Consider the following 72,089-nt stretch of genomic DNA (forward strand, 5'->3'; position numbering starts at 1 on the left):
AATGAAAATGACTTATTTTGTCCTGTGCATTTCTGCTTCTGTTAAGGGGAAGCAAAAAGTCTTTCATAGAATAATTCTGGCAGCACAGAAGAATTTAACTAAAGTTGCTGGAACATAATAACATTGTTATTTTAAGTGGACAGTAGATATGAGAAGAATTTCTTGCCTAATGTAGTATGAAGACTATGACCCAAGAATGATCTTTTCTACTGGGAAAGGAGCAAAAGTGAAACACGAGGCTGCAAGTTTTTTAAGGGAAGTAATTACGATTATCTGATATACTGCTATAGTCTAAGGGCCCAATGCAGTGCCTGACAAAAAGGAGATGCTTACACATTATTTTTTTAATAAATCAACAAAGAGGAACTCAGAGAGAGACGTGAGTATGCTGCTGCTGCTAAGTCTCTTCAGTTGTGTCCAACTCTGTGCTACCCCATAGACGGCAGCCCACCAGACTCCCCCGTCCCTGGGATTCTCCAGACAAGAACACTGGAGTGGGTTGCCATTTCCTTCTCCAATGCATGAAAGTGAAAAGTGAAAGTGAAGTCGCTCGTTGTGTCCGATCCTCAGTGACCCCATGGACTACAGCCTGGAAGGCTCGTCCATCCATGGGATTTTCCAGGCAAGAGTACTGGTGCCATTGCCTTCTCCATGTGAGTATAGATAATTCAACTAAATTTCTGAATTTGGGATTTAATTCCAGCAAGGATTTATAATCTTATTATATACGATTTCCTGATATTAGTGTTAATTATTTTGACTTGTCTTATTCTTGGCCAGTATATAATCCATGAGTTTTTTGAGCAAGGAATATTTATGAGGTATTTTTCAAGTCTGTGCATTTGTGAATGTCATTTTGTTATCTTCCCCATGAAAAACAACTTGATTTGTTGTAAAATGTGTTATTGTTCAAAAGCTGTAGATGTTTCTTTTTTTCTCTTGAGCACAGTAGGAAAATTTTAGACCAATCTAAAAGAAAATTTAGACCAATTAGACCAAAATTTAGACCAAATTTAGACCAATTAGACCAAAATTTAGACCAAATTTAGACCAATCTAAAAGAAAATTTAGACCAAGAAAAATTAGACCAATCTGTGTTACTTCCCCTTCAAAATTTAGACCAATTTTAGACCAAATTTAGACCAATCTAAAAGAAAATTTAGACCAAGAAAAATTAGACCAATCTGTGTTACTTCCCCTTCTCCCTTTACTTCCATCAGACTGAAAGTTTATAAGATTTTCTTTTCTTTATTATTTTGATTTAAAAAATTTGCCAGACTGTGTCAAATGATTTCCCTGGAAGGAGGTGAACTGTTTTAATCTGAAGTAGCAAGACTCCTTTTAAAATTTAGAGGATTGTTTAATTATAGGTTTTATTTTTTTCCAATTGTTTTGATCTCTTCCTGAGGGAAAAATATAATATGTAATCCCTGTTAGGTTGGATCTCTCTTCTGTATTTACTTTGGTTTTCATTTCTTTATCATTTTTCTCTGTGCTTTGAGACTATATCTCAAACTTGTCCTTTCCCTCATGGTCTCAAGTTTTTGTAATGTTAATTCTGATCTTTTCTTCTCCCAATGTGAATAATAGGTGTTATTGAATATTTGCTTTCTCTGCAGTCCTCTTACCTGGCTTCTTTCCCATCTAGCCATTTTATTTCAGGATGTTATTTCTTTATGCCAACTGCACCTTTTTCATGGAGGTCATGAAGGCTAACCTGTTACAGAGGATGCCAAAAAGGTTCATCACCTTATTTAAAACATGGGTATTATTTTCAGAAGACTGCTATATCTCATTCCCATTAACATATGCAGTTCTCTAAAGAAGAAATTAAGAAAACAAATGACAGCTTCACAGAAATCATTCATTGCTGGCACTAGTCCTACTATTATTAAAACACGTTGAACATGTATTTGTGAAATATAGTTTTGTAGGTGTGCCATATTATTAGTCTGTCTAGAAGATGCATGTTTTATAATGGCCTGATCCTAAAAATATTTGTGGTAGGAGGAAGAACAGGGCATCATGGTACTTACATAATTATTTGTATCAATAGGTTGTTGAGGTCATGGCCTGGAACTTGAGAAGAGGCTTATCCTTTGCAATAGCTTGAGGAGACCCCCTGAGTGAGACAGGCCCTAACTGTATATTGGAAATGGAAGTCTGAGCCTTCTCTGATAGTCTTGGGTGGAACAGAGCAACTCTGGATATACAGGAGACATTGGCAGAGTGGAGGTAGGGGTAGGAACTGGGCCACTTACAGGGGACTGGATGCCTATTCTGGTTAATTGAGATGGGTTGAAGACTAGGGAGAAAGAATGAATACATAAGTGGTTTTTGATAAGGGTGGATTCAGGTGACTGTCAGTCTCCTGAAACTTCTGAGTAGGATCTTGAGAGCTTCATTATTTCTTTCAACAAAAATACTGTGCCCTACTTAGAGAACAAACTTAGGGTTGCCTGTACACGCAGCTGTATTTAAAATGGATAACCAGAAAGGACATATCATATAGCCCATGGAACTCTGCCCAATGTTACGTGGCAGCCTGGATGGGAGGGGAGTTTGGGGGAGAATGGATACCTGTGTATGTATGGCAGCGTCCCTTTGCCGTTCACCTGAAGCTATCACAACACTGTTAATGATCTATGCTGCTGCTGCTGCTAAATCACTTCAGTCGTGTCTGACTCTGTGCGACCCCATAGACGGCAGCCCACCAGGCTTCCCCGTCCCTGGGATTCTCCAGGCAAGAACACTGGAGTGGGTTGCCATTTCCTTCTCCAATACACCAGTACAAAATAAAAAGTTAAAAAAAAATTCTGTGCCCTTACTGTATGTGGAGCACTCAGTGGGCACAAATTGTCTGAGATGTGGTCTCTGCAATCAAGTGGTTTATAATGGAGTTGCCTTAAGTCTTTTACTCTGAGTCAGTTAATGGTGTGTAGTCAAGTACCCCACAGGAAAAGGGCATGCTGAGGAGCTCCTTGTCCCAGGTTATTCTGTTTGAGCATTTTCAGAATTCCATGGAATAAAGACATATTACACAATACCAATAACTTTTCATTTGACTTCTGTTTTTAAAAACCTTTTAAGGGTAGCGCATTTTGTTTTTCGTTTTTTTTTTAATAATTTATTTTACTTTTTAATTTTACAATAAGGGGTAGCATATTTTGAAAAATAAGGAAACGAAGGGAAGCAAAGAAAACGTCACTCAATAACAACCAGAACAACCCACTCTTAACATTTTAGTGTACAACACTCTCCTTCTGAAATAGCCATTTACCATATTTTCCAATGTGAATAGTTTTACAAAATAAGTTATATATTTCACCTGTCTCTTTTTCCCCTACATATGTGAGTCCTTAATTTTGAGATCACTACAACTAAATTATAACTAAGGATGGAACTAGAATTAAAAATACAAACTCTTACAGCCCACAGATGACATGAAAACAATATGATTTGATGGTTTCCAGCTCAGAGTTAAAACTATTGTTATACGATTATACATGTTCATAGTAGAAATACTAGAAAATATGGATATGACAGAAGACATAAAAGTCATTAGTCATCTCAGTGATGACTGTGATTAATATTTTGTGTTGTGTTCAGACTATATCTTTAAAAAATTTTTATGAGTGCACATGTAGGTTTTACCAAAATGGCAATCATAGTTTACAAAATGTTTCATAACTATTTTTCTCACTTTCTCAATCCATATACTTTGACTATATGTTTTCTTTGACAACAGCATGGTATTCCATCATAGACTACATCATAATTTATATAGGACAATTAAATTGTTTCCAATATTCATTAAGAATGCTGAAAAATATATTCTCTATATACACTTGCCTCTCATTTTTATTCCCTTAATAGGCTTTTAAAGTATAGAATATATTTGTCAGCATACAGAAAAGTCTGACTGGTTTTATGTCAAGATGTCATACTTGCTATGTACAAGTTTGAAAGTACAAGATTGAAAGTGATTTATCAAGTGGTGTAAGAAAAAGTGACAGAATAATCTTCTAGACACAAGGCTAAGCTATGTAACTTGGAGTGAGACAGTGTGGAAGGACTTCTCCCAGACAACTATTTAATCTGTTTTTATATAACATCAGTTAACTAACTCTCTGACCTTGGTTTTGAATCTGATTACTCCTTAGTTGTTAGAGTATGGTTGATCAAAACCAGCTACCAGATTTCAGCATATGAGTCGTATAGAAAGAAAGAAAAAGAAGCACAGAAATTGAATAGAGGGCTGAACTGACTGAACTGAGTGTAGAATATAAATCTTGTTCAAGACAGGAATGAATAGCTAGAGTTGGGGATAAGTATCTGATGAATATAATACAACATTATGTTAAGACTACAGAAACAGTGGTGACCAGTGTTAGATCTTAGAATTTTACCAGACAAAATCCAGTAAGTCATGCAGAAATGAGCCAACTCAAGGACCCAGAACCTGGATCCAGACGTCCAGTGCTAGAGGTGGGCTGCAGTGTGTAGCTGTGTAGTACATGTACCCTAACACAGGAGCTGGGACTAAATTCACCCCAGGAGGATGAGCATGTCTACAAAGCCTTTGGTAAGAGACAAAGATATAGTACAGCAAAGAGACTGTTTTATTTTTTTTCCCCAAGTGTTATTGAGGTATAACTGACATATAGAACTGTATAAGTTTAAGGTGTATAGTATTATGATTAGATTTATATGAAATGACTACCACAATAAGTTTAGTTAACATCCACTATCTTCTATAGATACAAGAAAAGAGAAGAGAAGAAAATGTTCTTTTCCTTGTGATGAGAACTCTTAGGATTTACTCTCTTAACAGCTTTCATAGATACATATAGCAGTGTTAGCTATGGTCGTCATGTTCTAGTGAATATATTACATCCCTAGTAGTTATTTTCTTTTAAAAATTTGTACCTTTTGGCCACCTTCATCCAGTTCACCCCCACCTCTGCTTTGGTAACCACAAATCTGAGTTTTTCTGAGTTTTCCTATGTTTTTAAGATTTGACATATATCACAGATATCTTTCTTTGTCTGACTGATTTCACTTAGCATTATGCCTTCAAAGTCCACCCATGTTGTTGCAAATAGCAGGAGATATGTATGTGTGTGTGTGTGTGTGTGTGTGTGTGTATATATATATATATATTTATTTATTTATTTATCTCAATTTCTACATACCACAATTTCTTTTTTTTTTATTTTATTTTTAAACTTTACATAACTGTATTAGTTTTGCCAAATATCAAAATGAATCCGCCACAGGTATACATGTGTTCCCCATCCCGAACCCCCCTCCCTCCTCCCTCCCCATTCCATCCCTCTGGGTCATCCCAGTGCACCAGCCCCAAGCATCCAGTATCGTGCATCGAACCTGGACTGGCAACTCGTTTCATACATGATATTTTACATGTTTCAATGCCATTCTCCCAAATCTTCCCACCCTCTCCCTCTCTCACAGAGTCCATAAGACTGTTCTATACATCAGTGTCTCTTTTGCTGTCTCGCACACAGGGTTATTGTTACCATCTTTCTAAATTCCATATATATGCGTTAATATACTGTATTGGTGTTTTTCTTTCTGGCTTACTTCACTCTGTATAATAGGCTCCAGTTTCATCCACCTCATTAGAACTGATTCAAATGTATTCTTTTTAATGGCTGAATAATACTCCATTGTGTATATGTACCACAGCTTTCTTATCCATTCATCTGCTGATGGACATCTAGGTTGCTTCCATGTCCTGGCTATTATAAACAGTGCTGCGATGAACATTGGGGTACACGTGTCTCTTTCAATTCTGGTTTCCTCAGTGTGTATGCCCAGCAGTGGGATTGCTGGATCATAAGGCAGTTCTATTTCCAGTTTTTTAAGGAATCTCCACACTGTTCTCCATAGTGGCTGTACTAGTTTGCATTCCCACCAACAGTGCAAGAGGGTTCCCTTTTCTCCACACCCTCTCATTCACCCATTCCTTGATGGCCAGTGAGGTTGTTTCCATGTCTTGGCTGTTGTAAATAATGTTTCTATGTACATAATTATGAAGATATCCTTTTGAGTTAGTGCTTTTGTTTCCTTTACAGATATTGCCAGAAGTAGAATTTCTGGATCATATAGTATCTCTATTTTTAATTTTTTGAGGAACTTCCATACTGGAAGATTTCCATAGTGGCTATACCAATTTACATTCCCACCAACACTGTACAATGGTTCCCTTTTCTCCACATTTTTGCCGGCATTTCTTATCTCTTTGATGTTGGCCATTCTAATAGGTATTAAGTAATATCTCATTGCGGTTTTCATTTGCATTACCCTAATGCTTTGTGATATTGAGCACCTTTCCATGTACCTGTTGGTCTTTTACATATTGTCTTCAGAAAAATGTCTATTCGTGTCCTTTGCCAGATTTTAATTGGATGAGGATGGTGATTATGTTTTGCTATGGAGTTGTATGATGAGTTCCTTTTATATATATATATTTTTAAATTTTATTTTATTTTTAAACTTTACATAATTGTATTAGTTTTGCCAAATATCAGAATGAATCTGCCACAGGTATACATGTGTATTTTAGATATTAACCCCTTATCAGTTATATGATTTGCAAACATTTTTCCTCATTCTGCAGGTTGTCTTTTCATTTTGTTGATTGTTTCCTTATGCAGGAGACTTTTAGTTTGATATAGTACCGTGTTTATTTTTGATTTTGTGACTTTTACTTCAGGTGTTGTATCAGAAAATCCTTGCCAAGATCCATGTCAAGGAACTTTTTTCTGTTTTCTTCTAGGAATTTTATGTGATGAAAATGGCATTTTACTTCTATGGTCTTGCTCCTGAAAATCTATAACTTCAGTTATGAGAAAAAAAAATATCAGATAGGTTCCAGTGGGGACTGGTTATTCATTCTTTTAGAAACTTTAAATGCCTAAAGTTATTACTTTAGGAGTAGATAAATGTATGAGAAAAATACAAAAAAATTCATCTGTATTCACACACACACACCCAAACTTGGTCTACAACAGTGTTTATTTTTCATTCTACCAAAAACCCTATAAAATATCCCAGATTGAATAATGAGTTAAAGAACTGTGTATCGAGGAAGGAAGGATGGTAGGTGATAGATCATCATGTAGATGATCCTTATCAAATACAGCTGACCCTTGAGTAGCACCAGGTGATAGGGGTGCCGACCCTCAGCAAAGTCAAAAATCTGAAGATAATTTATAACTGGCTCCCCAGGAGCCAGGAGCCAGGTAGGCAGATTCAGCCAACCAGATCATGTAGTACTGCAGTATTTATTGCTAAAAAATGTAAGTGGACCTGCACAGTTTAAACTTGTGTTGTTCAAGGGCCAACCGTGGTGTGGTTACGCCCTTGCTGCAGCTTTGTTTCCTAAGTGCGCTGTGGGTCAGAGACCTGTATCATAGTGTCTCCTCTCCTCTCCTTCTCTCCCCTTCCCTCTAATGTTCTCTCTTCCCCTTCCCTCCCTCCATCTCTTTTCTTTCTTTTTTCTTTTGGTCCTGGTGCTGTGAGCTTATGTAGAAACCTCAAACAACCCATCAGAGCAACAAAAGTGAGCTGCATAGCATCTCAAATTCATCCTTGCAGTGAGGAGAAAGGCCCCGGGCCCCTACCCTCCTAGCTTATCTCCTGTAGTGTCATTACATAAATCTTCTCCAGATGCTGGTTGTATCTGACCTTCCCTCTGAGATTGAAAGCAAAGATCCATCTGCTGATTTGTCATTCCCACTAGACCAGTTTCCTCCAACCTGCCCTTCTCTCAGTCTTTCCCAAACCAGGAATCAGCATTTTTACCCATCTATCCCTATTTCCCACAGACCTTCCGGGGTGAACTTTTACAACACAATCCCATCAGGCTACTTTGCTACTTAAAAACCTGCCCATGGCTTCCCCTACAATTAAAATACAGTCAGTTCTGCTATCATGCGTTTAGCATGATAAAAGCTAACTAGCTAGCTAAAGGAACAATTTTGAGCATAATGTAAGTTTCACATTTGCTTCTGTATCAAAAATACAGGCAGAATGCAGGAACAGCCCCCGCTGAATGGGGCGCACCCGCCGGCACCTCTGACACCCATCAGCCCCCTCAGTTCATGGAGGGTTCCGAGCCTCACCCGCGTCCCTTAGGTCCTGGCAGCTTCTCCTGGGTTTTATGTAACCCCCTCGGCCATTCCAGAAGAAAGCAGCCCTTTGGATGCCCCCTTTGACCTGCGAACTTCAGGGGTTTTTAAAGGTAAAGTTAACCATGTCTGGTAAACGTAATATTTTCTGAATGAATGGATGAAAGTGAATATTTCATCATCTCTTTGATTTACCATAAATGCTTTCACAAAAAATCCTTATGTTTTTGAACTATAAAGTCATGTCAGAAAAAAAATGTTTCATGTACTGAAAAGCTTTCTCCAAAGGGAACTGTAGCATTTTACTAGAGTGAATGAACACTGGGAAAAAGAAGATACCCAGACTTTTGAAGGATTACTACACATTGGTTCTGAATTGATGCTAAATCCAGGGGAAGGAAAATGCTGCTGTGGTCCATTAGTCAAAGTAGGGTGTATGAGTGGTTTTGGCTTAAATTTAAATCACTGTGGGCTCAGTAGACCTGCAGACTCCTGTTGTTATCTCCTAAGTTGCTGACTGCTTAATTTGAATAGACATACTTGTCAATTGGAAGCATCATCACATAGCTTCTCTGACTTACAAAGTAAAGACATTAGGAAGGCCCCTAGGACTTCCCCTTCTTGCCAGGAGGGTAAACTCAATACTGTGTCTCTGGAGAAATTGCAGGGATTGTTGCCACTATCAAGGACTTGGAAAATGCCGCTGTATTGATGTTTGTTGCATCTCTATTTCATTTGCTTGTTTGGACTCTGTAGAAGTGGGATGGAGCTTGGAGAATGACCATGGAATAGCATACATTTAATCAGGTATTGGCTGTACTTGCAGCTTCTGCTCAAGATGTGGCGTATTTACTGAAGCAAATCAGTAAAGCAAATCACAGCCTGGCATCTGGTGTGCAGCTAATGACCTGGAAAATGCTCCCCTCCCCCCATGCTAATCTGTAAGAACCACAGCAATAGTTTGTTTTTGCATGGTAGGACTTACTCTTTGTGATCCTGCTGCTACTGCTAAGTCACTTCAGTCATGTCCGACTCTGTGCAACCCCATAGACGGCAGCCCGCCAGGCTCCCCCGTCCCTGGGATACTCCAGTTAAGAACACTGGAGTGGGTTGCTATTTCCTTCTCCAATGCATGAAAGTGAAAAGTGAAATTGAAATCACTCAGTCATGTCTGACTCTTCGCGACCCCATGGACTACAGCCTACCAGGCTCCTCCATCCATGGGATTTTCCAAGCAAGAGTACTGGAGTGGGGTGCCATCGTCTTCTCTGTGGTCCTACCTTAGGGCAAATGAAAGCTGCTTCTTTACTGAGGTTCTGTGATCTGATGGTTCTTGAAAAGCCTATGGCGTCTAGGTATGCACTGTGAAGACTTTGGAAAGCTCAAATAGGAGAATTATCAGGAAGATAATATAGCAAACCCATGCTTCCTTTTACAGATAGCTATCCTTTGGGGAAATAACTGCAGGTTTGCTGTGTGGCCCCAGTAGAGACTGAATGTTTGATCATTGGACATCACGTGACTAGGTGACCCATCATAACCAGGCATTCTCTGAGCCAGTGAGCCATCCACTTAGATATGGGCAGTAGCAACCAATTATCAAATGGAAATGGTAAATAAGAAACTGAGCTGAGCTGAGCTTAGAAGACACAGCAAGGCAGCTGCAGGAACAGGTGCTTCAGGCTCCTTCAGCAGTACCTGCTGCTGTATTGTCTTCCGCTTCCATGCCTGTGGCTTCATGGAGAATGCCTTAGGAACTTAGGACTCAGTCTGGTTTATAGATGGTTTGGTGGCCTTGGTTCCCAAGGGGGACATCACAATGGTTCTGTTTTCTAAATGTATTTTAATACATTTATTTGCTTTCTTTAACTTAAAAATAAATTATTTGACTATGTGGTCCCTAAATTATTTTGGTACTCTGTGTAAATAAATCCCAAAGTAACATTTTATCCCAAGTTCTTTATTAATAATGACACCATTAACTTTACGATGATGAACTATATCTGTAAGAATCTTAAGGTATCCTACATGTCACAGTGGTTCTATTGAACTAAGTGTTGAGATGGCCACTTGACCCCTGGAGTCCTCCTGTCGCTGAACTCAGAGGTCGTGAAAGAGGTCACTGTACTGCTTGGTCCTGATTGCCGGTGGGAAGCTCCATTCCCCTGATGCAGCAGTGGCAGCGAGGATGTCTCAGTCCGTACGGGTTGCTGTGACAAAAGACATGTGACTGGATGGTTTATGAAGAACAGAAGCTCCTCACAGTTCTGGATGCTGAGAGTCTGAGGTCAGGAAGTGTCTCAGACAGGATCAGTGAGTGCCTGCTTCAGGGCTGCGGTCTTCCTGCTACAGGTAGTCTCACACGTGGGAGGGCAGACGATCTCTCTGGGGGCTCTTTCATAAAAAGACTAATCCCATTTGTGAGGGCTCCACCCTCATGACATAATCACTTCAAAGGCCCTACTTCCTAATACCATTACCTTGGGCAGTAGATTTTCAACATGAATTTTGGAGGGACATGAACATTCAAGCTATATCAGTTTGGAATGTAGGAAATGCTTTGGAGTTTTCTTGGTACTTCCTGTTCAGGGACAAAAGTTAATAGGAAACTAGAGAAACAAGGACAACAAAAAAAGATAGGACAACTAACTAGGGACTTAGAGCCTTCAGAAATGAAGTTTTGGTTCCCTGTGTAAGGTACAGAATCCCAAGCAGCTGGGCCCCTGAGGACAAAGGAAATATGAACGGGATATAGAAAATGGGGGTTATAAATATCAACCAAGGCTGAAATGAGGTTTGTAGCAGCCATGGGCTTCCCTCATAGCTCAGTTGGTAAAGAAGCCACCTGCAGTGCAGGAGACCCCATTTCTATTCCTGGGTCAGGAAGATCTGCTTGAGAAGGAATAGGCTACCCACTCCAGTATTCTTGGGCTTCCCTTTTGGTTCAGCTGGTAAAGAATATGCCTGCAATGTGAGACACCTGGGTTTAATGCCTGGGTTGGGAAGATCCCCTGGAGAAGGGAAAGGCTACCCACTCCAGTATTCTGGTCTGGAGAATTCCATGGACTATAGATAGTTCATGGGGTTGCAAAGAGTCAGACACAACTGACTGAATTTTACTTCACTTCTTTCTTGTGGGTGTATGTGTATATATACATATGTAAATTTCCTTTTCTTTAGAATCTTATGCAAATTTTGTTGGAGGTAAGCTTTCATTACAGTCTTTAGTTAACAGAATGTTTCACATATGGCTGTGGCTGAATTTTGAAGTGTAATTAACATAGCTCAGCTGCTGCTGCTGCTAAGTCGCTTCAGTCGTGTCTGACTCTGTGTGACCCCATAGACGGCAGCCCACCAGGCTCCTCCATCCATGGGATATTCCAGGCAAGAGTCCTGGAGTGGGGTGCTATTGCCTTTTCCAAACATAGCTCAGAGAGGGATATAATGACAGTTGGGACTTGGCATCTCCAAATTTCCAGGGAGAGGATGAGAATGCTTTCAACTTGTCTAAAGGAAGGTTCCATCATGTTAGGTGCATACGTGGAGTTCTTTTTGTTGCTGTTGAAAGTTCAAATATATGTAGAACAAGTGTGAATGGATGTTGAGTACCAAAGGTGTAGATTGGACCAGTTATGCAACTTATGTGTCTCAGGTCCAAATCCATTCTATATACTCTGCTTTGTGATGTTAGGGCTGGATTCTGCAAACAGGGTTAACTTGCCAGTGGCTTTCTGTTACTCTATGACAAAGGGGGCACTACAGAGAACTACAGAGCTGGAGGAGAAAGGAGAATGGAGTTTCTTCCCTTTTTTTTTTCTTGTCAGTTGGGCTCTTGTCAATATCACAAGAGCCTCCTTTCTTCAGTCTGACAGAGGCACTTCATTCTTATAGAAGCAATTTAATTAGTTTGCAGATTTTCCAGCCTTTGCAGAATTAGGTTTCATTGTGTCCGTCTCAGACACCAGCAGCTGTCACTAAGCATCCCCTCTGAGAAGTCTGAATCCCTGCTCTGTGGGGGATCCCCCCTCCAAATTCAGACACCTGGTTTGGTGAGGAGCATCCTTTCTTTAGAGATCTGAATATCAGCTCCATGGGGATCCTTGTTAAAGTTCTAATTTTAATGGTTCTGACCTTTGTTGCCTTTGTTCCCTTTGTTGTCCTTTCCCTAGAGGTGGTAGCTGGTAGCTGCTTCCTTTGGTTGTTAGTTTCATGACACTTTATTGTTCTTTAATTTCTTTTGAATTTTTAGTTTTTCAGTTAAAAAATCTTTTACTTAGTTTAATTCTTTATATTAAATTTTCTCCATTAAAATAATGTATGTGATTTTTGTTTCCTAACAAGGATCCATCAATATATAGAAACCACTATTGTATTAATTGATTTTAACACTGAGGAGACTTCTTAAAACATTCAGAAACTTCAATTGAGCAATCTTGCTGAATTTACATTACTCATAAACCATTTGTTATTTTTGTAAATGTGTCTTCCCATTGTTGGTCTCTTGGAGATACATGCTATTCATTATCCCTGGTTTCCAAGCAAAAGAGAATTCTAATTGATACGGTTGGTCTGAGGTTTTTCTTTTCAACCTCTTAGATTCTCTAAAGGTAATCATTCAGAATGAACTGAATTAGCACTGGGCACATGCTGACCTAGGTCAAGCAAGAAAAGCATTAATGTATTTTCGAACTTTGTGTTTGATCTTTTGGAACTAATAGAATAAAATAGCATATAAGTTGTTTCTGGGGAAGTCAGGCTAATGGAATACTGTTGTTTGAAACCTAAGAACAAAGTTTTCCTGTATTTATTCATCTTTATCAGCACTCTTGCGAAGAGTTGATTCATTGGAAAAGACTCTGATGCTGGGAGGGATTGGGGGCAGGAGGAAAAGGGGACGAAAGAGGATGAGATGGCTGGATGGCATCACCGACTCGATGGACGTGAGTTTGAGTGAACTCCGGGAGACGGTGATGGACAGGGAGGCCTAGCATGCTGCAATTCATGGGGTCGCAAAGAGTTGGACACGACTGAGCGACTGAACTGAACTGAACTGACTGATCAGCACTCTTAAAACAAGAGACCAAAGCATGCACAATGTTTAGTACACCAAGATGGCAAGTAAGGGCTTCCTCCCAGTTTACCAAGTGACACAGGATATGCCAACAAGACTATTCCAGTCATGGATGGGCTGAGGGTTTAGACATTCTTGTCTTGTGTTTTTGAGCAGAAACATTCAGAGTCTTCATCTGTAAGGGTCTAGGAAAGACAGGAGCTGACACTCTTCAAGGAATTAACTAACAGACCACTATGCTACTGGAGGAAATTTCTTTGCTAGGCTCCAAACTGCTCAAATTGTCTTATCAACTCGTTTGTCTCTATTTCATGGCTCCTGTACGTCAGGCCTTCTAGCTGTGATGGCTTCTGGAACACAAAGACAAGACATGATTGCTGCATCCATGGAAGCTGCACTAAGAACCCAAATACATAGGAGCAGTTAACATCAAACTTGGTCTGTTAATGTCTGGCTAACTGAAAGTCAAATACATGACAGGGAGATTTATTAATTTTTGTGCTTCTAGACTGCCTTCCTCCTTGCTTTTTCCTGCCTGCTCTCCTGAAAAGTTTTGTCTGTACCAGCCAGACTCAGGACTTGTGAAGCACACTCAGGAAAATGGGGTGAAAAAGGTTGGATTATCTGAAAGGACCAAGGACAGTTGCAGAGATTTTTAAAGAGATACAGTCAGAGATTAGAGAACGTGTTGGGGTTTGGCTCTGAGACATTGTGGAATGTGTGGAATGACAGAGTCTTGGAGATGGAGGAAATAAGTATTTGAGAAGTGTTCTTGTGAGTTATAAATTCCATGTCACTTTATGTTCTTAGGGAAATGCATGTAAAAATGTGAATTCCCTTCAGTATGCTTCTGGTCTGAACTGTGCTTCTCTGAATGTGACTTCTTGCAAGGACTGAACTATATGCATGCTAAGTTGCTTCAGTTGTGTCTGACTCTTTGCGACGCTATGGACTGTAGCCCGCCAGGCTTCTCTGTCCATGGGATTCTCCAGGTAAGGATACTGGAGTGGGTTGCCATGCCCCTATATGGGTACTGATTTATTTCTGGACTTCATATAGGTTACTTTCAGCTTAACTCAGCCTGTCCTCATACATTATTATGTTGAATCCGTGAACACCAGCATATACAGTTTCTGTTATTTAGGTTCTATCATTCAGTTGTTTAAGTTTCAGTTGTGGCTCAGTGTCACTTTCTCTTCTTGCTTTTGAGCCACTGTAATGCAAATAGGTTCTCTCCATGGATGTGGAGGGCAGACTGAAAAATTATATGTGGATTTTTAACTGCTTGCAAGGCGGCGGGAAGGGTATGTGTTGGTATCCCTACCCTCCTTCCCCTGTGTTCAAGGGTCAACTGTTCTTTGAGTTTAGCCTGGTGAGACCCAAAGAAGAGAATCCTACCATGCCGCGTCAGGCTTCTTATCTACAGAAATTGTGAAATAATAAACCGGTGCTTTTGTAAGCCACTAAACCCTGGTGGCTCAGAGGGTAAAGCATCTGCCTGCAATGCAGGAGACCTGGGTTCGATCACTGGGTTGGGAAGATCCCCTGGAGAAGCAGAAGGCAACCCACTCCAGTGTTCTTCCTGGAGAATCCCATGGACGGAGGAGCCTGGTGGGCTGCAGTCCATGGGGTCGCTAAGAGTTGGACACGACTGAACAACTTCACTTTCACTTTCAAACCTCCCTGTGCTCCAGAAACAAAAACAAAAAAACAAACCACCTCTGAAAGCCAATAAAAAACTAAATAGGTTCTTCAGGAACATTTGGTCAAGTTAGAACAAGGGTTCTTGTACATTCAGTAAGCAGGGATTTTTGGGTGTGCTCAGTCAATCTGTCTGACTTCACAACACCATGGACTGTAGCCTGCCAGGTTCCTCTATCCATGGAATTTCCCAGGCGAGAATATGGCAGTGGGTTGCCATTTTCTACTCCATGGAATCTTCCTGACCCAGGGGTTGAACCTGCATCTCTTGAGTCTCCTGCATTGGCAGGTAGATTCTTTACCACTGTGCCCCACCTCCCAAGCCAGGGATCAAACCCAGGTCTCCTGCATTGCATGTACATTCTTTACTGTCTGAACCACCAGAGTCCAGTAAGCAGGGATTTTTAGGCTTTTTGAAGTCTACAAACCAACATAAGTGGCTTGTAAACCATTGTTCAGAATAGTCCATAGATTCAGTCATGTGGTAGCAAAGGTTAATACCTCTGATATTCCTATTGATTTTGTCATTAACTGGCAAATGGCTTCTTTAAAGCTAATCCCCCATGCTATAGAACATCTGGATTCTGCCCTGTCCCGCATTTGAATTATCTGGTACCTTTGTTGCTGTAGCTGCTATTACTGCTGCTGCTGATTCTGTTACCTACCATGGTTGGCTAACTTTCATACTTGCTTACACTGTTTCAGGTACTGAGCTAGGTGCTCTACACATTATCTCATTTAAGTTTATAATTGGGTAACTCCCATGCATCAGACCCTATATTTCATTTAATTCTTAATTGTTCTGGCAGGGTAGTATTTTCAACTTTAACTCTGGAAAGTTTAACTTACTTCATTTGTTTCACAGTTAATCCATATTAGAACCAGCTTTTTAAAATGTTTAATAAAAATGTTACCACTTAAAGTATTTTTAAGTGTATAATTCAGTGACATTAAGTATATTCATGATGTTGTACAACCATCACCACTGTTTTCAGAACTTTGTTATCATCCCAAACAGCATTTCTATATGTAATAATATCTTCTTATTTCCCCCTCTCCCTTCTCATTTCCCCCCTACCCAACCTCTGGCAATCTCTAATCTACTCTGTGAATTTGATTAGTGTGTTAATCAGTGTTGTCCAGAGAAACAGAACCAATAGGATATATACAGACACATAAAATGAGATTTATTATAGGAATTGACTCATGCAGTTATTAAGGTTAAGAAATTCTATGATCTGTTGTCTACAAGATGAAGAGCCAGGAAAGCCAGTGGTGTGATTCAGTTCAAGGCCAAAGGCCTGAGCCATGGGGTGCCAGAGGTAAATGTTCCAGTCTGAGGCTTGAGAACCAGGAGTATCCATATCCAAGGGCAGGAGGAGGTGGACATCTCCTCTCAAGCTGAGATAGTAAATTCATCTTTCCTCTATCTTTTGTTCTATTACGGGCTTCCCTGGTGGCTCAGATGGTAAAGAATCTGCCTGCAATGCAAGAGATCCAGGTTCAATCCCTGGATTGGAAAGATCCCCTGGAGAAGTGAATGGCAACCCACTCCAGTATTCTTGCCTGGAGAATCCCATTGAGAGAGGAGCCTGGTGGGCTACAATCCATGGGGTCACAAAGAATCAGATACAACTGAGTGACTAACACTTTCACTTGTTCTATTAGGCCTTCAAGGGATTGAAGGGCCTTCAAGGCCTTCAAGATCTCACCAAAACTGGGGAGGACTGTGTTCCAATGAAAAGCAAGGAGAGATAAGAAAGCCTTCCTCAGAAATCAATGCAAAGAAATAGAGGAAAACAACAGAATGGGAAAGACTAGAGATCTCTTCAAGAAAATTAGAGATACCATGGGAACATTTCATGCAAAGATGGGCTCAAAAAAGGACAGAAATGGTATGGACCTAACAGAAGCAGAAGGTATTAAGAAAAGGTGGCAAGAATACACAGAAGAACTATACAAAAAGGATCATCAGGACCCAGATAACCATGATGGTGTGATCACTCACCTAGAGCCAGACATCCTGGAATCCAAAGTCAAGTGGGCCTTAGGAAGCATCACAATGAACAAAGCTAGTGAAGGTGTTGGAATTCCAGTTGAGCTTTTTAAAATCCTAAAAGATGATGCTGCGAAAGTGCTGCACTCAATATGCCAGCAAATTTGGAAAACTCAGCAGTGGCCACAGGACTGGAAAAGGTCAGTTTTCATTCCAATCCCAAAGAAAGGCAATGCCAAAGAATATTCAAACTACTGCATAGTTGCACTTATCTCACATGCTAGCAAAGTAATGCTCAAAATTCTTCAAGTGAAGCTTCAACAGTACATGAACCATGAACTTCCAGATGTTCAAGCTGGATTTAGAAAAGGCAGAGGAACCAGAGATCAAATTTCCAACATCCACTGGATCATCGAAAAAGCAAGTGAGTTCCAGAAAAACACCTTCTTCTGCTTTATTGACTATGCCAAAACCTTTGACTGTGTGGATCACAACAAACTGTGGAAAATTCTTGAGGAGATGAGAATACCAGACCAGCTGACCTGCCTCTTGAGTAATCCGTATGTAGGTCAAAAAACAACAGAACTGGACATGGAATAACAGATTGGTTCCAAATCTGGAAAGGAGTACATCAAGGATGTATATTGTCACCTATTTAACTTATATGCTTATTTAGCATCATTTGAAATGCCAGGCTGGATGAAGAACAAGCTGGAATCAATATTGTCAGGAGAAATATCAATAATCTGAGATATGTAGATGATACCACCCTTATGGCAGAAAATGAAGAAGAACTAAAGAGCCTTTTGATGAAAGTGAAAGAAGAAGGTGAAAAAGTTGGCTCAAAGCTCAACATTCATAAAACTAAGATCATGGCATCCAGTCCCATCACTTCAGTGACAGACTTTATTTTGGGGGGCTCCAGAATCACTGCAGATCATTACAGCCATGAAATTAAAAGACTCTTGCTCCTTGGAAGAAAAGCTATGACCAACCTAGATAGCATATTAAAAAGCAGAGACATTACTTTGCCAACAAAGGTCCATCTAGTCAAAGTTATGGTTTTTCCAGTAGTTTTGTATGGATGTGAGAGCTGGACTATAAAGGAAGTTAAGCACCAAAGAATTGATGCTTTTGAACTGTGGTGTTGGAGAAGACTCTTGAGAGTCCCTTGGACTGCAAGGAGATCCAACCAGTCCATCCTAAAGGAGATCAGTCCTGAATATTATTGAAAGGATTGATGCTGAAGCTGAAACTCTAATACTTTGGCCACCTGATGAGAAGAGCTGACTCATTGGAAAGGACCCTGATGCTGGGAAAGATTCAAAGCAGGAGGAGAAGGGGAGGACAGAGGATGAGATGGTTGGATGGTATCACCAACTCAATGGACATGAGTTTGAGTAGGCTCCGGGAGTTGGTGATAGACAGGGAAGCCTGGCGTGCTGCAGTCCATGGGGTCACAAAGAGTTGGACACGACTGAGTGACTGAACTGAACTGAACTGATCTTCCTTTACACAGTCTACTGATTAAAATGCTAATTTTTCCACAGACATACCCTGAAATAATGTATCACCAGATCTCTGGGCAGGCCTTAGCTCAGCAAAGTTGACACATAAAAATTAACCATCACATCTGGTTCACTCAGCATAATGCTTACAAAGTTTATCCATCTTGCAGCATATTTTCATAATTTCATTTTTTTAAAGGTAAAAAAACATTCCATTTGTGTACAGCATTTTGTTTATCTTTGGGTTAATGATTTGTTTCCACCTGTGAATAGTGGTATATAAATATCTGAGTCACTGTTTTCAATTCTTTTGGATATGTACCAGGAAGTGGAATTACTGGATCTTACAATAGTTATATGTTTAACTTTTTGAAGACCCTCTATATTGTTTTCTGCATTGGCTATGCCACTTGACATTACCACTAGCAGTGCACAAGTTTTCCAATTTCTCCACATCCTCATCAACCTTGTTATTTGTTTGTTGTTTTGTTTTTTTTTTAAATAATACTATAATGGGTGTGAAGTAGTATCTTACTGTGGTTTTATGTTCTCCTAATGACTAGTGATTCTGAACATCTTTTCATGTCTTATAGGCCATTTGTATATCTTGGTGGATATACCAATTTTTTCTTTGCACACTTTTAAATTGAGTTGTTTGGTTTTCCATTGTTGAGTTTTAGTTCTTTATATCTGAAAATAATAGCTTATAAGTGATATGATTTGCAATTATTTTTCCCCTTATTTGGGTCATCTTTTCACTCTCTTGATAGTATTCTGGGTACACAAAACTTAGTTTTGATGAAATCTAATTTATCTAGATTTTCTTTTGTTTCCTGTCCTTCTGGTGTCTAGAATCAGGTTTTAAAGCTTGGGGGAGTTTGGGATGGACATGTACACACTGCTATACTTAATATGGATAACTAACAAGAACCTCCTGTATAGCACATGGAACTCCCTTCAGTGGTATGTGGCAGCCTGGGTAGGAGGGGAGTTTGGGGAAGAATGGATACATGTGCATGAATGGCTGAGTTTCTTCACTGTTCACCTGAAACTATCACAACATTGTTAATCAGTTAATCACCAACACAAAATAAAGTTTAAAAAAAAAAGATTTAGAAAACAAAGCTTGTTTGGTTTATTCTAAACTCAGACCATCACACATTTCATCTCCAAATGTAAAAGTATATTTGGAAACATGAATTTTTTTTTTTGATTAAAAAAATTTGGTACACTTTATTAACTTGGAGAAAAAAGCTCCATATGTTAAAGGCGAGTTCTTTCAACTCCCTTTTCATTATAAATCATATATGCTTTAGACCTTGCCTGTCATAATATATTCAAGAGCCTATGAGAATCCAACAGAACACTCTTACCTAGCTCCATAAGCCCTTTCGGCCAGTTGGGAATTGCAAGCACCTGCTAGTAAAAGAAATGTCAAAAACAGTGGTTTAAATAAGATAGGGAGATTGCTTTCCTTTCACTTGATATGAAAGCTAGAATCAGCCAGTCTTGGATGGGGGGTGTGACTCCAGACTTCTTTCTTTTTGTTTCTCCATCATTAACTTCTCTTTTGTTTCTTCTTCTTTTCCAAGATCATTCCATGATCACAAAGGGGCTCTAGTGATGACTTCTGTATTCTACAAGGATGCAAGAGGAAAAGAAAAATGGTTAGCCTTTTAAATGAGTCAGCCCTGTTTAAAGAGCTTCCCCAGAATCTCCACGCAGTGACTTCTGTTTATGTTCCACAGGTCATACTAGCAAAGGAGGCTGAAAGATACAGAAGAATAATTCTAGTAAGGTTATTGCTGCCTTTCTTTCCTTTTCTAGTGCTTTGTATAAAGTTTGGACTTCCCAAATTATTATTGTTAAGTTGTTAATATCCTTTTATATATATAAAAATGCTATGTATTGAACAGATTTCTGAAATCCTCTCACCAAAGAAAGTTATTTCTCTCAGCCATTCTTGCTAAGCCTTAAATAACATGCCTGCAAATAACAGTGCACTCTATGCTGTTCCAACAATGTAGTGGTTTATTGCAACAAAAGGAGAATAGATTTTGGGTAGGCAGTTAGCAGCCTTTTCCATACCCTCAGACAAAGAGTAATGTAAACCCAAGACCCCCTGGGTGTTTTGATTCCGTTTTCTCTGGTCACATAGCAAAAATATTGCTTTCCTTTTTTCTTATCATCAAATTCTCTCTCCTTCTAATCACTTTCTACGTATTGTGCTACAGTGCTCAATGTAAAGATTGTCCCTAAGTCAATTTTCTGTCTTCTTTTTCCCAGTTAAAATATGTAAGCCACTCAATTTTTTTTTTCTTTCTCTTTAATCATTCCTGAATCAATCGTGAATTTTCCAGGTAGATCAACTGAATGTAGGTTGGTAGGGCTCTCATATACTTAAAAGCTAGGTCTATTAGAACTCTAACTTAATTTAAAGGCAAGAATAATGGATTTGAAGAATGGAAGTACCTCTTGATTTTTAAATATCCATGAAGGTTCAGAAAGCAGGAAACTTGTTTTTTCAAATTTGTTGCAAGTCTAATTAATGGTTTAAAAAAGTTTTAGTTTCCTACTTCCGTTAGCTCTCTCCAGTCCACTATACCTTCTTGTTTGCATTGAAAGGCTCAGATCAGTTCTAATTTGAAAAGTTCTGGTCCCGGGCAAGAATTATACAAGTACTCCATTCAGGAGGTCTGAGTATCAAACTCCATTCTTTATATGGTACTCTATGACTGTTGCTTTGTATCTTATGAGAGTACTTTGTTTCCCAGAACCCCAGCAAGGGTTCTTAGGAAATTATTTCTCTTACTTACACCCTGCTGCTGCTGCTGCTGCTAAGTCGCTTCAGTCGTGTCCGACTCTGTGCGACCCCATAGACTGCAGCCTACCAGGCTCCCCCGTCCCTGGGATTCTCCAGGCAAGAACACTGGAGTGGGTTGCCATTTCCTTCTCCAATGCATGAAAGTGACAAGTGAAAGTGAAGTCGCTCAGTCGTGTCCGACTCTTAGCGACCCCATGGACTGCAGCCCACCAGGCTCCTCCATCCATGGGATTTTCCAGGCAAGAGTACTGGAGTGGGGTGCCAGTGCCTTCTCCGCACTTATACCCTGAGTTACTGCTTTTTGTTGTCTCATCTGGATTTCTGCCTTTTCTTCTTTTAACTAACTCTACCCAATTCTTACTCTGAGTTTGCTTATTTCCTTGAATTTTGTTGTTGTTTAGTCACTAAGTCAAGTCTAAGTCACAAGTCTTTGTGACCCCATGGACTGCAGCATGCCAGGCTTCCCTGTCCTTCACTATCTTCCAGAGTTTGCTCAAACTCAAATCCGTTGAGTGGGTGATGCCATCCAACCATCTCATCCTCTGGTGTCCCCTTCTTCTCTTGCCTTCAATCCTCCCCAGCATCAGGGTCTCTTCAGTGAGTCGGCTCTTCGCATCAGGTGGCCAAAGTATTGGAGTTTCAGCTTCAGCATCAGTCCTTCCAATGAATATTCAGGACTGATCTCCTTTAGGATGGACTGGTTGGATCTCCTTGCAGTCCAAGAGACTCTTAAGAATCTTCTCTGCACCACAGTTCAAAAGCATCAGTTCTTCTTATCTGTGAGGAAATGACCCTTAACTTGATTTTCATGTCAATCGTGTACACTTGGTTTTGTTGTATGTTTAAAATATTGTATATTTATTTACACTGGAGTTTTCTTTTTTCTCAACTACATTTTCAGATCAAAGTTCTAAGTGAACTTGCACAGTGATTTCATGATTGTTTATGGTTATTTTTTAATTTTTTTTGTTTTGTTTTGAACTTTAACTTCATGTGGAACTGAAAAGATGGATTGAAACAAAAATGTACTAAATTTTGTAGACGTCCTAATTTTTTGACTCTTTAAAGATTCTTTTTTTACTTCTTTCCTTCTATTTACATCTCTTTTCTGGTATATTTTAATTATCCCAGTAAACAAGTCATAGCATGGCAAGATCTTATGTAGGGATTCCTTTATTCTAGTCTCTGTTTTTCTTTTGATTTTTGTCTTCTTAATTCCTGAAGAACTTCTGCCAAGGTTTCTACATGTTGAGCTTGAGTCTGTAAGAACTAACATTTTATTTATGTGTGTATGTCTTTAGTAGTTTAACTTAATTTTTTATTGTGGTAAGAACATTTAACACGAGATCTACCTTCTAAACATTTTTTTTCCTTTTTAATAATATTGTTTTCTTTTGAACTTTACAAGCAATACATGTTTTTTCTTTTCTTTTTTTTCAGAAAATAAAAAAATGCATAAAAGTGTACAATAAAGAAATAATAGTCAGTGGTAATCTTCAATCCCAGAGATAACCACCATTAACATTTTGATACATTTTCTCCCAATGTCTACATATTCTTTATAAGATTTTTTGATGTGTACCATTTTAAAAGTCTTTATTGACTTTGTTACAATGTTACTTCTGTTTTATGTTTTGATTTTTTTGCCCCAAGGCATGTGCGATCTTAACTCTCTGACCAGGGATCAAACTTGCCCCTCCTTTGTTAGACCACCAGAGAAGTCCCTACACATTCTTTAAATTGATGTATAACTGGCCAATAAGACTATGTTAGTTCCAATGCACACATACTGATTTGATACTTTTATACAATACAAAATGATCATCATGATGTGTCTAGTTATCATCTGTCACCATACAAAGGTGTACAGTATTATTGACTGTATTCGCCATGCTGTACATTTTCACCCCCATGACTCATTTATTTTGTAACTGGAAATTTCTCTCTTTAATCTCCCTCATGTGTTTCTCTCAACCCCCTGCCCTCAGCAAAGACCTGTATTGTGTATCTGTTCTATTTTGTTATGTTTATTTGTTTTGATTTTTAGATTCCACAAATTTGTCTTTCTTTGACTTATTTCACTTAGCATAATACAGTCTAGGTCCATTCATGTTGTTGAAAATGGCATAATTCCCTATTTAAAAAATTTTTTAAGTTTAATTTTGGTTGTGCTGGGTCTTTGTTGCTCCTGAGGGCTTTCTCTAGTTGTGGCGAGCGGAGCCTACTCTCTAGTTGCGGGGTGCAGGCTTCTTGCTGTGGTGCTTCTCTTGCTGTAGAGCATGGGCTCTAGGGTATGTGGGCTTCAGTAGTTGTGACACGCAGGCTTAGCTGTCCTGAGGCACATGGGGTCTTCCTGCACCAGGGACTGAACCAATGTCCCTTGCATTGGCAGGCGAAGTCTTAACCACTATACCACCAGGGACGTGGTATATATATATATATATATATATAAATCTCCCACATCTTCTTTATTCATTCATTTCTATATGGGAGCTTATGTTGCTTCCATATCTTGGCTATTGTAAATAATTTTGCAATGAGTATGGGAGAACATGTATCTTTTGAAATTACAATTTTTGTTTTCTTTGGAAAAATACCCAGAAGTGGGATTACTGGATCATGTGGTAGGTCTGTTTTTTTTTTGTTTGTTTGTTTGTTTTTTTTTGAGGAACCTCCATGCTGTTTTCCTTAGTAGCTGCACAAATTTACATTCCCATAAATTGTGCTTGTGGGTTCCCCTTTCTCTACATCTTTAGCAATATTTGTTACTTGTTGTCTTTTTGATAATGGCCATTCTCTTACAGGTGTAAGGTGATATCTCATTGTGGTGTGATTTGCACTTTCCTTAAGTTTAGTGGTGTTGAGCATTTTTTCATGTACCTTTTGGCTATCTGTATGTCTTCTTGGGACAAATATCTGTTCAGGTCTTCTGTCCTTTTAACTTGAGTTGTTTGTGTTTTGATGTTGAGTGTATAAAGTTCTTTATGTATTTTGGATATTAACCTCATTATATATGTCATTTGCAAATATTTTATTCCATTTAGTATATGGATTTTTTTGCTGTATTAATAGTTTCCTTTGTTGTACAATAGTTTTATAGTTTGATGTAGTCCCATTTATTGATTTTTGTTTCCCTTGACTGAGGAGACATATCAAAAAGAGTTTGCCAAAGTCAAGGTCAAAGTACGTATTGCCATGTTTTCTTCTAGATGTTTTATGGTTTCAGGTTTTCCATTTAAGTCTTTAATCCAGTTTGAATTTATGTTTGCTCATGGTGTGAGGAAAGTGTCTCACACCATGGATAGTTACATTCTTTTGCATGTAACTGTCCACTTTTCTCAACACCATTTATTGAAGAGACTATTTACCATATATATTCTTGCCTCCACTGTTGTAAATTAATTGCCCATATACACATGGATTTATTTCTGTGCTCTCTATTCTGTTCAATTGATCTATGTGTCTATTTTTGTGTGAGTACCATACTCTTTTCATTACTGTGGCTTTGCAACATAGTTTGAAATTAGGGGGCATGATACTTTCAGCTTTGCTCTTCTTTCTCAAGATCATTTTGGCTACTTGGGGTCTTTTGTGTTTCCGTACACATTTATTGCCTAGAGACAATTAATGTTCCTCATGGACAGAGGAACCTTTAAGGCTCCAATTCATAGGGTTGCAAAGAGTTGGACACAACTGAAGTGAGTTGACACACATGCACACATTTTAGAATTATTTGTTCTAATTCTGTCATTAGAAAAATTAGAAAAATGTCATTGGTGATTTGAAATAAACTCAGATTGAATCTGTAGATTGCCTTGGGTAGTATGGTCATTTTAATGACATTAATTCTTCCAGTTCATGAGCCGAGTATATATTTCCATTTGTTTGTCATCTTCGGTTTCTTTTATCAGTGTCTGAGAGTTTTTCAAATACAAGTCTTTTACCTCAGTTAGGTTTATTCCTAGATGTTTTATTCTTATTGATGCAACTTGTAAGTAAGACTGTTTTCTTAATTTTTCTTTATGATAGTTCACTGTTAGTATACAGAAATCTGTTGCATTTTTATACATCGATTTTGTATCCTGCAAGTTTACTGAATTCATTGAGTTCTAATCATTTTTTGATGCTATCTTTAGGATTTTCTATCTTCAGTATCATGTCATCTGTAAAAACTGACTGCTTATATTCTTTCAAGTTTGGATTCATTTCTTTTTATTGTGTGAGTGCTGTGGCTAGTATTAATACTTCCAATATTATGTTGAATGTTTGGCTTCCCAGGTGGAGCTATCAGTAAAGAACCTGCCTGCCAATCAGGAGACATAAGAGACTTGGGTTGGATCCCTTGGTGAGGAGCATCCCCTGGAGGAGGTCGTGGCGACCCACTCCAGTATTCTTGCCTAGAGAATCCCATGGACAGAAGAGCCTGGCAGGCTCTTAGAGTCACAAAGAGTCAGGCGTGACTGAAGTGACCTAGCATGCATACATGCAAAGTGTTAAGAATGGACATCCTTGACTTGTTCCTATTTTAGAGGAAATGTTTCACTGTTGATTATAGTTTTAACTGTGGGCTTGCCATATGTAGCCTTTGTTTAGGTATGTTCCCTCTATATCCAAAAATCATAACTGGATATTAAATTTTGTCAAGAGTTTTCTGCATATATTGGGATGATCATGCAATTTTCATTTTTCAGTTTGTCAGTGTGGCATATCACATTGATTTGCAAGTATTGATTTGCATCCATAGAATAAATCCCACTTGATCATGGTATATGATTCTTTTATTGTTGGACTCAGGTTGCTAATATTTTGTTGAGAATGTTTGCTTCTATGTTCATCTGTGATATTGGTCTGTAATTTTTTCCCTTGGGACTACCTATCTTGTTTTCATATGAGAGTGATGCTTACCTCCTAGAATGAGTTTGAAAGCATTGTTTTCATGCAATTTCTTGGAATGGTTTAAAAATGAGGATAGGTGTTCTCTAAATGCTTGGTAGAGTTCATTTGTGAAGCTATTTGGTTCAGGAATTTTATTTTGGAGGAGTTTTAAAAATTATGATTCAATTTTATTACTGGTAATTGGTCTGTTTATATTTGCTGTTTCTTCCTGGTTCAGTCTTGGGAGATTGTGTATTTCTAGGAATTTGTCCATTTTATTGGTGCATAATTATTCACAGTATTCTCTTATGATCCTTTGTGCATCTGTGGGTTTGGTTATAACTTCTCATTTTTCATTTCTGTTTTTATCTGGGCTCTCTTTTTCTAGATTAATATAGATAAAGGTTTACCAATTTTGTGTTCCTCTTAAAGAACCAGCTTTTAGTTTCATTGATCTTTTCTATTGGTTTTTAGTCTCTTTTTCATTTATTTCTGCTCTGAACCTTATGATTTCTTTCCTTTCACTAATGATAAATCTGGCTAAAGGTTTATCAATTTTACCTATCTTTTTAAAGAACTAGCTCTTAGTTTCATTGATCCTTTCTGTTTTTAGTCTCTATTTCATTTTATTTCCATTCTCATCTTTATGATTCTTTTCCTTTCACTAATTTTTGATTTTGTTTATTCTTCTTTTTTAGTTGCTTTTACCATTATAAACTTTCCTCTTAGACCTGCTTTTGCTGCATCCCAAGAACTATTTTATTCTTTCTTTCAGTTTTATTGAGATATAATTGACATCCAGCACTGTCTGTGTTTAAGATGTAGAGCACAATTATTTGACTTACATACATCATGAAATGATTACCACTAAAAGTTTAGTGAACATCCATCATCTTATATAGATACACAATTAAAGAAATAGAAACACATTTTTTTACTTGTGCTGAGAGCTCTTAGGACTTTCTCCTTTAACAGGTTTCATATAGAAAATACAGCAGTATACCCATAGATTTTAGATTGCTTTGTTTTTGTTTCCATTTGTCTCCAACCTTTTTTATTTCCTCTTTAATCGCCTCAATGCTCTGTTGGCTATTTAGTTGCATATTGTTTAGCCTCCATGTGTTTGTGTTTTTTGCAGCTTTTTCTTATAGTTGATTTCTAGTCTCATAATATTGTGGTGGGAAAAGATACTTGGTTGCTGGGGTCCAGCCCCGGCAGGATCCAGGGAATCCCTCAGGATGACAGTGTCAGCGATAAGGAAAGTAAAAGGGGAGAGAAAGAGGCTTGATCTTCCTTGGTTTACATAGAAAGCCAATAAAGCTCCTGACACGGAACTTGCTCTGTTCAGGGAGGCCGCAGGCGCCCTCTCAGTGGGGTTAGGATGCAGGACGCCCTCTCCCTGGTGAAGATGCAGGGCACCTTCCTGATTGGGTCTTAGAAGCCCAGGCAAAAAAGTGAATTCAGAGAGCCCCTGTGCCCCAAGGAGTCATCCTGAAAGAAGAAGAGAGAGAGAAAGAAAGAAAAGGAAAGAAAGAATGACACGGGGAGACCAAGCTTCGGTGAGCAAGGCCCATAACTTTATTTTCAAAAGGAACTTTTATACCTTGACTTGTACATAGAGGGAAATGAAAGATGCAAAGTCATGCAGAGTCAGCCCAAACATTACATCTGTTTTGTCTTTATCGAAACCAGGATTTTTTCTGCATACCTTTCCCATAAACAATGTTGTGTACATTATCTTCTGGCCTTGGAGGCCTGTGGACATTTTGTGACCCTTTTTTGATAAAGGCTGTTCAGCCAGAAAACTTGTTTTCCCTTAAAGTGTTTTTTCTTTATTTCTCCCGGCCTCAGAAAATACTAAATAAAGTTACATTCTCACGGAAAAAAAGTGCAGTGGGTCACAACAAAGAAAGAAGCAATTAGCTCAAAGGTCTGATACGGTTAATTCCAAGGCTGCTACTTGTTTTTCTTACATTCCAACTATGTTAACCAATGCACTCCCAGGTGCACAATGGATAAGGGATATGGGAACTTGGCAGCAAGCATTGGCTCAACAATGAAATCTTACAGCAGCACTACTCTAATAGTTTTTCACTCTTCGAAAGGCTCTATATTTTTAGAATGTTTTAGGCTTCCTGTGTCTCTCATGGTTGGGAGGCTGTGAACAATCACATGCGTATCTGCAAGAGTCTGGATAAACCTGTCAGGCATGCTAGAAAGCCATCAGAGGGGTTTGAATTGAAACACTCCTATCATGCCCAGGAGACTTATTAACTAAAGCCCTAAGTTGACTTTTTCCAGAGAAAGGTGGTCAGGGATAGCCCCCTGTTAATGTCAGAAGAGTTGGTGAAAGGCACAAAATAGTAAGACAGACAGATTCCGGTTTTGGGGTAGATGCTCGAGCAGATCCAGGGGATCCCTTGAGTCCTGATCCACCTTGCTCGTCAGATCTCTTCCACATGACCTTGTCATGGGTGGGATCTCCCGTGGTGGCTCCTGGCACTTGGTATTTCAGTTTTCTTAAATTTACTGAGACTTTTTTTTTTGTGGCATAGTGTATATTCTATGCTGGAGAATGTTCTATGTGCACTTGAAAAGAATGTGTATTCTGCTGCTTTGGAATGAAATATAGCAGGTGTATATGATAAGCCCATCACATGTAAGTGTTTTTTAAGACCAGAGTTTCCTTATTAATTTTCCACCTGGGTGATCTGTCTGTTGATGTAATTGGAGTGTTAAAGTCTTCTACTATTGTTACTGTCTGTTTCTCCACTTATATCCCTTAATATTTGCTTTATGTATTTAGGTGCTCCTATTTGCTTTATGTATTTATGTGCTCCTATGTTGGGTGCATGCTTATTTATAATTGTCATGTCTTCTTGGATGTATCCCTTGATCATTATGTAATGATTTTTTTTGTCTCTCATCACATTTTTTTTGTTTTAAAATCTATTTTGTCTCATATAAACATTGCTACTCCATCTCTTTTTGCATTTCTATTTGCATGTAATGCTTTTATCCACGCCATCACTTTTCATTTGTGTGTCTGGAGATCTGAAGTGAGGCTGTTATAGCGAGCATAGATATATAGATCTTTCTTTTTTAAAATCCATTCAGTCACTTTTTGTCATTTGAGCATTTAGACCATTTGTATTTAAAGTACTTATTGATAGGAATGTACTTATTTTCACTCTGTTTATGGTTTTGGGTTGTTTTTCTCATTCTTTTTTTGTTCCTTCCTTTTTTTTTTTTCTTTTCCCTGACATCTTTCTTTATGATTTGGTGACTACCTTAGCATTATGTTTGTATTCCTTTTTCTATATGTATATATTATAGGTTTTTGGTTGTGGTTACCATGAGGTTTATATTTAGCAATATATATAATTATTTAAAGTTGGTGATCTAGAGTTCAAATGTATCTCAGCTCTGCATTTTTACCCTTACACACATGTTTAATGTTTTTGACATCATATTTTATATCTTTTTGTGTATCCCTTAACTAATTTTTATGGATATAGATAACTTTACTAATTTTGTGTTTTAATCTTCTACTAGCTTTATACATGGTTGATCTATTAACTTTACTACATATTTGCCCATACAAGTAAGATTTTTCCTTTCATAATTTTCATATTTCTAGTTGTAGTCTTTTCATTTTCACTTTGAAATGTTCCTTTAATGTTTATTATAAAGATGGTTTGATGGTGCTGAACTCTTTTAGCTTTTGCTTGTCTGTAAAAATTTTTATTTCTTCTTAAAATATGAATGATAGACTTGCCAGGTTGAGTATTCTTGTTTTTATGTTTTTTCTTTTCATCATTTTAAATATATTATACGACTCCCTGCTGGTCTTCAGATTTTTTGCTGAAAAATTAACTGAAAATCTTATGGGAATTCCCTTATACTAATTAGTTGTCTTTGTGTTGTTACCTTTAGTATTCTCTCTTTATTCTTAATTTTTTCTATTTTAATTATAGTGCGTCTTGGTGTGGACCTCTGAGTTCACCTTGTTTGAAATTCTCTGTGCTTCCTAGATCTGTTTGTATATTTCTTCTTCCAAGTGAGGTAAGTTTTCAGCCATTGCATCTTCACTTATGTTCTCTGCCCCCCTTTTCTCTTTCTTCTCTCTCTGGGACCTATATAGTTCAGTGGCTCAGTTGTGTCCAGCTCTTTGCAGACCCATATAATGTGAATGTTCTTATGCTTGATGTCATCCCAGTGGTCTCTTAAACTATCCTAATTTAAACAATCATTTTAGGAACTTCCCTGGTGGTCCAGTGGCTAAGACTCTATACCCTCAATGCAGGGGTCTCAGGTTCAATCTCTGGTCAGGGAACTAGATCCCACATGCTGCAACTAAGGCCTAGTGCAGCCAAATAAATAAAATAAAAATAAATGTTAAAAATGGCTTTAAAATAAAATAATATAATCATTTAATATTTTCTATTCAGCTTGGATGATTTCCACTACTCTCTCTTCTAGTTTACTAATCCATTCCTCTGTATCATCTAATCTACTATTTCTAGTGTATTTTAATATTTCAGTTATATTATTCAGCTCTGTTTGGTTCCTCTTTATGTTTTCTAATTCTTTGTTAAACGGTTTTTTTTTTCCTGTTAAGAGTTGGTTTATTTTTATTCAGGAATAACTGTGGTCAACTTTCATTCACTGTGTTAATTTCTTCTTCCAAGTTTGTTAAGCATCTTTATTACCTTGAACTCTTTATTGCATAGATTGCTTATCTCCACTTTCCTTAGTTTTTTTTTTTTCCTGTGGTTTTATCTTATTCCTTTGTTTGGAAAATATTCCTTTGTTGCCTCATTTGACATGGTTCTCAGTTTTTTGTTTTTTTCTTGTGTGTTAGGTTGGTATATTTCCCAGTTTTGGAGAAGCAGTGTTAACGTGGACGATGTCTTAGATCCAGCAGCATTCTCCCCTCTTGTCAGCAGAGCTCTGTGCTGTAGAAGGGCCTCTGTGCAGGCTGCATGGCCCTTCTGTTGTGGTGGCCTGACTACTGTGGGTGTGCTGGAAAGCAGCCTGGCCCCTGGCTCTGTGGCTCCCAGGTCCTGCCCAGAGTGGAGGCTGCTGGTGTCTGTGTGCAAGGCTGGGTTCTGGCACAGCTGGCGCTCAGTCTGGAGAGTGCTGGTCTTGTGCTGGGGAGGATGATGGGTCCTGGTGCGAGCAGTTGCAGGGTATAGGGAGCCCTGGTGCTGGTGCGTACTCACTGAGGGCATGGCTGATTCTCAGGCAAGTGGAAGGGAGTCCTGGGGCTGGTGTTTCTGGCTGGTGGGTGGTGTCAGGGCTCAGGGAGATCCTTTGCCTTGCACTGGTCTGCAAGTGGATGAGTCTGGGTCCCAACCTGCTGGTGTGGGGGGCTGTGTCCCCACGCATCTGGCTGCTTGACCTGCATTTCCATTAAGGTAGCTGTTTGTCCTGGCTCTCTGTGTGCTTGACCTACTGGGTCCTGGAAGTGATGCTGACTGACTGGGTATGAGTCTTGACTATATCACATTGCTGCCTCTTCTACCCATCCTGTTGTGGTTTCTTCTTTTATCTTTGGTTGCAGAAAATGTTTTCTGTGGCCTTTAGGTCATTCTGATTGATAGTTGCTCTGTGTGTGTGCTAAGTCACCTTATTTGTATTCAACTCTTTGTGATCCTGTGGACTGTAGCCCACCAGGCTCCTCTGTCCAAGGAATTCTCTAGGCAAGAATACTGGAGTGGGTTGCCATGCCCTCCTTGAGGGGATCTTCCTGACCCAGGGGTCAAACCCCCATCTCTTATGTCTCCTGCATTGGCAAGCTAGTTCTTTACCACTAACGCCATCTGATGGTTGTAATTTTGCTGTGTCCATAGGAGGAGGGGAGTTCAGGGTCTTCCTGCCCTGCCACCTTGACTGCTCCCCCCTGACAGATTCTTAGGTATACTGTACAACGTTGTTAACTATAAGCATACTGCTACCTGGAAATTAACCATCCTGTGTAACCAAGACTTTATACCCCTTGAATAGCAACTTCTTTTTTACCTCTCTCAGACTCTGGAGGCCAACATTCTACTCTCTACATCTGTGTATTTGATTATTTTATACCTCATTTAAGAGGGATCATGTGGCATTTGTCATTCTGTCATGGCTAATTTCACATGGCATAATTTCCTCCAGGTTCACTCATATTGTCATAGATGGAAGAATTTCTTCTTTTTATTGAAGTGTAGTTGATTTATGATATTAGTTTCAGGTGTACAGCAAAGTGGTTCATATATATATAAACACTATTTTTTCAGATTCTTTTCTCATATAGTTTTTATAAAATATTGAGTAGAGTTCCCTGTGCTATACAGTAGGTCACTGTTATTTATCTATTTTATTTGTAGTAATATATATATGTTAGTCTCAAATTCCTAATTTATACCCCTTACCTTTCCCCTTTGATACCATAAGAAGATCATAAGATATTTCTCTGACAGTCAGTGAACAGTTGTGCAATTTTTATCTTAATTTTTATTGGATTAAGCTTTACAATGTTTTATAAGTTCCAACTGTAGAGCAAAGTGAATCAGCTATAAATATCTGTGTGTGTGTGTGTGTGTGTGTATCCCCTCTTTTTGGATTTCCTTCTCACTTAGGTGACCATGTGTGAGCTACACTGTGGGTTTTCATTAGCTTCTTTATACCCAGCATCAATAGTGTATATACGTCAACTCCAGTCTCCCAGTTCATCCCCTGCCTTTCCCTCCTTGCTGTCCATACATTTTTTCTCTGTATCTGTGTCTCTATTTTTGCTTTGCACACAGGATCATCTATACCAGCATCTATGCCATTTTCTGTATTCCACATATATTCATTAACATACAGTATTTGTTCTCTTTCTGCTTCACTCTGTGTGAAAGTCTCTGGGTCTATCCACATCCCTACAAATGACCCAATTTTGTCCTTTTTATGGCTGAGTAATAATCCATTGTATGTATGTACCACATTTCCTTTATCCATTTCTCTGTTGATGAAAATTAGGTTCCTTTCATATCCTGGCTATTTTAAATAGTGCTGTAGTGCATGTGTCTTCTCTGGGTATATGCCCAGTAGTGGGATTGCTGGGTCATATGGCTTTTAATTTTTTAAGAAATCTTATACTGTTCTCAATAGTGACTGTATCAGTTTACATTCCCACCAGTGGAACAAGAGGGTTCTTTTCTCTCCATACCTTCTCCAGAATTTATTGTTGGTAGATTTGTTAATGATGGCCATTCTGAGTGGTGTGAAGTGATACTTCAATGTAGTTTTGATTTGCATTTCTCTAATAATTAGCGATGTTGACTTGAGCATCTTTTCATGTGTTTAACCATCTGTATGTCTTTTTTTGATAAATGTCTATTTAGGTCTTCTATCTTTTAATTTTTTAATATTAGGCTACATGAACTGTTTGTGTATTTTGGAGGTTAATGCTTTGTTTTCTCCTTCATTTGCAAATACTTTCTCTCACTGAGGGTTGTTTTTTCATCTTATTTATGGTTTCTTTTGGTTTATGGTTTCTTTATGGTGTTTTTTTTTTTAAGCTTTTAAGTTTAATTAGGCCTAATTTATTTATTTTTGGTTTTTATTTTTATTACTTTAGGAGGTGGGTAAAAAAGGATCTTACTGAGTGTTTTGCCTATGTTTTCCTATGAGAGTTTATAGTTTCTGGCCTTACATTCAAGTCTTTAATCCATTTGGAGTTTATTTTTGTGTATGCTGTTAGGGAGTATCCTAATTCCATTCTTGTATATATAGCTGTCCAGTTTCCCCAGCATTACTTATTGAAGAGGCTGTCTATTATCCATTGTGTATTTTTGCCTCTTTTGTTATAGATTAGGTGACCACGGTGTGTGGGTTTATTTACGGGCTTTCTTTCCTGTTCCATTGGTCTGTATTTCTGTTTTTGTGCTGCTGCTATCAGTTCATTTCCATTCAGTCGCTCAGTCGTGTCCAACTCTTTGTGACCCCATGAACCACAGCACGCCAGGCCTCCCTGTCCATCACCAACTCCCGGAGTCCACCCAAACTCATGTCCATTGAGTCAGTGATGCCATCCAACCATCTCATCCTCTTTCATCCCCTTCTCCTCCTGCCTCCAATCTTTCCCAACATCAGAGTCTTTTCCAATGAGTCAGTTCTTCGCATCAGGTCGCCAAAGTATTGGAGTTTCAACTTTAGCATTAGTCCTTCCAATGAATATTCAGGACTGATTTCCTTTAGGATGTACTGGTTGAATCTCCTTGCAGTCCAAGGGACTCTCAAGAGTCTTCTCCAACACCACAGTTCAAAAGCATCAATTCTTTGGTGCTCAGCTTTCTTTATGGTCCAACTCTCATATCTGCACATGATTACTGGAAAAACCATAACTTGACTAGATGGACCTTTGTTGGCAAAGTAATGTCTCTGCTTTTTAATATGCTATCTAGGTTTTTCATAATTTTTCTTCCAAGGAGCAAGCATCTTTTAATTTCATGGCTGCAGTCAGCATCTGCAGTGATCTTGGAGCCCCCCAAAATAAAGTCTGTCACCGTTTCCATTGTTTCCCTATCTATTTGCCATAAGTGATGAGACTGGTGCTATACTGTCTTGATTTTGGTAGTTTCTTAGTGTAGTCTGAAGTCAGGGAGCCTGATTCCTCCAGCTCCACTTTTTTTTCCTCAAGACTGCTTTGGCTTCTGGATCTCATGTATTTTCATGCAAATTGTAAAATTTTCTGTTCTATTTCTGTGAAAAATGCCATTGGTAATTTTATTGGGATTGCATTCAATTTGTAGATTGCTTTGGGTAGCATAGTCATTTTCACAACATTGATTCTTCCGATCCAAAAACATGGTATATCTTTCCATCTGTTTGTGTCAGCTTTTATTTCTTTCATCAGCATAGCTTTTTAGTGTTCCGAGTACAAATCTTTTGACTCCTTGTTTGTTTTGTTCAGTCAATAAGTTGTGTCTGACTCTTTGTGACCCCATAGATTATAGCGTACCAGGCTCCTCCACTATCTCCTGGGGTTTTCTCAAATTCATATCCATTGAGTCAGTGATGCTATCTAACCATCTCATCCTCTGCCATCCCATCTCCTTTTGCCTTCAATCTTTCCCAGCATCAGGGATTTTCCAATGAGCTGGCTTTTCATATCAGGTGATCAAAGTATTGGAACTTTAGCTTCAGCTATAGTCCTTCAGATGAATATTCAGGGTTGATTTCCTTTAGGACTGACTGATTTGATCTCCTTGCTCTCCAGGGGACTCTCAAGAGTTTTCTCCAGCACCACAGTTTGAAAGCATTAATTATTCTTAGGTAGGTTGATTTCTAGGTATTTTCTTCTTTCTGTTGCAGTGGTAAATGAGATTTTTTTCCCCCTTAATTTCTCTTTCTGATCTTTTGTTGTTAGTGTATAGAAATTTAAGAGATTTCTGTGTATTAATTTTGTATCCTGTGACTTTACTGAATTCGTTGATTAACTCTAGTAGTTTTTGGGTGGCACTTTAGGATTTTCTATGTATAGTATCATGTCATCTGCAAACAGTGACAGTTTTACTTCTTTTCCAAGTTGGATTTCCTTATTTCTTTCTCTTTTCTCATTGCTATAGCTAGGACCTCCAAAACTGTGTGGAATAATACTGGTGATAGTGGACACCCTTGTCTTGTTCTTGATCTTCGAGGATACATTTAATATTTTTCACCATTGAGGATAATGTTTGCTGTGGGTTTGTCTTATATGGCCTTTATTATGTTGAGGTATTTTCCCTCTCTGCTCACTATTTGGACAGTTTTTATTATAAATGCTTGTTGAATTTTGTCAAAAGCTTTTACTGCATCTGCTGAGAGTATCATGTGATTTTTATTCTTCAGTTTATTAATATAGTGCATCACATTGATTGTGTATATTGTACTCTAGACTTAGAGAAAACTTGCTGGAAATTTATGTATCATTTTCATTTATGTCATAACTCATTTGTGCTCATAAAGATTGTGTGGACATTATTCCTAGTTCACAGATGAGGAAAAATTTAAGTAAGGAAAGTGGATATTTGTTTCTAAGGTAACAGAGTCAGTGAGGGCAAGCCAGGGTACAGGTTTAGTGTTTGGCTTGATCTTTATTATTTCTTTCTGCTAAGGAAGATCATAGTGAAAGCACATGTATTTATTTTTATTTTTACTTGCCTGTGGAGGGCACTGACTCTGCAGGTTGCAATAGAATTGTATCTATAAATGAGATTGAAGTGACCCCATTTCCGAGAGTGAGGAGTGCTTGAGTCAAGAGCAAAATATTAAGCCTTTCCACCCGTCATCCCCTATAACACTGAGGGCCCTTTGGATGGAATATATTGGATAAGAACTTGAGGGTATTACTTTTATGGGAGTTTGTGCTTGTCTTCTCTGTTTCTAAAGGTCCTCTCTCTGTAAGACAATTACCTGGCCTAGCCCTAGGCCTAGGTATTGCTTACCAGTTGATTTTACAAGGGTTCCTCTTTGTTCCTTTGAAGATTAGAGTGCTTCACTGAGACCCTGAAAATTTGCCTAGAGTGCCCAGTTGTTTCATTCAACGCAGTTGCCCTTAGTTTGTCGTAACTCTTTGAAAAGTACCAGTGCCATTAAATTTTTCTGTGTGTGGGAAATACACTACCTCAAATAGTGTGATCAGAAAGTGTAAGACCTCATTGTCATGTTTAAATGTCTTGAGATGTGTCCCCTTGTGTTACAAAATTTAATGGGCACATTTGTTTCTCGTTAGTCTGACCAGTCTGCCGCTGTATCAGTCTTCTTTCCTGGTGATTGATTTATTGAGAGCCATTCACCTTCCTGCTTCACAAATCTTTTCATTACTCCTCCTTGTGTGTGGGTTCCTTGGATGGTTGCACATTACTGGTGGTTGGACTGTTCAAATCTGTGGCCTAGAGGGAGATGGAATTCATTTCATTTGAGTAGCTTCCATGGAACCAGTCCCTGGGTAAAGGGCACAGACAGTGTTGGGTTTGCAGGGCTGTTTTTAAAAATTTTACTACTTTCCTGTTCGTTGTTCAGTCGGTCAGTTGTGTCTGACTCTTTGCTTCTCTGTCCTTCAGTATCTTCCAGAGTTTGCCCAAGTTCAAGTCAGCAAAGTGATGTCTTTGCTTTTTAATATGCTGTCTAGGGACTCCTAAAAGAGAATGATTTACTCATTAAGAAGCAGGACAGTAGGATTTCAGGCATTCCTATTGGATCAGGGCTGTCGGGAGCTTCTTTTTAAACATATTTGTGTTTGTTTATCTGACTGCACTGGGCCTTGGTTGCAGGTGTAGAATCTCTGTTGCATCTTGCAGGATCTTTTGTTGTGCCACATGGACTCCCTAGCTGTGCCCACAGGCTTAGTTGCTTTGCATCATGTAGGTTCTTAGTTCTCCAAGCAGGAGTTGAACCCTCGTCCACTGCGTTGAAGGCAGTTTCTCAACCTTTGGACTATCAGAGAAGACCTTTCTTCGCAGGTAAGTTTTTGCTGGCACTGACCGCTGCCCTAGGTATGTCTCTGGGGAAGCAGCATCTTATGGTGATTTTTGATGAATCAAATTTGCTTCCTGGCTGGATTGCTCTAGCCTGTATGAATATGAATTAGAACTCTTTGAAGTAGTTCAGAATGCCAATATCCTTTCATGTTGGGTGAGGATTTACTGGGGCTTCACCCAAAGTCAGACATTAGAGCTTCTAGTCATGTGCCTAAGTCCTCACTGACCAGCCATGGTAGTAAGGTCGATCTCCTGGACTTGGGACTGCAGGCTCTGTTCTTTTACAATCAGCTCATGATCTGCCATTGTTTAGCTTTTGCCATGTATTTCCTTCTTAGAGGAAAACAGAGGCAGAATACTCTTTGACATAAATCGCTACAATATCTTTTTTGATCCACCTCCTAGAATAATGGAAATAAGAGCAAAAATGAACAAATGGGTCCTAATCAAACTCAACAGCTTTTGCACAGCAAAAGAAACCATAACAAAATGAAAAGACAACCCACAGAATGGGGGAAAATATTTGCAAATGATGTAACTGACAAGGGATTAATCTCCAAAATACACAAACAGCTCATGCAGCTTTATGTTAAAAAACCCAAACAACCCAGTCCAAAAATGGGCAGAAAACCTAGATAGACATTTCTCCAAAGAATACATACAGATGGCAGAGAGGCACACGAAAAATGCTCAACATTAATAATTATTAGAGAAATGCAAATCAAAACTGCAATAAAGTATCACTTCACATTGCTTAGAATGGCCATCATCAAAAAGTCTAAATGGTAAATGCTGGAGAGGGTTGAAGAAAAGGGAACCCTCCTACACTGTTGAAGGGAAAGTAAATTTTTATAGCTACTATGAAAAATAGTATGGAAGTTTCTTAAGAAACTAAAAATAAAGCTACCACATGATCTAGCAATCTCACTCCTGGTCATATACCCAGAGAAAACCATTGTTCTAAAGGGTAATGCACCCCATTGTTCATTGCAGTGCTGTTTACAATAGGCAAGATGTTCAGTTCAGTTCAGTTCAGTCGCTCAGTCGTGTCCAACTCTTTGCGACCCCATGAATCGCAGCACACCAGGCCTCCCTGTCCATCACCAACTCGCGGAGTTCACTCAGACTCACGTCTATCGAGTCAGTGATGCCATCCAGCCATCTCATCCTCTGTCGCCCCCTTCTCCTCCTGCCCCCAATCCCTCCCAGCATCAGAGTCTTTTCCAATGAGTCAACTCTTCGCATGAGGTGGCCAAAGTACTGGAGTTTCAGCTTTAGCATAATTCCTTCCAAAGAAATCCCAGGGCTGATCTCCTTCAGAATGGACTAGTTGGATCTCCTTGCAGTCCGAGGGACTCTCAAGAGTCTTCTCCAACACCACAGTTCAAAAGCATCAATTCTTCGGTGCTCAGCCTTCTTCATAGTCCAACTCTCTCATCCATACATGACCACTTTAGCAATACATAATCTTGGTTTACTTATGTAAAGTAAACTAAGAAAAGGTCAATATTAAGTCAGCCAGGACAAGCAAGTTGTGGAGCATAGGCAAGAGATTTAGAAACTAAATCTAAGTAGGTAAATGAAACATCGAACATTCTATTAGAACATTCATTAGAACAGTTATATAAAATCAGATGCCCTGTTTGTAGCCAATTAGCTATATGTTTTAACAGCTAAAGACCAGCAAGACCCTGAAGGTCTTTAGAGGCATTCCTGGTCCATTCAGAACCCTTGAGATTCCCTGGATGCTCCTAGAGTCTTGGCAGAGTAAATGGGGACAAATTTTCCTTATATATATTGACTTTCACATGGATCTGTCATGTTGAATAACAGACTGAATCCAAGGAAGGTTCTTGCAGAAAACAGTGTCACCAAAATTGGCCAAAAGGTAAAAAGAGACTTGGGTTGATCAGTAAGAGTTAAGTAAAATTAAAATCAAAATACCTCAAACCCAATGTTTAAATATTTTATTTGAGTATACAATGTTGTGTTAGTTTCTGCTGTATAGCAAAGGGAATCAGTATATATGTGTACATATATCCACTCTTTTTAACATTCTTCTTCCTTAAAGGTCATTACAGAATATTGAGCAGATCTTCTTGTGCTGCACAGCAGGTTCTTATTAGTTATCTGCTTTATGTATAGTAGTGTGTAAATGTCAATCCTAATCTCCCATTTTATCCCCCCTTTCCCCACTGGTAACCGTAAGGTTTTCTTTATCCGTGATCTATTTCTGTTTTGCAAATAAGCCCATTGTTACCATTTTTTTCAGATTCCACATGTAAGTGATTTCATATGATATTTTACAGATGAGTGCTGATGATTTTTCAACTAAGAGCAGTTTTTTTCTTAAGCTATTCTAGGAAATAAAAAAGAAGCTAAGTTGCTCACCTTACTGTTTATGAGGCAAATGAAATCATGATTCCCAAACCAGACAAGAGTATGCTTCTTGCATAGTTAGCTAATATTTTATTTAAGATCTTTTGCTTATGGTATTATGGTATTAGAAAGGTCTACCTTTTGCTTATGGCAGTAAAGGCAAAAAATCTTAAATAAAATATTAGCTAACTGAATCCAACTGTTTGAGCCAGAATACATGATAAAGTAGGCTCTATGAGTTATGCATGGATGATTTTATATCAGAATATCTATCAGTATAATTCACCACATTAAAATATCAATAGAGGAAATATCTGAGATGATACAGAAAATGTATTTGATATAGCAACAGTTATTTTAAATGAATTTTTAAACGTAAGTTTAAACATAAGTTAGGAATAAAATGGAGCTTCCATTCTGTGGTAAAAGTTATTTATCACAATCTTAGAGCAAATGTTACATTTAATGGAGAAACTCAGATGTTATCTCTCTAAAATCAGAGATAAGAAAAAGCTGCTAAGTTTCATTGTAGCAGTTTAATATAGAGTGAGAAGTCTTGGTTAACACTACAAGAAAAAAAACCTGACTTATGTAATGTTGGCAGAGGTAAAACTTTTTATTTGAAAACTCTAATGTTGCATAGAGAAAGCACTAAAATTAACAACAAGCTATTATTACTAATAAAAGTTCAGTAAGTTTGCCAGATAAAAGATCAAGTTAAAAAGCCAATAGATAATTGGACAACAACTATCAAAAATCAATCTTGATTTAAACTTCACATCATACATGAAAGGTATATGGGCCTTTAATCATGGACTTAAAATGTGAATTATAAAACATCTAAAACAGACTATAGGAAAAATGTTCAAGACCTAGGAGTAGGCAAAGGGTTTTTAGACTAGATACAAAAAATATAATTCTAAAAGAATAATTGACAAATTATGCCTTATTAAAAAAAAAACTTTTGCTCGTGACCCTGTTAAAAGAATGAAAAGACAGATTAAATGGGTGAAAAGACAGATTACAGACTGGGAGGAAATGTTTCTAAGTCACATACCTAGAAGAGATCTAAAGTCTGCTAAACTCTCAAAAGCCAATATTAAGGTAAACAGTCTATTTAGGAAATGGCAAAAGACCATATACAGTCATTTCACCAGTGAGGATATACAAATGGCAAATAAACAAGAGAAAAGGTATTCAACAGCATCCCTAGTCAATAGAGCAATGAAAAGTAAAGCTACAATGAGATATCCCTATACATCTATTAGAAAGACGAAAATAAAAAAGTGATAATACAAATGCTGACAAAGATATGGAGAAACTGCATCACAGATACATTGCAGGGAGATATGTAAAATGGTACTCTCATGCTGGAAAATAGTTAGGCAGTTATTTTCAAAACTAAAAAATAGATTTGCCATGAGACCCAGGAGTTGTACTCTTGAGAATTTATTGTAGAGAAATAGATTTATTTTTATGCAGGATTTTGTACACAAATGTTGATAGCAGTTTTATTCATAAGAGCTCTAATCTAGAAACCATCCAAAAGGTGAAAAAAAACCTACAGTAACTTTGGTACATCTATATTATGGAATAATACCCAGCAATATAAATGAGTAAACTACTAACCCATGTGAGACTTGGATGGCTCTAAAAACATTGTGTGTGTGTGTGAAGTCGCTTCAGTTGTGTCTGACCTTTTGCGACCCTATGTACTATAGCCCACTAAATTCCTGAGTCCATGGGATTCTCCAGGCAAGAATACTGGAGTGGACTGCCATGCCCTCCTCCAGGGGATCTTCCTGAGCCAGAGATGGAACCCGCATCTCTTATGTCTCCTGCCTTGTCAGGCGGGTTCTTCACTACTAATGCCACCTGGGAAGCCCTAAGGACATTGAAAGTGAAGTGAAAGTGAAGTCACTCAGTCATGTCCGACTCTTTGTGACCCCGTGGACTGTAGCCCATGAGGCTCCTCCATCCATGAGATTCTCTAGGCAAGAATACTGGAGTGGGTTGGCATTTCCTTCTTCAGGGGATCTTCCCGACCCAGGGATTGAACCCAGGTCTCCCACATTGCAGGCAGATGCTTTAACCTCTGAGCCACCAGGGAAGCTCATGCTAAGTTAAAAAACCCCAGTAATTTCAAAAGTTCACATGCTATATGATACCATTTATAATTCTTCTGATAAACTATACAGAATGAGAACTGACCTGTTGTTAGTGGTCAGGAATGGATCAGGACAGGAAATGTTTTTGATCTCAAGAGTAAGGAGAGGGAATCTTATAATACTGAATTCAATTTATGTGAATCAGAATACATGATCAAGTAGGTCTATTTTAGTTATGCAGGATTGATTTTATATTAAAAAAATCTGTCAATGTAATTCACCACATTAGAATTTAATAGAGAAAAATAATTATCTCAGCTGATTCAGAAAATGTACTTGATATGGAACAACAATTGTTTAAAATGAAGTTTTGAAGGTTAGAATACAAGGAAGCTTTCTAAATGTGACAAAAATTATTTGCTAAATCCTCACTTGCACTATTTTCACTTTCATAGCAATATAAATACTTGTACTCTTATAACTGTGTTCTATTTTTTAAGAATTTTCCATAGTTTGTTGTGATCCACACAATCAAAGGCTTAGTCATAGTCAATAAAGCAGAAGTAGATATTTTCCTGGAACTCTCTTGCTTTTTCTATGATCCAACAGATATTGGCAATTTGATCTCTGATTCCTCTGCCTTTTCTAAATCCAGCTTGAGCATCTGGAAGTTCTTGGTTCAGGTACTGTGGAAGCCTCACTAGGAGAATTTTGAGCATTACTTTGCTAGCATGTGAGATGAGTGCAATTGTGCAGTAGTTTGAACATTCTTTGGCATTGCCTTTCTTTGGAATTGGAATGAAAACTGACATTTCCAGTCCTGTGGCCACCGCAGAGTTTTCCAAATTTGCTGGCATATTGAGTGCAGCACTTCAACAGCATCATCTTTAGGACTTGAAATAGCACAGCTGGAATTCCATCACCTCCACTAGATTTCTTTGTAGTGATGGTTCATAAGGCCCAGATGACTTTGGACTTCTATGCCAAAGCCTTTCACTGTATTCAGTTCAGTCTCTCAGTCGTGTCTGACTCTTTGCGACCCCATGGACTGCAACATGCCAGGCTTCCCTGTCCATCACCAATGCCCAGAGCCTACTCAAACTCATGTACATTGCATCAGTGATCCCATTCAACCATCTCATCCTCTGTCATCACCTTCTCCTCCCGCCTTCAGTCTTTCCCAGGATCAGGGTCTTTTCCAATGAGTTGGTTCTTTGAATCAGGTGGCCAAAGTATTGGAGTTTCAGATTCAGCATCAGTCATTCTGATGAATATTCAGACTTATTTCTTTTAAGATTGACTGGTTGGATCTCTTTGCAGTCCAAGGGACTCTAAAGAGTCTTCTCCAACCCCACAGTTCAAAAGCATCAATTCTTCAGTGCTCAGCTTTCTTTATAATCCAACCCTCACACCCATACATAACTACTGGAAAAACCATAGCTTTGACTAGATGGATCTTTGTTGGCAAAGTAATATCTCTGCTTTTTAATATGCTGTCCAGGTTGGTCATAGCTTTTCTTTCAAGGAGCAAGCGTCTTTTAATTTCATGGCTGCAGTCACCATCTGCAGTGATTTTGGAGCCCAAAAATATAAAGTCTGTTGCTATTTCCACTGTTTCCCCATCTAATTCCCATGAAGTGATGGGACCAGATGCCATGATCTTAGTTTTCTGAATCAACATTCAGAAATTTAATTCAGAGATTTAAGCCAACTTTTTCACTCTCCTCTTTCATTTTCATAAAGAGGCTCTTTAGTTCTTGTTCACTTTCTGCCATAAGGGTGGTGTCATCTGCATATCTGAGGTTTTTGATATTTCTCTTGGCAATCTTGATTCCAGTTTGTGCTTCATCTAGCCTGGTGTTTCACATGATGTACTCTGCATATAAGTTAAATAAGCTAGGTGACAATATACTTCTTTCCTGATTTGGAACCAGTCTGTTCTATGTCCAGTTCTAACTGTTACTTCTTGACCTCATTACAGATTTCTCAGGAGGCAGGTCAGGTGGTCTGGTATTCCCATCTCTTGAAGAATTTTCCACAGTTTGTTGTGATCCACACAGTCAAAGGCTTTGGCATAGTCGGTAAAGCAAAAGTAGATGCTTTTCTGGAACTCTCTTGCTTTTTCGATGATCCAGCAGATGTTGGTAATTTGATCTCTGGTTCCTCTGCCTTTTCTAAATTTAGCTTGAACATCTGGAAGTTCATGGTTCACGTACTGTTGAAGACTTGCTTGGAGAATTTTGAGCAAAACTTTGCTAGCGTGTACGATGAGTGCAATTGTGCAGTAGTTTGACATTTTTTGGCATTATCATTCTTTGGGATTGGAATGAAAACTGATCTTTTCCAGTCCTGTGGCCACTGCTGAGTTTTCTAAATTTGCTGGCATATTGAGTACAGCACTTTCACAGCATCATCTTTTAGGATTTGAAGTAGCTCAACTGGAATTCCATCACCTTCACCAGCTTTGTTCATAGTGATGGTTCCTAAGGCCCACTGACTTCACATTCCAGCATGTCTGTCTCTAGGTAAGTGATCACGCCATTGTGATTATATGGGTCCTAAAGATCTTTTTTGTATAGTTCTTCTGTGTATTCTTGCCACCTCTCCTTAGTATATTTACAGAGAGGGAAATGGAAAGGTCATCATACATATGAAGAGGAAATTTCATTTGCAATTGTAGAAATATAAATTGAAATGAGATGCTATTATACTGTTATAAAACATGAAGATGGGACTTCTGCTTCCAAACAAATGGCAAGGTAGGGACTGGTTTATCCTCTTGCCTGAAACAAGTAAAAATTTAGACAAAACATATGAGGAAATGATTTTTAAGACTTTATTTCAAGACACTTTGAAACAAAAGACAATGATCCTTGAGAGACAGGGAACCAAAGAGGGGACACCCTGTATTTCCCCATCTTACCAAGTTGGGAGAGTTTCCAGGCCACAGTGCAGAAGAAACCCTGAGTCCAGGAGATAGAAGACATTCAACTGCCAGCACAAGAAATATGAAGAAAACTATACCAAGACATAACAGAATTCAAATTGTTTAAAATTGATGATAAAAAGAAAATCTTAAAAAGCAGCCAGAGGAAAAAAGATTTTTTTGTACCACTTTGGATAATAATTTTTATCTTTAAATCACATTTTATTTTTGCTGTCCAAAAGAGCCTGATTCTCATATAACACGTATTGTTTCATAGTCACTCAACTCTGTTGGAAAACAAAACCTTTGTTTCTAGTTTGAGGGAAATTTTTGAAATTGCTGCATAAATGTATTTGAAAACTTTGCTTTGTGTAAAAGAACTGGATGTTTTGAGAAAAATCAATAGACTATATTCCTATAGAAAAGACTCCTTATATATAGAGAAACAAAGATAAAGCTAGCAGATTTCTCATCAGAAATAATTCCAACTAGAGGAAGTGAAGCAAAATCTTTAAAAACTGTAGGAAAATATTGCCAGCATATATTTAGATGCTAATGAAAATATCTTTTGAGAAATGGGAACCAAGACCTTTTCAGACATACAAAAACCGAGATAATTTATCAATAGTAGACCTGCAGTATGAAAATGTTAGAGAAAATCTTTGAGGCAGAAGGAAAATGAGACAAGGTGAAAACAGAGCCACACCAATAAACGAAGAGTGCTGGAGAGAGTAACCATGTAGGTACATCTGACTTTCTTTCTTCTTCAACCCTCTTTAAGATATAAGTGACTATTTAAAGCAACAGTAATATAGTGTTGGGGTTTATAACATGTAGAAGAAAAGTGTATGATGACAAAGCAAAAACCTAGGAAGAGAGAAATAGAAGTATATTATTCATGAAATAGGACAATATTACTTGGAGGCAGACTTGATGAGTTAAAGATGTATGCTGTAAAACTTCAAGCAATCACTAAAATAACAAAACATAGAGTGATGGCTTACAAACCACCAGCAGTGAAAAAAGACAAAGTGGAATTGTAAAGAAATACTCAATTGATCCAAAAGAAGGCAGAAAAAGAAACCAAAGACCAGAACAAATGGAAAACAAATTGCAAGATAATCGATTTAATTCAATCCTATTAATAATCTCTTTAAATATAAGTGGTATAAAAGACAGATAAACCATGCTCACAGTAATCCAAAGAAAGCTGGACTTGCTATATTGATGTCTGACAAAGACTTTACGTTAAACTGTCATCAGGAATAAAGAGGATCTTTTGTGAATGATAAAGGGGTCATTTCATCAAAAGGATATAACAATCCTGAATACTTATGCATTCAGTAACAGAATTTCAAAGTACATTAAACAAAAACAGAAATGCAATGAGAAATAGAGCAATAATTTATAGTTGTAAATTTCAAGATGTCTTTCAGTAAGTGATAGAACAAATAGAGAAGTAGTAAGGAATTAAAGCACTTAAACTGCTTAATCAACCAACTAGTCCTAATTAGCTTTTACAGAACACTCAAACTAACAACAGGAGAAAACATATTCTTTTCAAATGCACATAGAACATTTATCAAGATAAAACATAGACTGGGCCATAACACAAGTCTCAATAAATTTAAAAAGATTCAAGTAATGCAAAGTATGTTCTCTAATCATAATGAAACGGAAGCAGTAATTAATCACAGACAGCTATCTGAAGAGCCCCCAATATTTGGAAACTAAATGATACACTTTATGTGGAAACCCAGGATATCATAAATTGCGGGTTGTTTCTAAAGCAGTACTAAAGATGAAGTCTGACATTCTAAATGCCTGTTTTAGAGGAAAAGATCTCCAAGCACAAACTTTGACTTAATGAACTATAAAAAGAGCAAATGAAACTCAAGGAATAATAAGATAAAATAATAAGAATCATCAGTGCAGAAATCAATGAAATAAAAATCAGACAACAATAGGTCATGAGAATACTATTGAGAGTGATTAATTATCTTGATATAGAATCACACGTATACATATTTTAAAATTGATATTTGGCAAAACTAATACAATTATGTAAAGTTTAAAAATAAAATTAAAAAAATAAAAGCACAATGCTTAATCTTAAAAAAAAATTTCTGCCATTGAATATTGCAAATACATTTTATTATACATTAGTTATGTTTCACTAAAACTGTTAAATCTGGGTACTGCCAAGTGTTGATGGTGATGTGGATATGTAGGCATTCTTATGCCCTTTTGCCACTGATGGTGGCAGTATAGGTGGGCACAGGCCGCCCTTAGTCCAAGTAAGTGTGTAAAAATGTGATGTAGCCGTTCTGCTCCTGGGTGTATATCTTGGTGAAATGTCTACATATGTTTTCTGGGGGACATGTTTGAGGATTGTTATTGTAGTATTACTTGTGGTGTTTGGAGATGGTAGAAAGTGGTTGATGGTAACAGGAAAATAGAATGTGCTAGCTTCAGCCCTCCGTGCTATGTAATTAGTGATGTTGTTAGATGTGGGTGGGCCTTAAAGCGCTGAGTAGAGTGGAAAAGAAACTTAAGTATATATGCATGTATGTATGTCTCTATATGAATATATATGCATCACGTTATAATTTATGTAAAGTAAAAACACATGGACGCAAAACAACCCTATATATCTGTCCAGAACACACAGTCTTACTTCAGTCTTAAAATGATTGTCTATGGGTAGGGGTGAAGGAAGGGACTGCGAAACAGGCTTCAATTAGAAAGAAAAATGAGGTGTTTTTGGTTCTAGCCTGCATCCCAGGACTGTCAGGAACGCAAAGCTGTTTTGTATTCTACAATATGCTTCAAATCTCTTAAGCTATATATTTTGATGTGACAAGTGACATAAAGTTGTTTCTCGTGGGGGTTTTAGTTCTACTCATCATCCTTAACTGATGGATGTGTGTCAAAGAACTCATCAACATGTTTAATTCTGGGATGAGATTTTAAAACACCCAGAATCTCTTAATACTTTCCTCTAAATCCTATTAAATGCATGTGCTCTGGTGTGGTGGTTTGATTTGAGCAGAAGGTTAGATTTTTTGTTGAATAGCGTTTTGATGACAGGTTCACTGAAGAATTATTTGCTGAGCATGAGCCATGTGTGGGGTGTACTTGGTGACATGGGCACTGTACTAAGTGACACGGATACAAGATGAGTCAGAGAGGCCTGCTGGCTCCCATTTTACTGGTTTGGAAACAAGGCAAGGATAAAAATAAGTCCTGTAAGTGTTCTCAAAGGGGTGTGACCATAATGTGCATGGGGCAGAGTGTGGTCATGAAAGGGAGAGTCGTACATTCTAACAGAGTGAGAGGAGAAATGTGGAAGTTAGGAAAAAACTTCAGAAAGTCAAGTAGGATCTTGAAATTACAATGAATGTCAGGTAGCTGGGAGTGGGAGATGCATGCAGTGAAAAGGGGCCACTTGACATTAAACAGCATAATAATTTTGGAAGATGAAAGGGAGATTTGGAACAGAATTTGTCTTTGGTGGAAGGAGCCATGTGGCAGGCAATGTGCCTAGAGACCACGGGCTCTCCCAGTACCTGTTCTGTGTCATCCCTTTCTCTGTCATTGTGTTCTTTTAGTCCCTTCTCCTTGTATCTAACAAAGTTCTGAAAGCTCTTTTCTTTTTTTTTAGCTGTAGAAATTGATGAAATTCTTTTATAATAGTGCATGCAAAGATATCATTCTTCAAATTTATTTTTAATGTTAGAATTAATGGGTAGTGTATGGTAGATAATCTGAGTTTTATACTTAGTAGCTACTTAAATTGTTAATCTATGAATTTTGAATTTTTTGTATAGGTGCAATGAAAATTACCTCTACTTTTCCATTAATTTTCATCCCATTCAACTGATGGTTTGTTTGGTCTACAGAGACATAAAATGCATATAGGGAAATACATATTTTTTTTTAAAAAAACGAACTCATCTGTGCAACCAGCTTTCAGATCAAGAAACCCTTCCAGTCGCTGCTCCCTATCTCCCACCATGGGTAGCAACTGTTATACCACCTAAGACTATAGATTAGTTCTATCTCTGCATACTTGAGCTTTCTATAATGGGATTATTATGGTATATATTCTTTGGGGCCTAGTTTCTATTGCTCAACATTTTGGTTGTGAAATTTATCCATATTGTGGAGTGTAGTTGTAGTTTGTTCATTCTTATTGCTGTATAGTTTTCCAGTTGTAGAAATCCACATCATGCATTCTACCCTAGATGGAGAGTAGGGCTGTTTTCAATTTTTTGTTAATTAAGATGGATACCAAAATATTAGTAGTTTGATTTTTTTGAAATATATTTTAAAGATTTTTTATTTATATATCTTTTGGCTGTGGTGGGTCCTTGTTACTGCACAGAGGCTTTCTCTAGTTGCCATGAGTGGGGACCACTCTTCCTTGTGATGTGCATGCTTCAGGAGTTGTGGCCCATGGGCTTAGTTGCTCTGAGACATGTGGGATCTTCTGGAACCAGGGATCGAATCAGTGTGCCCCGCATTACCAGGAGGATTCTTAACCAGTGGACCACCAGGGAAGTCTTTGGTAGCTTTATTTTAATGTAGTCTAGCTTCAAGTATGGAGAAGGCAATGGCACCCCACTCCAGTACTCTTGCCTGGAAAATCCCATGGACGGAGGAGCCTCATAGGCTCCAGTCCATGGGGTCGCTAAGAGTCAGGAGGAACAGAGGAGCCTAGTGGGCTGCTGTCTATGGGGTCGCACAGAGTTGGACACGACTGAAGTGACTTAGCAGCAGCAGCAGCAGCTTCAAGTATATACTGTCTTTTATGTGAAAGTGTGAATTATTGATACAATGTCCTATGTTGTAATATCAAATGAGAGGAATTGTGTGTGTCTATTAGGCAAAACAAGGGTTATGTATCTTGTAGAACTCTTAGCCCGTCCTAAATTGATATCCTAATTTAAGCATTGCCAATCATAAGCCTATGAAGAGGGAGAAATAGCCAAATCATGGGGATGATGTTCATTATATAAATTAGGGAAAGCCTGAATGCCTATCCATATAGTGAAATTTGATCACCTAGTTCTGAAATCTCCACTAGAACCTCCTTGAAAGCAAGCCCAAAGTAGTAACTGATTTAAGTGTTTATACAGAAACACTTTATGAGATTGGTGGGTGCTGGGGAAGGAAAGGAGCTCACAGCATAAATATTGATACAGAGTGTTCTGGCCTGTATGACTTACTGAAGGAGAGCATCTGTGTGCAGCATAGCTCACAAAATTCCAAAAGCCTTCTAAAGAAGAGTTTCAAGCCAGTCACTTTTCCAGTGACAGGAATTATGCCCTTGGTAATTTAGCTGGGAAGAGAGTGTAGCCATATGACAGATTAGGGAAGATTCTAACAGCAGTGATAGTGTGGGCAGCAGGAGGCTTCTGTTTTTCAGAACATTCTGGATGAAGGACATGCCTGTCTTGTTTACTGCTCTTTCCTCACTGCCTAGAATGGGCAGGTAGTAGGTAATAAATACTTCTGAATGGGGAATGAATGGAAACAAAGCTTCTGCAGAAAATCAATTGGTTGAGTGTTGGCCACCCAAATACTTTGCATATGAGTATAAGCAAAGACTAAACTTGTAGTACTTTTAAGACCTGAAGCAAGAAATAGATGCCCCCAGTGCAGATAGCAGGGTCCACAGAGTGAGGCTCATTGTTCCCTAATCATTCTGATTAAGCAGCCTCCCTGGTGGCTCAGACAGATGGTAAAGAATCTGCCTGCAATGTAGTAGACCCAGGTTCAATCCCTGGGTTGGGCAGATCCCCTGGAGAAGAGATTGGCTCCCCACTCCAGTACTCTTGACTAGGGAATTTCATGGACAGAGGAGCCTGGAGGGCTGCAGCATGGGGTTGCAAGGAGTCAGATATGACTGAATGACTAACACTTTCACTCTTTCACTCACCAGTCCAAGATGAATAGAAACTGGACCGTCACGCCCATCTCCTTTTTGTTCACTGCTCTTCATTTACTGCTATTGAGAGAACTGGAGCCAGTGCATCCGGCAGCCCCATGACTGCATTTAGAATCACAAAGCAGCGTCTTCTCACGTTATTGCTCATGCTTAAGGCAAATGGGATTTCAAAGTCTGTGATGGACCAGGAAATCTCTGTGGTTGTAAACAAGTGACACCCAGCATCTGAAGTATTGGTTTGGCCAAAAAGTTCGTTCAGTTTAGGAACTTTTTGGCTACCCCCAGTATATAATCTGGAATTTTCTGATAATTGAACCATGGAAAAGGAATGTTTTTCTGGTATTTCAGATACACTCAGTAGTGTTGGAATAATGATGTTAGGAAATGAGGAGAGTTTTAAAAAATAGATATTTGTAAGTTGCACAGTGTGAAAAGTAAGATAAACAAGAGATTGCTTAGTTACGTGTTGGCAAGGCTGGTTTTGAGTCTCTGGGGCAAGTGACGAAATCAGGGGTTGGTGGTTCTTACATTTGTCTATAGGAGAGGCAGATCACAGGGGAGCTAGGTTTCAAGAAATGCACATAATAACTCCAGAGAATTAAATGAGAAAACAGAAAATAGTATTTCTTGGTATGTAATTCTGCAAATGTATTGCTCATAACACACCGCAGGCACAGGAGATAGAATGTCAGAATAGTCTGCAGTAGGAACCCTCCACTTGTTTTCCTTCCCTTGAGACTGTGCTACTTTCTTTGAATTAGCAGGATTTTAATGAAATAGCAAAGTGTAAGCACTCAAAGATTCTCATCTGACCTGGACTGTGTAGAAAATGTGCTGAATCTCATTTGTACCTAAAATACTTTGTATAGAGAAGTCTGAGAAAGAATATTTCCTTTGGGGATGAGTTCTGGGGTTCCCTTTGAAAATATTCTATACTAATGGGGTTTTCTGATTGGTAAAGTATAATTACTCAGCCTACAGACATGATATACAACAGACTTCTGATATATTTGAAACTGCAATGTCATTTTGAAAGAAGTGAGCATGTTGCAGGCTTAGAATAAGTGTCTGCTAAAATTTCAGCTGCACAAATGTGCTGCGACAAATCAATCCTTAGAAGTGATTATTGGACAGAATTTTCCTAATTTCAAGACTGCCTCCCCTGGCTTCTGAAAGAGGGGCTGTCAGTGTGGCCTTACGGCGGGAGTGTACATGTTATATCATGCAGTGCCATGATCTTGTTAATGTATTCCCAGGTTCCTGTGCAAACTGAAAGGATGATATTTTTCTCCTGACATTGGGTGGGGCAAGGTGGATTTTTAAAGAACAATTAATTTGGGGAATGAAGCTATGATTTGTGAATTTCCCAAGTCCATTTTCCATTCATTATTTCATCCATTATTTTCATCTGCCTTTTGGTCCTTCTCACTTTTTTCAGTGAGATATAATTGATATGAAATTATATCAATTTCATGTGTATAATGGAACAATTTAACATTAGTATTTATTGGAAATGGCCACCACAATAAATCTATCACCACACACAGTTACAAGTAATTCTTTTTCTTGTGATGAGAACTTTCAAGATCTGTGTATTTAACTACTTTGGAATATACAATATAGTATGGTTAACTCTAGTCACTGTGCATTACATCCCTATGGTTTATTCACTTTATAACTGGAAATTTGTACCTTTTGATCCACTTCATCCACTTCACCCGTTGCCCCTCCCCCTACCTCAGGGAACCAAAATCTGGTCTCTGTATCTGTGTTGTTCAGTCGCTAAGTTGTGTCCAACTCTTTGCAACCCCATAGACTGCAGCATGCCTAGCTTTGCTGTCCTCCACTATCTCCCGGAATTTGCTCAAACCCATGTCCATTGAGTCAGTGATGCCATCCAACCATCTCATTCTCTGTCACTCCTTCTCCTCCTGCCCTCAATCTTTCCCAGCATCAGGGTTTTTCCAGTATGTCAGCTCTTCGCATCAGGTGGCCAAAATATTGGAGCTTCAGCATCAGTCATTCCAATGAATATTCAGGGTTAATTTCCTTTAGGATTGACAGGTTTGATCTCCTTGCTGTTCAAGGGAGTCTCAAGAATCTTCTCTAGCACCACAATTCAAAATCATCAATTTTTTGGTGCTCAGCCTTCCTAATGGTCCAACTCTGTATCCAAGAGCTTGGTTTTGTTTGTATTATTTTTTAAAATTTTGTTTTACATTTCACATATAAGTGAAATCTTAGGGTGTTTATCTTTTTCTTTCTGACTTATTTCATTTAGCATAATGACCCTCAAGGTCCATACATATCACAAATGGCAAGATTTCATTTTATATGACTGAATAATATTAATGTATGTATATATAAGTATGTATATACATATTTGTATATACATTGTGGTGTGTATATATGCGCACCACATTTTCTTTATCCATTCATCTGTAGGTGGATTTTGGCTGTTTCTGTGTCTTGGTTATTAGTTAGTGTTTTCACTTTCTTCAAATAAATGAATTTGAAGTGGAATTGCTGGATCATATGGTGGTTCTATTTTTTGAGGAAACTTCAAACCATTTTCCATATTTGCTGCATAAATATACATCACTGCCAACAGTGCACAAGGTGTCCTTTCATCATATCCCTGCCAACACTGTAATGTGTCTTTCTGATGAGAGTCAGCCTGCCAGATGTGAAGGGATATATCCCTGTGGTTTTGATTTGCATTTCCCTGATGATTAGTGATGTTGAGCATCTTTTCATATACCTGTAGGCCATTTGTATGTCTTTAGAAAAATGTTTATTCAGATCCTCTGCCCATTTTTAAAAATCGAAATATTGTTGATGTAGACTATTAGTTAGTTTCAGGTGTATTACATAGTGACTTGACATTGCATATGTTATGAAAATATCATTTTAGTTCTAGTAATCATCTGTCCACATGCAAAGTTATTATAGTTTTACTGACCACTTCCTTTATGCTATATTTTATACTCAAATAAATTTTGACTTATTTACTGTAAAATTGGAGACTTGTACCTCCGAATCCTGTATACCTGTATACCTGTTTCCCCCTGTTTCCCCCTGTATACCTGTATACCTAACCCTCTCCCTTCTGGTAACCACCAGTTTGTCCTCTATATCTATGAGTCTTTTTTCATTTTGTTCTGTTTGTTTTGTGTTTTAGATTCTACATATAAGTGAGACCATATGGTACTTGTCTTTCTCTGAGTTATTTCACTTGGTATAACACCCCCTAAGTCCATTCACATTGTTGTAAATGACAACATTTCCTTCTTTTTTTATGGCTGAGTCATATTTTATTATATATAAGGCATTATATGTACAATGTGGTATATATGTATGTATATGTGTGTATATGTGTGCATATATATGTGTGTGTGTGTGTGCATCTTCTTTATCCATATGTACATCAGTGGATACTGAGGTTACTTCCATGTCATGGCTATTGTAAATAATATTGCATTGAACATTAACATGCATATATGCTTTTGAGTTAGGGTTTTTGTTTTCTTCAGGTAAATACCCAGAAGTGAAATTGCTGAATCATATAGTAGTTCTATTTTCATTTTCCTGAGTAAATTCCATTCTGTTTTCTGTAGAGGCTTTACCAGTTTATAATACCATAAAGAATGTAGCAGGGTTCTCTTTTCTCTACAATGCTAGCAAATACTTCTTGATTATTATCTTGTTAATAATAGTCATTCTGACAAATGTGAGGTAATTTGCTCCTTGTGGTTTTCATTTGCATTTCCCTAATGATTAGTTGAGAATGAAAGATGATGAGCATAAAGTTGTTCAGCATCTTTTCATGTCTGCTGGTCATATATATGTCTTTTTGGGGGGAAATGTCTATTCAGATCCTCTGTCCATTTTTAAAATTAGTTTTTTTTTTAATGTTGAGGTTTATGAGTTCTTTGTATATTTTACATATTAACATCTTGTCAGATATGTCATTTGCAAATATCTTCCATTCAGTAGTCTGTGTTTTAATTTTGTTGATAGTTTTTTTCACTGTGAAAATTATTTTTAGTTTGATGTAGTCCAGTATTTGCTTATTTTTGCTTTTGTATCTCTTGCCTGAGGATACATATACAAAAAAATAATTGATTTAAAATCAGTGTTAAAGAGCACACTATCTTTATTTTCTTGTAGAAGTTTCATGGTTTCAAGTCTTACATTTAAGTCTTTAGTCCATTCTGAGTTTATTTTTGTATGTGGGGTGAGAAGATAATCCAGTACGATTTACTTTATTTTTTGGCTGTGCTGGGTCTTCACTGTGGTGCATGGGCTCTTGGTTACAGCACGCAGGCTTCTCATTTGTATAGCATGGGTTTCTCAGTTGTGGCGCATGGGCTTAGTTGCCCCATGGCATGTGAGATCTTAGTTCCCCAACTAGGGACTGAACCTAGGTCCTTTGTGTTGGCAGATGCTTAACTACTGGATCACTATGGAAGACCCCAGTTTGATTCTTTTGCATATAGTTGTCCAGTTTTCCCAATACCAATTAATTAACAGGCTGTCTTTTCCTAATTGTATATTCTTGCTCACTTTAACATAGATCAACTGACTGTAAGTGTATGGGTTTATTTCTGGACCCTTGTTAAGTTATATTGATCTGTGTTGGGTTTTTGTGCCAGTATCTGTTTTGATTACTGTAGTTTGAGTATAGCCTGAAGTCAGGGAGCGTGTTACCTTTAGCCTTGTTCTCTTTCTCAAGTCTGTTTTGGCTATCTTGAGTCTTTTTTGTTTCCATACAAATTTTAGAATCATTGCTCTAGTTCTGTGATAAATGACATTGGTATTTTAATAGAGATTGCATTGAATCTGTAGATGGCCTTCATTTTTAACAATATTAATTTTTCTAATCCATGAACCTAGAATGTTTCTATTTGTTTATGTCATCTTCAGTTTCTTTCATCAGTGTCATATCATTTTCCAAGTACATGTTTTTACCTCCTTGCTTAGACTTACTCCTAGGTATTTTTATTATTTAATAATAAATCACGATAAATCACATAATCACGATGGTGTGATCACTGACCTAGAGTGAGACATCCTGGAATGTGAAGTCAAGTGGGCCTTGGAAAGCATCACTATGAACAAAGCTAGTGGAGGTGATGGAATTCCAGTTGAGCTATTCCAAATCCTGAAAGATGATGCTGTGAAAGTGCTACACTCAATATGCCAGCAAATTTGAAACACTCAGCAGTGGCCACAGGACTGGAAGAGGTCAGTTTTCATTCCAATCCCAAAGAAAGGCAATGCCAAAGAATGCTCAAACTACCGCACAATTGCACTCATCTCACACGCTAGTAAAGTAATGCTCAAAAGTCTCCAAGCCAGGCTTCAGCAATATGTGAACCGTGAACTTCCTGATGTTCAAGCTGGTTTTAGAAAAGGCAGAGGAACCAGAGATCAAATTGCCAACATCTGCTGGAACATGGAAAAAGCAAGAGAGTTCCAGAAAAACATCGATTTCTGCTTTATTGACTATGCCAAAGCCTTTGACTGTGTGGATCACAATAAACTGTGGAAAATTCTGAAAGAGATGAGAATACCAGACCACCTGATCTGCCTCTTGAGAAATTTGTATGCAGGTCAGGAAGCAACAGTTAGAACTGGACATGGAACAACAGACTGGTTCCAAAAAGGAAAAGGAGTTCATCAAGGCTGTATATTGTCACCCTGTTTATTTAACTTCTATGCAGAGTACATCATGAGAAACGCTGGGCTGGAAGAAGCACAAGCTGGAATCAAGATTGCGGGGCAAAATATCAGTAACCTCAGATATGCAGATGACACCACCCTTATGGCAGAAAGTGAAGAGGAACTCAAAAGCTTCTTGATGAAAGTGAAAGTGGAGAGTGAAAAAGTTGGCTTAAAGCTCAACATTCAGAAAACGAAGATCATGGCATTTGGTCCCACCACTTCATGGGAAATAGATGGGGAAACAGTGGAAACAGTGTCAGACTTTATTTTTCTGGGCTCCAAAATCAGTGCAGATGGTGACTGCAGCCATGAAATTAAAAGACGCTTACTCCTTGGAAGGAAAGTTATGACCAACCTAGATAGCATCTTCAAAAGCAGAGACATTACTTTGCCAACAAAGGTTCGTCTAGTCAAGGCTATGGTTTTTCATGTGGTCATGTATGGATGTGAGAGTTGGACTTTAAAGAAGGCTGAACGCTGAAGAATTGATGGTTTTGAAGTGTGGTGTTGGAGAAGACTCTTGAGAGTCCCTTGGACTGCAAGGAGATCCAACCAGTCCATTCTGAAGGACATCCGCCCTGGGATTTCTTTGGAAGGAATGATGCTAAAGCTGAAACTCCAGTACTTTGGCCACCTCATGCGAAGAGTTGACTCATTGGAAAAGACTCTAATGCTGGGAGGGATTGGGGGCAGGAGGAGAAGGGGACGACGGAGGATGAGACGGCTGAATGGCATCACTGACTCGATGGACGTGGGTCTCAGTGAACTCTGGGAGTTGGTGATGGACAGGGAGGCCTGGCGTGCTGCGATTCATGGGGTTGCAGAGTCAGACATGACTGAGCAACTGATCTGATCTGATTTTTATTATTTATTTGATTGTAAATGGAATTGTCTTAATTATGATTTTTGATAGTATATAAAAACATAACAGATTTTTATATTAATTATACATTCTGAAACTTTACTGAATTCATGTTTAGTTCTTTTTTTTTTTTGCATCATCTTTAGCATTTTGATAGATCATATCACATCATCTGCAAAAAGTGAGCATTGTATTAGACTGGTACAAAATAATAGTGGTTTTGGACTCTGAATTTTAAATCATTATAACTAGGCTAGACACATCTTTAGTAATCAAAATAATTATCATTACAATACCTACATTTTTGCTAATGAGAAATAAGTTGGTTTATTCCTGTTGCAAAAAAAAAAAAATCTGCTTCATGATTCGATAAACTCTCGGAAAGCATTTTCTGCATCTTGCTGGTTGTGGAAGCATTTTCCCTAGAAAAGGTTGTCCAGATTCTTGTGGTAGTCAGTTGGTGAGAGGTCAGGTGAATATGATGGATGAAGCAAAACTTCATAGCCCAATTCATTCAACTTTTGAAGCATTGCTTGTGCAATGTGTGGTTGGGTGTTGTTGTTGAGGAGAATTAAGCCCTTCCTGTTGGCTAATGCTAGTTGCAGGCATTGCAGTTTTTGGTATGTCAATTGATTTTCTGAGCATTCCTTCTCAGATATAATGGTTTTGATGGGATTCAGAACGCTGTAGTGGATCAGACAGCAGCAGACCACCAAACAGTGACCATGACCCTTTGTGTGGCACAGCTTTGGCTTTGGGAAGTGCTTTGGAGCTTCTTCTCAGTCTAACCCCTGAGCTATCATATAAAATACGTTTTTTGTCATGCATCACAATCCAATAGAGAAATGGTTTGTTGTTGCATAAGAGAATACTTCGAAACGATTTATTTTTCTGATTTGCAGTTAGCTTATGAGGCACCCACTTATCGAGCTTTTTTACCTTACACTTCAGTTCACTTCAGTCTGTCAGTCATGTCCGATTCTTTGTGACCCCATGAACCACAGCACACCAGGCCTCCCTGTCCATCACCAACTCCCGGAGTTCACTCAAACTCATGTCCATTGAGTCGGTGATGCCATCCAACCATCTCATCCTCTGTCGTCCTCTTCTCCTCCTGCTCTCAAACTTTCCCAGCATCAGGGTCTTCTCAAACGAGTCAGCTCTTCACATCAGGTGGCCAAAATATTGGAGTTTCAGCTTCAACATCAGTCCTTCCAGTGAACACCCAGGACTGATCTCCTTTAGGATGGACTTGTTGAATTTACCTTTCCAATTTGCTTCAAATGCCAAATGACCATAGAATGGTCGATGTTGAATTCTTGGGCAACTTCTCATATAGTTGTAAGAGGATCAGCTTCAATGATCCTCTCACATCTTACCAGGGCTTCCCTGGTAGCTCAGCTGGTAAAGAATCCGTCTGCAGTGTGTGAGACTTGAGTTTGATCCCTGGGTTGGGGAGATCTGGAGAAGGGAACAGCTACCCATGCCAGTATTCTGGCCTGGAGAATTCCATGAACTGTATAGTTCAAGGGGCTGCAAAGAGTCTGACATGACTGAACGACTTTCACTTTCACTTTGATGATGCTCTCAGTTGGTCATTGTCAACTTCCAATGACTGGACATTATGCACTCAGCTTCAAGGCTCTCGTCTCCTTTGCAAAGCTTCTTGAACCACCACTGTACTGCACATTCATTAGCAGTCCTGGGCCAAATGTGTTGCTGACAATGCAAGTTGTCTCTGCTGCTTTATGACCCGTTTTGAACTTGAATAAGAAAACCGCTCAAATTTGCTTTTTGTTTAACATTTCAATGAAAGTCTCTCAGTTGTGTCTGACTCTTTGGAACCCCATAGACTATACAGTCCATGGAATTCTCCAGGCCAGATTACTGGAGTGGGTAGCCTTTCCCTTCTCCATAGGATCTTCCCAACCCAGGGATCAAACCCAGGTCTCCTGAGTTGCAGGCAGATTCTTTACCAGCTGAGCCATAAGGGAAGCAACATTTCCATAGTCTAAAATATAAAATAAACAGCAAGTAATAATTCATTAACAAAGAACATAAAGGAATAAATATGCATTAAAATGATGTATATAAATTAACTACATTTATTTAAGAATGTATTCCAATATCAAATGGCAAAGTGCAGCAATGCAAAACCACAATTACGTATGCACCAATCTAATATTTCTTCCTTTCCATTTAGGATGTTTTATATTTTGCCTGGTTGCTGTGAATTGAACTTGCAATACTATGTTGAATAGAAGTGGGGAGAGTAGGCAATCCATGTTTTGTCCTGATATTAGAGGAAGTATTTATAGCTTTTCACTGTTGAGTATTATGCTGGCTGTGGGCTTGTCATATTATTTTTAATGTGTTATTTAATTTGTTAATTTCATGCATCATGTTGATTTTGTGGATTTTTCTGGGGTAAATCCCACTTGATCACAAAGTGAAATGAAAGTCGCTCAGTTGTGTCTGACTGTGTGACCCCATGGACTATAAAATCCATGGAATTCTCTAGGCCAGAATACTGGAGTGGGTAGTCTTTTCCTTCTCTAGGGAATCTTCCCAAGCCAGGGGTTGAACCCAGGTCTTGCACATTGCAGACAGACTCTTTACCAGCTGAGCCACAAGGGAAGCCCAAGAATACTGGAGTGGGTAGCCTATCCCTTCTCCAGTGGATCTTTCCAAACCAGGAATTGAACCAGGCTCTCCTGCATTGCAGGTGGATTCTTTACCAACTGAGCTATCAGGGAATCTTTTTATTGTATTGTGAATTGGTTTGTTAATATTTTGTTGAAGCTTTTTTTGTATCTATGTTCATCAGTGATATTGGCTTGTAATTTTCTTTTTTTGTGTGTGATGTCTGTCAGGGTGATGCTGGCCTCATAGAATGAGTTCAGAAGTGTTCCTCCCTCTTCAGTTTTTTGGACTTGGTCAAAAAGGATATGTGTTAGGTGTTATATGAATGTTCACTAAAATTTACTTGTGAAGCCTGGACTTTTATTTTGGGGAGTTAAAAAAAGTACTAGTATATATTATTGGCAATCAATCTATTCAGGTTTTCAGTTTCTTCCTTATTTGAGTCCTCAAAGATAGTATGTTTCTAAGAATGGGATAGAAATTTATCCATTACTTCTGGGTTGTCCATTTTATTGATGTATAACTCTTCATGATAATTTCTTGTGATACTTCATATTTTTGTAGTTTTGGTTGTCACTTCTCTTTCATTTAGACTTATTTGTTTGATCCCTTTCTTTTTCTTTCTTGATGAGTTTGGCTAAAGATTTATCAAATTTGTTAATCTTTTCAATGGAGAAGGAAGTGGCAATCTGTTCCAGGATTTTTGCCTAGGAGATTCCATGGATAGAGGAGCCTGGAGGACTACAGTTCATGGGGTCACAAGAGTTGGACATGACTTACGACTTAACATCAACAGCAATCTTTTCAAAGAACCAGGTCTTAGTTTCATTTTTTTTTTCCTGTTGCTTTTTTGGTCTCCATTTTATTTATTTTTGTTCTGATCATTATTATATCTTTCTTCTACTAACTTTGGGTTTTGTTTGTTCTTCTTCTTCATTTTTTTTTTTTACTTCCTTTAGGAACAAGTTCCTTTAGATAGCATATTTGAGAGTTTTCTTGTTTCCTTGTGTTGCCATAATCTTCCCATATGTACTGCTTTTGCTGCCTCTGTAGATTTTGGATTCTAGTGTTTCCATTTTCATTGATCTCCAGGGATTTTTAAAATTTTTTCTTTAGTCCTTCAGTGACCCATTGGTTGTTTAGTAGCATATTGTTTAGGCTTCATGTGCTTGTGTTGTTTCCAGTTTTGTTCTTATATTTAATTTCAAGTCTCAGTGTGTGGGCAGAAAGGTTGCTTGAAAAAAACCTTAGTCTTATATTTATTGACTTATTTTGTCACCTAGCATGTGACCTTGGAGAAGGCGATGGCACCCCAATCCAGTACTCTTGCCTGGAAAATCCCATGGATGGAGGAGCCTGGTAGGCTGCAGTCCATGGGGTCGCGAAGAGTCAGACACGACTGAGCAATTTCACTTTCACTTTTCACTTTCATGCATTGGAGAAGGCAATGGCACCCCACTCCAGTGTTCTTGCCTGGAGAAACCCAGGGACGGGGGAGCCTGGTGGGCTGCCGTCTATGGGGTCGCACAGAGTCGGACACAACTGAAGCGATTTAGCAGCAGCAGCAGCAGCAGCATGTCATCTATATACATAACTATATCTCTGTCTCTATAACTATATATGTGTGTGTGTGTGTATATATATATATATAACTTAATGTGTATTTAAATTTTTTAAAAATATATTTTAAGTTGATATTGAAATGCCTTTAACAATTCTGCATTTTATTCACCTTCCATGTTTAATATCTTTGACATTATATTTTGTATCTCTTTGTTTTATGTTTCCCTTAAATACTTTTTGTGATACAGTTTTTTTTTTTCTTTTTGGCTTTTAGCCTTCCTACTAACTTTATAAGTGATTTATGTACTACATTTACTGTTTCTTTCTGTTACCTATGAGTTTTTTTCCTTTTATAATTTTCATATTTTTCATAGTGGTCTTTTCATTTAGAGAAATCACTTTAACATATATTATAAAGCCAGTTCGGTGGTGCTGATCTAAGCTTTTCCTTGTCTATAAAAAACCCTATATTGCCTTCAAATCTGAATGATATCCTTGATATGCAAAGAAATGGCAACCCATTCCAGTATTCTTGCCTGGGAAATTCCATGCACAGAGGAGCCTGGAAAGCCCCAGTCTATGGGGTTGCAAAGAGTCAGACACGACTTAGTGACTGAACACACACATTCTTTTTTGTAGGTTTTATGCCAGTTCCTTCTGGCCTGCAAAGTTTCTGCTGTAAAATCAGCTGATGGTCTTATGGGAGTTCTCTTTTACCTACTAGTTGTTTCTCTCATGCTGCTTTTAAGGTCTCTCTTTATATTTAGAGTGTATCTTGTTGTGAACATCTTTGGTTCTATCTTGTTTGGAACTCTTTGTGCTTCTTGGAGCTGGATGTCTGTTTCTTTCCCCAGGTTAAGTTCAGTGCAGTTCAGTTCAGTCTCTCAGTTGCGTCCGACTCCTTGCGACCCCATGAATCATAGCATACCAGGCCTCCCTGTCCATCACCAACTCCCGGAGTTCACTGAAACTCACGTCCATTGAGTCGGTGATGCCATCCAGCCATCTCATCCTCTGTCATCCCCTTCTCCTCCTACCCCCAATCCCTCCCAGCATCAGGGTCTTTTCCAATGAGTCAACTCTTTGCATGAGGTGGCCAAAGTATTAGAGTTTCAGCTTCAGCATCAGTCCTTCCAATGAACACCCAGGACTGATCTCCTTTAGGATGGACAGGTTGGATCTCCTTGCAGTCCAAGGGAATCTCAAGTGTCTTCTCCAACACCACAGTTCAAAAGCATCAATTCTTTGGCGCTCAGCTTTCTTCACAGTCCAACTCTCACATCCATACATGACCACTGGAAAAACCATAGTCTTGGCTAGATGGACCTTTGTTGGCAAAGTATAATGTCTCTGCTTTTCAATATGCTATCTAAGTTGGTCATAACTTTCCTTCCAAGGAGTAAGTGTCTTTTAATTTCATGGCTGCAATCATCACCTGCAGTGATTCTGGAGCCCCCCAAAATAAAGTCTGACACTGTTTCCACTGTTTCCCAATCTATTTCTCATGAAGTGATGGGACCAGATGCCATGATCTTAGTTTTCTGACTGTTGAGCTTTAAGCCAACATTTTCACTCTCCTCTTTCAATTGCATCAAGAGGCTTTTTAGTTCCTCTTCACTTTCTGCCATAAGGGTGGTGTCATCTGCATATCTGAGGTTATTGATATTTCTCCTGGCAATCTTGATTCCAGCTTGTGCTTCTTCCAGCCCACCGTTTCTCATGATGTACTCTGCATAGAAGTTAAATAAGCAGGGTGACAATATACAGCCTTGATGTAGTCCTTTTCCTATTTGGAACCAGTCTGTTGTTCCATGTCCAGTTCTAACTGTTGCTTCCTGATACACGTATAGGTGTCTCAAGAGGCAGGTCAGATGGTCTGGTATTCCCATCTCTTGAAGAATTTTCCACAGTTTATTATGATCCACACAGTCAAAGGCTTTGGCATAGTCAATAAAGCAGAAATAGATGTTTTTCTGGAACTCTCTTGCTTTTTCCATGATCCAGTGAATGTTGGCAATTTGATCTCTGGTTCCTCTGCCTTTTCTAAAACTGGCTTGAACATCTGGAAGTTCACAGTTGACGTATTGCTGAAGCCTGGCTTGGAGAATCTTGAGCATTACTTTACTAGCGTGTGAGATGAGTGCAATTGTGTGGTAGTTTGAGCATTCTTTGGCATTGCCTTTCTTTGGGATTGGAATGAAAACTGACCTTTTCCAGTCCTGTGGCCACTGCTGAGTTTTCCAAATTTGCTGGCATATTGAGTGCAACACTTTCACAGCATCATCTTTCAGGATTTGGAATAGCTCAACTGGAATTCCATCACCTCCACTAGCTTTGTTCGTACTAATGCTTTCTAAGGCCCACTTGACTTCACATTCCAGGATGTCTAGCTCTAGGTGAGTGATAACACCATCGTGATTATCTTCATCGTGAAGCTCTTTTTTGTACAGTTCTTCTGTGTAGTCTTGCCACCTCTTCTTAATATCTTCTGCTTCTGTTAGGTCCATACCATTTCTGTCCTTTATCGAGCCCATCTTTGCATGAAATGTTCCCTTGGTATCTCTAATTTTCTTGAAGAGATCTCTAGTCTTTCGCATCTGTTGTTTTCCTCTATTTCTTTGCATTGATCGATGAGGAAGACTTTCTTATCTCTTCCTGCTATTCTTTGGAACTCTGCATTCAGATGCTTATATCTTTCCTTTTCTCCTTTGCTTTTCGCTTCTCTTCTTTTCACAGCTCTTTGTAAGGCCTCCCCAGACAGCCATTTTGCTTTTTTGTATTTCTTTTCCATGGGGATGGTCTTGATCCCTGTCTCCTGTACAATGTCATGAACCTCTATCCATAGTTCATCAGGAACTCTTTCTATCAGATCTAGTCCCTTAAATCTATTTCTCACTTCCACTGTATAATCATAAGGGATTTGATTTAGGTCATACCAGAATTGTCTGGTGGTTTTCCCCACTTTCTTCAATTTAAGTCTGAATTTTGCAATAAGGAGTTCATGATCTGAGCCACAGTCAGCTCCCGGTCTTGTTTTTGCGGACTGTATAGAGCTTCTCCATCTTTGGCTGCAAAGAATATAATCAGTCTGATTTCAGTATTGACCATCTGGTGATGTCCATGTATAGAGTCTTCTCTTGTGTTGTTGGAAGAGGGTGTTTGCTATGACCAGTGCATTCTCTTGGCAAAACTCTATTAGCCTTTGCCCTGCTTCATGCCATACTCTAAGGCCAAATTTGCCTGTTACTCCAGGTGTTTCTTGACTTCCTACTTTTGCATTCCAGTCCCCTATAATGAAAAGGACATCTTTTTTTGGTGTTAGTTCTAAAAGGTCTTGTAGGTCTTCATAGAACCGTTCAACTTCAGCTTCTTCAGTGTTACTGATTGGGGCATAGGCTTGGATTACCATGATTTTGAATGGTTTGCCTTGGAAACGAACAGAGATCATTCTGATATTTTTGAGATTGCATCCAAGTACTGCATTTCGGACTCTTTTGTTGACCATGATGGCTACTCCATTTCTTCTAAGGGATTCCTGCCCACAGTAGAAGATTTAATGGTCATCTGAGTTAAATTCACCCATTCTAGTCCATTTCAGTTCGCTGATTCCTAGAAAGTCAATATTCACTTTTGTCATCTCCTGTTTGACCACTTCCAATTTGCCTTGATTGATGGACCTGAGATTCCAGGTTAGGGAAAAGAAACCCTATTTATTTCTGCTATTTATTCAGAACAGTTCTCTGCCTCTTTTTCTCTTGTCCTTCTGGGACCTCTATAATGTAAATGATAGTGTGCTTTATTTTTTGTCTCAGATATTTCTTAAACTACCTTTATTTTTTAAAAAATTCTTTTCTTCTTCTTTTTTCTATATAGCTTAGTTAATTTCCATTACTTTGTCTTCCAGTTCATGGATCCATTCCTTTGTATCATTTAATCTACTATTGATTCCTTCTATTGCTTTTTAAAAATTTCAGTTTGTTCGATGCTTCATCTGTTTGATTCTTCTTTATGTTTTCCAGCTCTTAGTTAAAATTCCCCTTGTTTTCATCCATTCTTCTCTTGAATTCATTGAGCATCTTTATGACCATTATCTTTAACTCTTTATTGGACTGATTGCTTATCTCCACTTTGTTTAGTTATTTTTCTAAGGTTTTATCTTATTCCTTTATTTGGAACATATTTCTCTGTCTTATTTTACCTAATTGTCTTTGTTTATTTATAGTATTGGGCAGGTTTCTTATGCTTCCTGATCTTGGAGAATTGGCATTATATAGGACATGTCTTACGTGGCATAGCAGCTCACTTCCCTCTGGTCACCAGAGCTGTATGCTCTAGGATTGCCCCAATATGGGCTCAAGGGTCCCTTCTGTTGTGACAGAGCTGGCTACATTGGGCATGCTTGTAGGTGGGCCTGGTCCCTGACTAACTGGCTACCAGTCCCTGCTGTGTGTAGTGACTATTGGATTGTTGGTGTGCAATTGCGTCTGACCCAGGATCCTTTCAAGTGACTTCCTCTGCACTAGAAGAACTCAGAGCATGTGAGATTTTTCTGTGTACATTCCTTAAGAGTAGAGTCTCTTTCCTGTGGCCTGCCAGCTCTCCCATACTTAAGCCCTGCTGGCCTTCAAAGTCTGACATTCTGGGTATACTTATTTTCCTGGTGGAGGACTCTCAGGCTTGAGAGCCCAATGTGTGGCTGAGACCTTTCACTCTTTGGGGAGAATCTCTTTAATTGTGGTTATCCTCCTTCTTTGGGTGTGTGGTCTTTGTTGTACTGTGGCTCTGTCCCTCCTATTCATCTCATGTGGCTCTTCAGTTGTTGAAAATCTTTTCTGCTAGGGCTTTAGGTCTTTATCATTGATAGCTGCTCTGTAAATAATTGTAATTTTTGTGTGTGCCCACAGGAAGAGTGACCTTAGGGTCTTTCTACTTTGTCATGTTAGCCACACCCACCTCTGCCCATTGTTCTAGTCACATTTTTTTTTTTTGAGTTGTATTAGTTTATATATATATATTTTAGATATTAACATCTTATCAGTATATGGTTTGCAAATGTTTTCTTTCATTTAGTAGGTTGCTTTTTCATTTTGTTGATGGATTAGTTTGCTGTGCAGAAGCTTTTATGATGTAGTCTCATTTACTTATTTTTGCTTTTGTTGCCTTTGCCTTTGATGCCAAATCTAAAAAAATCATCAGAAAGACCTAACCACCCGTGGATCTAACCATCCTAACCATCAAGGATCTAACCACCCATGTTTTGTTCTAGGAGTTTTATGATTTTAGGTCTTATGTTCAAGTCTTTAATTCTCCTCTTGTCTTTAACACTTCTACAAGAGTTAAGCTAGGGGAGGGAAAAAATAAAATATTTGCATCTGTTTTATTACCTGTACACATTGTATATTTGGGAATGAGACCAGGGTCAGGAGAAGCAGTTTATTTGCTGTTTAAGTCATTTTATATTTTCATAAATGATAGTACACTTTGATTATTTATGATCTATGGTTATTCATGTATTTGTTCTCCTAATATTATACACAGTGATTAATTCACTGGTTTGTCCAGTGTTCCATCAGAATCAGGGAAGACCTGGATTGGCTGCTATAATGATTTGACTTTGAGACACGGTATTTACTATTATTATTGTTGCTGCCAAGCATATGCTTTTATTTAAAAAAAACTAATAGACTTTCTTAGAGCAGTTTCAGGTTATGGAAGAGTTGAACAGAAAGTACAGAGAGGTCTTATATATCCCCATCTCTCCCCGCCACCACTGCTTTCCCTCTCATTAACATCTTGCAATGATATGGTGCCTTTGTTACAACTGATGAATCAAAATTAATACATTATGATCAACTAAAGTCCAGTGTTTACATCAGGGTTTACTCTTTGTGTTACACAGTTTTTTAATTTTATTAACTGTATAATGCCATGTATCTAGTTTTACTGTGTTATATAGAATAGTTTTACTGTCCTAGAAATATCCTGTGCTTACCTAATTATCTCCCCAACTACCACCCTCCCCACTTAGAGCACCTGTAAACTTCTGATCTTTATATGGTCTCTGTAGTTTTTCCTTTTCCTAGAATGTGTTATGGTTGGAATCATACACTATATAACCTTTTCAGACTGGGTTCTTTCATGTAGCCATTTCCTTTTAAATTTCCTACATGTCCTTTTGTGGCTTAACAGCTCCTCTCTTTTTTACTGTGGATGATATTCCATTGTAAGCTTACCACAGTTTATTCATCTACCTATTGAAGGACACACTAGTAAAGTAATGCTCAAAATTCTCCAAGCCAGGCTTCAGCAATATGTGAACCGTGAACTTCCAGATGTTCAAGCTGGTTTTAGAAAAGGCAGAGGAACCAGAGATCAAATTGCCAACATCCGCTGGATCATTGAAAAAGCAAGAGAGTTCCAGAAAAACATCTATTTCTGCTTTATTGACTATGCCAAAGCCTTTGACTGTGTGGATCACAATAAACTGTGGAAAATTCTGAAAGAGATGGGAATACCAGACCACCTGATCTGCCTCTTGAGAAACCTATATGCAGGTCAGGAAGCAACAGTTAGAACTGGACATGGAACAACAGACTGGTTCCAAACAGGAAAAGGAGTACGTCAAGGCTGTATATTGTCACCCTGCTTATTTAACTTCTATGCAGAGTACATCATGAGAAACGGTGGGCTGGAAGAAGCACAAGCTGGAATCAAGATTGCCAGGAGAAATATCAATAACCTCAGATATGCAGATGACACCACCCTTATGGCAGAAAGTGAAGAGGAACTAAAAAGCCTCTTGATGAAAGTGAAAGAGGAGAGTGAAAAGGTTGGCTTAAAGTTCAACATTCAGAAAACTAAGATCATGGCATCTGGTCCCATCACTTCATGGGAAATAGATGGGGAAACAGTGGAAACAGTGTCAGACTTTATTTTTTTGGGCTCCAAAATCACTGCAGCCATGAAATTAAAAGACGCTTACTCCTTGGAAGGAAAGTTATGACCAACCTAGATAGCATATTCAAAAGCAGAGACATTACTTTTCCAACAAAGTTCCATCTAGTCAAGGCTATGGTTTTTCCAGTAGTCATGTATGGATGCGAGAGTTTGACTGTGAAGAAGGCTGAGCGCTGAAGAATTGATGCTTTTGAACTGTGATGTTGGAGAAGACTCTTGAGAGTCCCTTGGACTGCAAGGAGATCCAACCAGTCCATTCTGAAGGCGATCAGCCCTGGGATTTCTTTGGAAGGAATGATGCTGAAGCTGAAACTCCAGTACTTTGGCCACCTCATGCGAAGAGTTGACTCACTGGAAAAGACTCTGATGCTGGGAGGGATTGGGGGCAGGAGGAGAAGAGGACGACAGAGAAAGAGATGGCTGGATGGCGTCACCGACTCGATGGAGGTGAGTCTGAGTGAACTCCGGGAGTTGGTGATGGACAGGGAGGCCTGGCGTGCTGCGATTCATGGGTCGTAAAGAGTCGGACACGACTGTGCGACTGAACTTAGCTGAATTGATTGAAGGACATCTTGATTGCTTCCGACTTTGGGCTAGTCTGTCTTTTAAGGTTAACACCCTGACTCTCTTTCTACCTGTACTAGGCTAAAAAATAGCTTGCCAAAGATATTGAGGTGGTCCTAACCCCTGGATCCTGGGAATGTTACTTTATGGCAAAAAAGGACTTGTAGCTGGGTCTAGATTAAGGTAATAATCTACCATCTTTAGATGGTAGATTTTTCTGGATTATCCCAAGTGCCAGACGGAGGTTTTATGAGAAGAAGGTGATATGACCACAGAGCCAGAGATTGGAGTTTTGAGATTATAAGCCAAAGGATGCCAGCAGCCTTCACAGGCTGGTAGAGGCAGGAACCAATTCTTCTCAGTGGCTCAGGACTCTTCTTAGACTGTTATTTTAGCCCAGTGAAAACTGATGTGCCACTTCTGGCCTCCAGAACTATGATAGAATAGATTTATGCTGTTTTAAGCCACCAAGATTGTGTGATTTGTTACATCGGTTGCTGAAAATGAATATACTGCCTGGGCTCCCTTGAAGTTAGCCTGGTGAATTGTTCTCAGGGCACTCAGCTGGAGCCGGATGTTCCCTGTGACCCATCACCTGTCTAGAGCATGAATTATGCGCAGAGGACACAAGGTCTGAGGATGGCTGGATTTTATTCACCTTAGCAAGTTACCTGCTCCTGCAGTTCACAGTCCTGCTGCTGCAACTCTCTCAAGCTGCCTAGTTCCTGTTCCTTTCTGACACCGGTTCTTCAACCTTTTCCTCAATCCCATGAGTATATTGTTATCTTTCTAATAAATAATGTGTGCAGAGTTATCTTCTGGTTTTTGTACCAAAAGAATTATCACCTAGAAATATTACTCTTTATTTCCTTGTTTTCACAAGTTACAATCTTATCATATATGAATGTGCAAGGGCTTCTAGAATATGTGAATGTTTTGGTGAAATAACTTTTTGTTTATGATATAAAAATATCAGTAGGATTTTTCTCTTTAGCATTAATAGAGACTTTTTTGAAAAGCAGAGAGTTGGGATTGGGAAAAGATGGAAGAATAATTGTAAATGTATATAATTATAGAATTATAATTATGCAATTGTAGAATTCATTTTTATTTGTCAATTTTAGTTTAGACTGTAAGAATATCTCTGTAGAAAGGCAATAATGACATACAGAACTAAGCCTGAATTATTTTTTCTAAAGCTTATTTTAATAAATTTCAGGCTATGTCAGTTTTCTCAGCATCGATGAAGTAGAGATTTAGGACATGCCCTTAGAAGAGAACATGATATACAGCAGATGCTCAGTTATTATCAGTTGAATTAATGATTAAATGAATAAACATGAATCTATTGAGCAGGTACAAGGGTTAAGATTCACTTATTGAGAAGGAGATCATTATTCCTAAGAGATCATGTGATACAAATTGTAGGAAAGTTGTGAGACATCATCATTCTATTTTATTGATCTGAAAAGTGGCAGAAAAGATCAAGGGGAGAAAATAAGTAAAAAATGATTTCCAGCCTGATCTCATAAAATGCAAAACAGTGAGATGAAATCTTTCCCCTTTGCTGTATCATAAAGCAATGATGACCTGCTTATGTAATCTACCAAGGAAATGTTTATGTATATATCCCTTAGCTATGCTTTTAATGCTTAGAATAGCAAAGAAAAAATACCATTCATTATTGAAAAAAAATCTCACTAATAAGTAATCAGGCACATCCAGGAGAAGTAGGGAGTGGTGCAAGACTGTTCTTGCTTTCTTTCCTTCAATCCCACAGCCACTTCCAACCTGCCAACCATGAGCAGGAGTTGCCCTCTTTTTTCTGCCTTTGACACCAGCCCTGCTTGTTTTCATCCACTGGTCCCATGCCTGCCTCTGTTTCTTCATACACAGACGCTCATGGAGATCTGCTTCTTCATCTCTCAGGCTTTGATTTGAGCTGTCAGTTTTTCAGTTCATTTCAGTTTTTCCCTGGAAGCAACTAGAATGAGGGCGCTTCAGATGTGGCAGGTAGAAGAAAAGAATAAAGAAAAAAGACAGCTTCCTGGTCCAACTTCAGGGAGATATACAAGGGAACAAGCTGCCCCTGCTAAGACAGACTGACTCTGTGTACATCCCGGTGTTCATTGTGTTGATGGAGTCTTTGTGTTCCTTTGATTAATCAAGTCCTGCTAATATTGCTCAATTTTTAGCATACTGTATCATAATATTAAAAAATTCTGTCAGCGTTACATCCTTGAGGTATTATGCTAAAAAGATTCCCTGTTGCTTTCCTCTGCCTCCCATCTGTTTATCATTCTAGCAAGACAAGCTTTTGCAGAAGAGAGAGTAGACAGCTACAGACATAGTGTGATTTGGGACCTGGCTTAGGACCCACGTATTCACAATATTTTTTAAATTATATACTTCACGTTATTTTTCTATTTCTTTTCTCTGACGTATTTTAAAGGAGACACACATTTAGGCTGTCAGGAACCGATTCACAGCGTAAAGCAGTTTCCTGTGCTGCACACTGTTTCCATCCATGTGCTTTACACATAGTACCCATAGTGTATATCCTAACTTCTCATGCAACACTTCTTTCCCCCTTGGTATCCACACATTTGTTCTTTACATCTGTGTCTCTATTTCTGCTTGGCAAGTAAGATCATCTCTACCATTTTTCTAGAGTCCACATATATGTGTTAATATACAATATTTGTTTTTCTGACTTCCTTTACACTGTATGATACTCTCTAGATCCATGCACATCTCTACAAATGAGCGAATTTCATTCTTTTT

At 38.4% G+C, this 72,089-nt stretch overlaps 1 long non-coding RNA gene across 2 annotated transcripts; it reads left to right on the plus strand.

The window, feature by feature from the left end:
* The first annotated feature begins 6,560 nt into the window (after window positions 1-6,560).
* On the plus strand, window positions 6,561-51,246 carry LOC129657418 (uncharacterized). Of its 2 annotated transcripts, XR_008716702.1 has the most exons (4): window positions 6,561-7,325; window positions 8,054-8,269; window positions 30,109-30,196; window positions 50,984-51,246. It is a non-coding gene; the product is annotated as an uncharacterized LOC129657418 (long non-coding RNA). The 2 variants fall into 2 exon arrangements; XR_008716703.1 differs by lacking the exons at window positions 30,109-30,196; window positions 50,984-51,246 and adding an exon at window positions 20,025-20,142.
* Window positions 51,247-72,089: the final 20,843 nt, after the last annotated feature.

The sequence above is a fragment of the Bubalus kerabau genome, chromosome 7, assembly GCF_029407905.1.
Source record: "Bubalus kerabau isolate K-KA32 ecotype Philippines breed swamp buffalo chromosome 7, PCC_UOA_SB_1v2, whole genome shotgun sequence".
In the NCBI taxonomy this organism is placed as follows: domain Eukaryota; kingdom Metazoa; phylum Chordata; class Mammalia; order Artiodactyla; family Bovidae; genus Bubalus; species Bubalus kerabau.